Source organism: Cupressus sempervirens, chromosome 7 (genome assembly GCF_028749045.1).
Source record: "Cupressus sempervirens isolate cs-2001-9-10 chromosome 7, ASM2874904v1, whole genome shotgun sequence".
NCBI classification, from domain to species: domain Eukaryota; kingdom Viridiplantae; phylum Streptophyta; class Pinopsida; order Cupressales; family Cupressaceae; genus Cupressus; species Cupressus sempervirens.
This window is the reverse complement of record NC_143124.1, coordinates 276862960-276935048: the sequence shown is the minus strand read 5'-3', so window position 1 is coordinate 276935048 and position 72089 is coordinate 276862960. Positions and strand designations below refer to the sequence as shown.

The 72089-nt window shown below is 32.8% G+C and overlaps 1 protein-coding gene across 1 annotated transcript; it reads right to left on the bottom strand.

Annotated features, from left to right (window-relative positions):
* Positions 1-39344: 39344 nt before the first annotated feature.
* Positions 39345-39857, bottom strand: LOC149546495 (F-box/kelch-repeat protein At1g55270-like). The gene has a single exon (XM_089793982.1). The coding sequence runs from the start codon at positions 39855-39857 to the stop codon at positions 39345-39347; it is 513 nt and encodes a 170-aa protein (XP_089650108.1).
* Between the last annotated feature and the right edge of the window lie 32232 nt (positions 39858-72089).

Below are 72089 nucleotides of genomic sequence, written 5' to 3'. Positions count from 1 at the left end.
AAGTGAAGAAGAAGAAGAGCAAGGGCAAGGCCCAATGGAGTTGACATAGGGCTTAGAAGAAGACAAGGAAGAAGGTTCTGAGGAAGAAGAAGTGAGGAAGCACCTACACTTGCAAAGCAAAAGAAAAGAAAGGCTAAAACTTAGCCTCCAACTCAACCCAAGCCCAAGAAGGTCACTAAGCCTGCACAAGCCAAGCCAACACTAGCAACAAGAGGTACCACAAGGGCATCCACACAAAAGGACAAAGTGGCAACAAAACAAAAGAAGAAGGCCACTTAATAGCCTAATGAAGTGCCAAAGAAGAGAAGGAAATATGTGGCACAGCCAAACATAGATGATGAGGAAAGAACAGAGTTAGAGAATCTCAATCAATTCAGAGTGGTAAGTCATCCTCCCAAATCTACCTTAGACAAAATTTGTGAAAATATTAGGAATGCAAATTTGAATTATCTAAAAAGTCTTGATTTCAACAAGTTAAGTAGAGAAAAACATAATAGAATAGAGGAATCAGTATATGCCATGATGGTTGAATTTAAGAATACACCTCTAGAGCCAGAAAATACCATGCCCAGAGAGCTATATGAGATAATTGAAAATAAATGGCATTATTGTCTAAAAATGGAAAAGGAGACTAGAGAATCTAACTTAGCAGAAGTGAAGCCTAACCTGACAAGAGGTCAAATAACAAAGACTAATAAGAAACATGGTGGCAAATTTGCACCTAAAAATAGAGCCTTCAACATCCTACAAAACAAGATTGAGGATGTAGTAAATAAGTCCACACAATTGTGGAAAACAATTTACAAAATAAATGATGACAAGGAAGAAAAAGAAAATAAGGTAAAGGCCAGTACCAAGGAAAAGAAAATAGAAGAAAAGAAAGGAGAGGAAGAGAAGTAAGAGGAAGAGAATGAAACAACAGCTTAAGTAGATGAAGAAAAGAAGAAAGAGGAGGAAGATAAAAAAGTCAAGGAGAACAAAGAAAAAGGTGATCAGGAAGAAACACAAAAAGGAAGAAGATATGGCAATATCTAAATAGTAGCAAGAAGAGGAACAGAGTGTGCTAGACACACAAATGCCACCTCCTAGCCCTCCTCATGTAACCATCACACCGATAGACACAATAATTATTAAGGATGTTCCTAACAATTTAGCTTAGAACATTAATCCACTAATTGTAGAGGATCTCTCCAAGATCCTTCACCAATCCATTCTATAGGCATATTTATGCACAAACCCTATATTGGAGAGTGTAGATGAGCTATAGAAGGCAATAGAAAAATGAAAATGAGACAAGGTGAAACCACAAGAACCACCTTTCACCTTTACAGCTACTAGCACTAAAATTTTGATGCTTCCACCACCTACAGTATTAGGTGATACTTTATAGAAGCCAAGCATAGAAGAAGGGAAGTCACATGAGAAGGAGGATATATCAAAGGAAAAGGAGTAGGTTGCTATCCAAACATTGGTAGAACTACCAAAGATAGGCAGTCCTACAAAGACCCTTCAGAAGCTAAGAACTAAAACCATACCTTTGTAAATCTCAACACCAAGCTTGAGCTCAACTAGAGTGGCCAGTGTACTTCACTATGGAGACCCTAAGCTAGATGAAGACATAGTCATACCTACCTATGACTCAAAGACCATCACCATGGATCAAATCATAGAAATGCAAGATGCTTTAAACAAAAGGAAGAGGTGGGAAATACTCAAAAAAGAGTATAAACACAAGCAAGCTCTACATGAGATTAAGGACATCTTTATGGATACCTTCAGCTTGCAGTCACTAGATGAAGTAAAGCCCATAATAGAAAAACTATCTAATATAGTTGACCGAGTGACTAGTGAAGACCAAGATATAAATGTTAAACTTATGGAATGGTTTGATAGGAAATTTCAGGGGAAGGTGAATGAGAAAATATCAAGTGGTATAGCATCTGAATAGGTAGAATTGGCCAAGAAAATTGATAAGGTCAAAGCTGTACTTAAGAACATTTTCTCATTGTACAAAAAGCTATGTGATTTCTCCAACTTCACACAAGAGAAAAATCAAATGATATTGAGCTTGGAGAAAATTTGAAGATTTATAGCATGCAATTACCAAGGCATCTAGCTCAAAGTGAGAAGCATTTTTCCCAATCACTTCACACTCAGAGAGAGTTAGCTACATTAGCAAGTGAAGAGGCCAATATAAAGGCCAAATTAATGTAGATTCAATCCACATTTGGAGGTCCTCCACAAAAAGAAATTCTATGCTAAAACTATCATAAACAAAGATCCTAATCTTTCTACATTAGATAGACTTGCACATCTTTCTATAGAGATTGCCATCCCATACAAGTCACTAGACATTACTTTGGAAAATTGGGACATAGCTCTAAAAATAATAATGGAGGTAAAGAACACATTTTTGGCAAAATATGGTATTACTCCTTAGAGCCCTTTGACACAAGTGTCAAAAAAGTGGGAGAAATAATAAGGAAGATAGGGGGAGAAATAATATTAAGGAAGATATATCTAAGGGGTAGAATACTAAGTTTTGATTACATTCTTTCATGGGGACAAATAAATTTTTGAGGGAGACATGAATAAAACTAGCAAGTACAAGCAGAGTCAACAAAACTACTTAGCACACAAGTACGGGGTAAAGACAAAGAGCATCAGGCACATCTAGCACAAAATTTTGGGATACAAGAATGAAATGCCACAATTAGCTCAAGGGAGCTATAAGGTATTTTTTGAACAAATTTTGAAATTTTGTATATATGTAGAACAGATTGGATAGGGTACTCATAAGGATAGAGTAGTAATGTTTAGTTAAGTGTTTTTGACACTTATGTCAAAGGGGGTGATTGTTGGTCTTAGAATGGTTTTGACATTTGAATGGCAACACACTTAACCACTTTCTACATTGAAGCTGAGTACACTATGTATGTCAAGCCATAGAATGTGCCAAGTTAGATTTCCAATAGGTGTCAAGTGACTTTAGGTGTTGAGCATTAAATAGATGTCGAGTGATAAATAGGTGCCAAGTCACAATTGATGCTGAGGAAGTTAAAACGCTACAAATTTTGAGTAAGCTAGAGTCATACATGTGCTGAGCACCAGTAGTCCAGTATGTGTTGAGTAACACAGAATCAACATATGAGTTTGTGCCTTCACAAACTCTAATGTAAACCATTTTTATAGTTGACATAGAAGTATTTTGAAGGATGATAAGGATAAGAATAAATCCTTTATATATCCTATGCAATCAGCATGAAACCAATCAAAAAAATGGAGAAGGCATGCAAAAAATGAGAGAAATGCAAGGAATGAGTGGGAACTCAAGATTCAATATGGATCATAGATCCATACCTAATCCTAAGTCTATGAAGTCCTTATAAGGAGGCTTAGAACTCATGATTTTATGTTGTTGAATAGAAGTTAAGGAAGTTGCTAAGCAGATAGCAAATTGCAGAATAGGGCAAATAGAAGGGGCATCATAGACTTAGTGAATTGATCAATAATTACATATCTAGTTAATCGAAAAAGTACAAGGTATACAAATAGATATCAGATCAAGCAAGGATCTCATTAGAGTGAGCAAATCAAATGCTTAAAATCAGCAATTGAAGAATATCAACAATCAAGTCAAAGGTTTCTAATACTCTCTAGTAATTGTATTAGATAGTGAAAATCCTATGTTGATAGGTTAGCTTAAAAACTATTTTTTAGATCCTTTGAAGAGGTGATTAAATCCTTTAATAGGGTGACACTTCATGTAAAGCATATGTAAATCCTTTAACTAGGTCAATATTGACATAGTGTAAAGCCTTTGATAGGGTAGGCCTTTCACAAGGTAAACCATCAGAAGCGGTCAAACAATTATTGCTACAGTAATTTTTGTGGGTATCATCCCCACCCTAGTTTTACCTTCTTATTCTTGAAGGGTTTCTAGGTTACCAAATCTAGTGTTATATGTGTTAGTGCATATGTTTGATTTATGTTTAGTTAATATGTTTACATGCATGCAGTTTCTTTTAGTTATTTTTTTTAAAGGAGTTGAAAAGCTAAAGTGTGGTACTTTTGATTCGCCCCCTCGTCTAAGAAGTACTCTTCCCATTTTGAATATTTCAACATCTCTAACTGTTCTAGGTTCAAATTTAGTAAGAAAACATGTACCTTTTAGTTTTTTTCTTGTTATTTTACCTTTTGACTTATGTTCAATGATTTTCTTAGGTGCATGATGTCTTTTGACATATCCAGCAAGTCTGGGCTCCTTCTTTTTTATTTCACTAGGTTCACCATGATCTTTTAAATCATGCTTGGGTCCCACTAACTGTGACTCAGGTCCATCAGACTGTTACTCAGTTTCCACTACCTAAAATGTAGGTCCTTTTAACTATGACTCAGGTTCTTTTGATGAATTAGGTTGCATTGGCTACAACTTGGGTTGAACTAGAGATTTTTAGGACTTAGGTGGTGAAGATTGTTGACTCAGAATTACATTAGATAAAGTATCAAGCTCATAATAAACAAAAATTTTATAGTTTTTGGGTTCCTTACTAATTTTTTCTTCACTCTTTTCTATAAACTCATCAATATTCATAGGTGCACTTTCTATAACTTTATCAGTAGATAGATTTAGACATTTATATGCTTTGCTCTTATTTACATATCCTAGAAATATACCTTCATCACTTTTCACGAAAAATTTTCCTTTTCTTAACTCCTTCAAAATATAACATTTTCTTCCAAATACTTTGAAATAATAAACATTAGGTCTATATCCATACCATAGTTCATAAGGTGTTTGATCTAGATCTTTTTTCAACTAGACTTGCTTCAAGGTATGAACTATAGTGCTTATTACTTCTTTCCAGTATTTGATAGCAACGTTCTTCTCTATAATAATGGTCCTTGCACAACCAATGATTAATCTATTCCATCTTTTAGCTATGGCATTGCTGAGGTGTACCAAGTACATACACTTTCCTTTTAATTCCTCTTTCATTGCAGAAATCGTTAAATTCATTAGAGATGAATTCTCCTCATCTTTCTCATCTTAAAGATTTAAGCTTATTTCCTATTTCCTTTTCCATTCTAGCTAGATACTACTTGATCTTTTGAAAATTTTCTAATTTATCTTTTAGATACATAACTAGCATCACTGTAGAATAGTTATTAACAAATAAAATAAACTACTTATCTCTATAGTAGCTTTCTATGCTAATAGGTCCACAAAGGTTTCTATGAACCAACTCCAACACTTCATTAGATTGATATTTCTTTCTTTTAAAACTTGCCTTACTCATCTTACTAATTTGATAATTTTTGTACATGACCATGTCAAGTTTCTTGAGACTTGGAATGCCTCTCACTCTTCTACTTTTTCTTATGTTGACCAGAATATCAAAGTTCACATGACACAAACTTCTATGTCATAACCTAATTTCTTCTACTTGACCTGTGAAAGATGAACTTTCAATAAGATCTCAATAGAATAGATTACCTTTTTCTTGCTTGCTAGCCCCAACAAAATGTCCTTTCCCATCTAATAGATTGGCCTTTCCATTCATGAATTCTACCTTGAATCCAATGTTATTCAATTGAGCCACACTAAGTAGATTATGCTTTAGTCCTTCAACCCAATAAGCATTATCACATCTTAATAATTTTTTAGTGCAATACAACATTTACCTTGTTAGAGTAAATAATTAATTATTAATTATTTATTCTATTTGCTTAAGCTTACTTAGGTCATGCATTTATTTAATATTTTATATTTAATGCATGTAGTGGTTAGTTGTTGACAACACGGGAGTTTGTTCCCTTCTAGTTGTCACACTTATATTCTACCACCTTTCAGCTTGTTCTACAAGCTTCCATGAGCTCTTTATATTCGGGCTCTCTCTCATTGTATAACACACATCATTTTCTCATTGTAAATACATTTTTCATTGTGTTTGCATTCATGGTATCTCTCATGTCCGTTTAGGGTTTTTCCCTTGCTCCATGCTCTTCCCCTTCTTGGCTTCTCTTTGACAGGTTCTCACATGCAGATGATCTTGGGAATCTTTGGAGTTGGCTTTTCTCAACTCCAACATGGTATCAGAGCCTTCCTGCTGCAGCTTTGTTGAAGAAATTTTGAAGCCGTGATTTGAAGTCACAAACCCTAATTTGTTTGTGCATTTTTTCTTCAAATCAGGGGATCATCATTTTTTAGAGCACTTTGGGACCAAACGGACATCACCATTGGATCTGGAAGGCCATTTGCAGTCAGGATTCATATAAAGCTTTTCGATTTTGGACACAGGGCATTTTTGGAGATTTTTTGAAGCCTCCAGGGTCTACCGTACGGACTGTATGGACGCAAGGTTGAAAAAATAAAAAATAAAAAATAAAAACTAACCGCCACCAGGCGGCCACCCGCACACTGCCTGCTGGCCACCGCAGCCGACTGAGCCGCCGTCGGGCAGCCCCGGCCTAGCCGGCCACCCCTACTCCGCCCTTCCGGTGGCGCATCTTCGTTTCGCCGCCCCTATGACCACCTTCGCCCGGTCCTCCGCTCAGCGCTGACCACTGCTCCGCCTGGTCCTGTCAACAGTGCCACATCAGCCCGCATGGACAGGTTTTGGCACAGTTAGCTGCTTTGTCAGCTTTTCTGCTGAGTCAGCCTGCATTCTGCGTGTGACACGTAGCACGGGTGCCACGTGGCCCTGCCACATCATTAGCCGTACATGCCTCATGGCGATGCCACGTGGCACCCTTTTTTGCTGCAACGGCTAACAGGTCGTCAAATTTAATCGCATGACTTGCTGATGTCAGTGCGATGTCATCAACCTTGCTTGCACCTCTCCTGATTTGGTTTTGGACCTACTTGTGGTTTTATGGCCATAACTTTTGCATAAGGAGGTATTTTTTCGATCTGAAAGAAGTGTTGGAAAGTTGGTTCCGAGACAGAGATTTTGGTGCAGGTATTTTTAGGTTTTGATGCATTTTTGTTGCCCTTTTTTTGTTAAATTCTAAAGTCCTATTTTTGACTCCGGCATTCATATCTTTTGCGTCCCATGCCTATTTTTTGAAAACTTTATATTTCTGGAAAGTTGGTTCTGTGTACTTTTCAAAAATGTAGTCCTTTTTTTTAGTTTTCGCATTTTTGCTCTATGGTGGATATTTTGAGTGTTTTAGGCCGGAGGATCGTTTTCCTGGCATGGATTTTCTTGTTTTTGGCTATACTTTCTTTTGTTACAGCCCTTTTTCCATTTTGATCATTGTAGCTATCATTTTGAAGCACTTTTTTTTGCACTGAGATAAAGTGTCACTTTTTCATTTCGGGAATCATGAACGTTGTTTTGAGACAGTTGTACTTGCACTATTTTCATAAAGCACCATGGGGGGGATTATTTGTTTGCTGTTTTAGGCATTTTCCCTTTATCAAGTGAGTGTCCCTTCCATGACATTAGCCCCATGCAGAGTCAGTTAGACTGTGTCTTTATAGGTGTCTGTACCTCTTTTTCTCTCTCCTCGTTCTTGGTTCATTTGCAGGAGATTTTGGCCCACCTTCTTAGTTGCCTATCATCACACCCCATCTGTATTAAGTAGGGGTTATGCTGTTGTTCTAATGCATCTGTGGTTCGATGGTTCGATAGTGTGAACTATGTATTTAGTGGTTGATCCTATATACAAGGCGATTGCAGTGGCTAGCTACCTATGCATTTCGGTGAGATGGATCATCTACCATATAGACATGCTCGGTTTGTGCCTTCTTCTTCCATGGAGGTTCTTCATATCAGTAGTTTGGAAGATTTGTGGCTTCTTCATGCTTCAGTGATGCTGCTTCTTCATGATCACTTCTCGTTCCTGTTTTAGGGGACAATTTCCCTAGTTGGAGACTTCTTCAGCTCTTCACTAGGTTCTTACCTCTTTTTGGGGGAGGGTTTTTCCCACGTGGTTTTCTCTCTTTCTTCGTTTACAGAGGTTGCATCTCTTGCATTGTACTTGGGTACCTAAAATGGCCTCTTTGCCGGGACCCATTATGCATTTCGTCTTAGTTTTGTGAGCTTAAGGCATTTCCCTAAGTTGCACTTAAGCGGGGGTGTTAGAGTAAATAATTAATTGTTAATTATTTATTCTATTTTCTTAAGCTTACTTAGGTCATGCATTTATTTAATATTTTATATTTAATGCATGTAGTGGTTAGTTGTTGACAACACGAGAGTTTGTTCCCTTCTAGTTGTCACACTTATCTTCTACCACCTTCTAGCTTGTTCTACAAGCTTCCATGAGCTCTTTATATTCGGGCTCTCTCTCATTGTATAACACACATCATTTTCTCATTGTAAATACATTTTTCATTGTGTTTGCATTCATGGTGTCTCTCATGTCCGTTTAGGGTTTTGCCCTTACTCCATGCTCTTCCCCTTCTTGGCTTCTCTTTGATAGGTTCTCGCATGCAGGTGATCTTGGGCGTCTTCAGAGTTGGCTTTCCTCAACTCCAACATACCTTTCATATAACATGGTTCATCATTGTCAAATCTAACACTTCCACCATCATAGATACCAAGTTTTCAAATTTAGATTTATCACCAGTCATACGGTGCGAAAAACTATTATCAATAGTCCATGTATCATTCTTACTAATATGTGAGATAAGGGCCATCTTATCATTCTTGTCATCGAATTCATCCTTAATAGCAATATAGAACATTTCATCCTCATCACTACAATTAGAATACTTAGCAATGTAAGAAGATTTATTACCTTTGTCTTTGTAGTCCTTGTAGCTTTTGAAATCCTTCTTACCTTTGTAATTGTCATGCTTTTTTTTCTTCTTTTCCTTCTCTTTTTGAACACCTTATAGAAATGTGACCAACTTCTTCACAAGAAAAAAAGATCAGAGGAATTTTACCTTTGTATTTTCCTTTTCCCTTGGGAAACCTTCTTGCAAGTAATGCTTCAATGACTTCAAGATCTTCATCTGAATCATCTTCATCTTCACTATTAGGTTACCTTTTTCATTTTTCATCTTTCTTCATGAGTGATAGCTTGGCGTGAAATGTAGACTCAAGTTTGCTAGAGTTATGAAAATAGTTATCATATTTATCTAACTCAAATGTTGTCAATCTAAAAGTGTTTTGAGTACCTTTCTTACCACTGTATCATCATCTATCTTTCCTCCTAAGGCTCTGATTGTACATGTGCTAGCTTTGATTCTTTCATTGTATTTTAAAATGTTCTCATCCTCTCTCATCTTTATTTCATCAAAATGACCTCTGAGACAATCTACCTTACCTCTTCTCATATTGTCATCTCCTCCATAGATGGCTTTCATCTTGACCCACATCTCATAAGTAGTATTGTAGTCTTTTACCTCATCAAATTTAGCATAGTTGAGAGTTGAGGCAATATCAATCATCATAATGTTATGATTCTTCTTTTCTATAATCTCTTCAACGCTCATAGTTCTAGTAGGTGCCACATACTTGGTGTCTAGGTACTTTAGGTCTAAGTCTTTAATGGTTTCCAAATGCAATCTCATGAGTTCCTACCATGCCTTGAAGTTATCTATGTTCAACTTAGGAATCTCCCTTCTATTAGACATCTTGATCTTTAGCTTAGGTCCTTAAAAATTTCTCTAAAAAAACCAAAATCTCTTATACTAATTATTGGAAATATTAGAGGAGTAACTAAGAGGGGAGGGGTGAATCATTTACAAAAAAATAAATCCCAGATCCCTTAGATGTCAATACAAATCAAAATCAAAAATCTGGTGAAAGTGAAATACTTTTGTAACTCGGTTAGCACTGGAATCACTTAGATAACACTAAGAATTATTGATACTTTTTTATCACTAAAATAATTGCTTCTTAAGATAATTTAGTGTAATTTTCCAAAGTTAACTTACTTTCATAAACATAAAGAAAATAATGTGAACACATATGACACCAAGATTTAATGTGGAAATGTAATTTGGTAAAAACCACCAATTGCAACTAGTTACTATTTTCATTTTTATAAAGTAAGACTTGTTAGGAGCCAACCTTGTTAAGGTTAGAAAACATAGTATTAGGTGTGGGCCTATTAGAGGATTTAAATCACTTTAATAGGAGTGGCCTTCTTAGAGATCTTTAGACCTTTCAATCTAGAAAATAGGTTTTAAGCTAACTCTATTAAGAGATTTGATGTACACTGCTACAAATATTAGAAAGTAAAAATGGTACAACTTGGGTTTTTATACAACTATATTGCTAATTTCAAATTTCTATTCTAGACTAAATGCTAGATGCTCCTTGATCAGTGAGGACTTTACAACTTGGTCAACTCAAGATATTAGATGCTATCATTCCAATTCACTTCCTTCATTTATCTTTTCAATCCCATGATTTTCATATTCAATCCCACAACTTGACCATATACTTATATCTTTTACCTTGTCAAGTCATCTTGAATACACTTACAAATATTTAATATTCATCCCTTAAGTTAGCTAGACTTAACAAATAAATTGTTCAAACTAAATATGTTGATTCAAGAAAATCCTTCTTTAGCCAACCTAGCTCAGTCAACACTAATGCAGAAAAGACTTTCTTCAGATTTCCTTTGGTAACTGAGTGAGCTTGGTTAACATTTCATTGTGAATAGAATTCCCTTTGGTAACCAAGTGAGCTTGGTTAACACACGTTCCATGCTAAATTCTCTTTGGTGCCTAATTGAACTCAATAGAAACTATCTTCCTACAAACTTCCTATGTTTCCTGAGTGAACTCGATAGATTCTATCTTTAAACTTGATTATCTCTAGAATGCTCTGTAGACACTGAAAAATGTCTTCATCACCTCAATGAGCTCAATAGACACTGCCTAGTAAAGACTTGACATTTTGTGTAACATCTAAGACAATTTACTATTGATCAATTGTTTTCATTAGTTCTCACTTTCATTCAGTCTAATGTCATCAAAATTACCTCTCAGGATTTATTCTTTGGCTCTTAAAACATTGTCATCACCTCCATATATGGTCTTGAATATGTCCCACATCTTCTTTGTAGTATTGCAATTTTTAGATGATCAACCTCAGTATAGCTTGAGGTTGAGGCCATCCTCAACATTACTTGGTTGTGTTCTAACTTTTTTGGTTATTCAACAATTAGTGGATAAGTTATCACTTCTATATGTCCATTGTCTAGAAATTTGATAGTAGTTCTAGTGATACTTGATATGTGCAACTTCATTAGGGTTCACTATGCAAGAAAGTTCTCCTTTTTTAGCTTGGGTACATCTCTCTTATTCATCATGATCTTTATCTTTAATTACCTTCAAACATCTATCTATATCACTTATCTCTAATACCAATTGTTAGAAATGTTTAGAATAACTAAGAGGTGGCTAGGGTGAATAAATTACTCAAGGTCTATATGAACCACATAAACAATTTAACATTAAACACTTCACTATTCTACTTATCCTTCATATCTCATGGTTGCTCAGTCTCTACTGTAAAAATGTCATAAACTTTAACTTCCCTTGTATAATGAAAACATTATCAAGTATAAACATTCATAAGACATTCATCATAGTTTTTACACTAGGACACAATATGGAAATGCAATTTGGGAAAACCCATGAGTAACATGTCACTCTTTTTCACTCTTTTTAAGTGAGCTATGTTAGGAGCCAACCTTTTCAAATGGTATAATACACACTATTAAATATAACCTCATTAGAGGATTTAATCACCCTATTATGAGTGGCCTTGTAAGAGGAATTTGATCATTCCATTTAGAATGTCACCCAGTTAAAGGATTTACACAAACTGTTAAGTCTTCAAATCATTGTTAGGTTAACCTCTATTAAAAGGATTTCAATAGAAACTAATTACAATTATAAGAAAGAAAACAATAGGTTTGATCTATGTGATGTCAACTCACTTTTTTTGGTTTAGATTTTTGTTCAGTCCTTATACTAGTTCACTAATAAGCCTTCCATTGTCACCTCTGATCTTGATCTACTTGGAAACCCTTCAAAAAATTAGTTCACTCTTCTCATGAATACTTCAGCCTTCTTTTCTAGCTTTCTTATCAACAACAACATCATATCTCCAAGTTTTCTCCTTTATCTTTGCATTTTCACTCACTTGTGTGGTTATGATCAACCTTTCTCTCTATACACTTGAAATCCTCATTGATCATAATTTTTTTAATCTGTGTACCTCTTTAAATAGGCAATTCATCCTTTATCATTTTCTACATTCATCTTAGTTCTTTAGATTTATGATCAGATTCAACTTGATTCAATGTATTTGTCAATCTTCTTGATCATTCTCTTGAAACTTCTCTAGATTTCATCTAGTAAGTATTCACCTAATATCCTTCTCATATTTAATGATCCAATTCATCAATATTATTTTCAACACATTTTACATCTCCAGAGAAATCAACTCAAAATGCTTGATCTTATGATTTATTTGAATTTGTTCTTTTATAGTCACTCCATAATCTCAAAATTATGATACTTAGTCAATACTAAAATACTTGGTTTCTATAACTCTTTTTGGCTCGAAATCAACTATCTTTATTGGTTGATGTTAATATTCATTCAATATGAGATATAATTTGCACTTACTGTGGTTCAGTTGATGCTAGCATTACTTGGCATTCCTTATTATTTACACTTTTACTCAACTTGGCTTAGCTTTCTTGACATAAACAATTAATTTTCTTTATCAAAATCTATCTAATAAAATTTCCATTGTAACTTCCTTTTCATAACTATAACCTTTCCTCTAGGTGTTATAGTTATGAGCAATTTCTCAAATCCTCTTCATCAATCAAATAGATATGACATTTAGATTAAGTAGCAATATGTCTCATCCACAAATTTGACATCAATGACAAAAGAACAATTGTTCCAATTATAAGTTTTTAACACTATATATATATACTCAAATGATACAACATCACTTTTTTATCCTAATCTTACAAATACCAATTTATATGTATAATAGTGGTATTAGAATGAAATAATATAGAGAATTTTAGTATTAATTATTTAATATCTGCAAAATAATAAAGTATATATTAATTGTTAACTATCTAAAAAATAATATCCAAGACACCTATTAAGTACTAAATTTTATTTTATTTTTATTTAAGAAATTAGTTTTATTTATTTACTTGATATAATATTGATAACTTTTTTATTAAGAATATTAAATTGATTAATTGAAAACTTTTTGTGTCTTTGGTACATGGTATTGACTAAAATAAGAAAATAATAATCAAGTGAAGAAAATATTATAATATCAATATGTGGACATTGTATTTACATCAATTTGGCTTCATTATAGAATGTTGCCTCCAAAAGTTTCTTTCTCACAAGAAATTACTATCATAATTTTTCTTGAAATTGTGACCATTATTGTTCTTAAAAAAAAATTGTATCAAAATTAGGGATCACACATATGAAAATATAAAATATGCATGTATAAATGTATAAAAATGCAAAGTATACACATTAATCCAAGAGAAAATCAAGTATACATTTGTCTGAGTATATGACACTTAAGTAAGGTATACATACTTCAAGAAGATACAAAGAATGTATTGTGTAAAAAATTAATGAATAGAGATAGAAAATATAGATATAGTATACACATTGATGAAGGAAGTCATCGATCATACAAAAGCTATACACATCAACACAAAAAGACATGAGATACATATAAAGTATGCAATTTAAGATACAAGCCATACACAATAAGAGAAACATGGATGAAATATAGACATGACTACACATATAAATTACATGTTTAAGGAATAAAATAATTACACACAATGATACATGAATACATGTAAGAGATTCTTGATTCGCATGTAAATAGAGAGAAGACAAAAAACCATAGTATAGAAAGCATACTTATGAATTCATTTAAATTATGGAGGATACACTCAATAACCAATTAACACACTTCACTCAAATCAAGGAGTGTGCACATGGATACATGTATGACATGAAGTATACACCTTATGTTAACACATTGAGCATGAATTCACATAATAAAAATAAATAAAGATATCTAAAAAATTGTTTCAAAGTTAGGAAACATGTATAGAAGCATTCACATAGCATTGAAGGTATGAAGAATACATGAGGCACATAGAAATGAGGTACACATGAAACAAACATATATCTAGCATTTATTACTACTCATAGATCACAAAATATTAATTATACAACAAAATCCTTTTTATACATAGGGAATACATAAGAATAAAGCATCAACACATTAAACACTCATGTAAGACATGAAACAATGTACATAAGAAAAAAAGGGTAGCCAAAAATTTGGAATGAAGATAGATAAATACATACAAGAAAATGTTTATATGTGATGACATAAAGCATGAAATAGAACACCCAATTACGATACAAATTAGTACACAATTACATATAAAATATATTTGAAATGAAAACACACACCCACACACACACACACACACACACACACACACAGTACCAAACACATAAATAAATATATGAGTGTATGTCAAAAATTTAAATGAGGAAGCATAAAAATAACATAAAACATATATGAGGAGTATATATATGAAGAGCATGCATGGCATACACTAAGAGAAAGGGTTTATTTAAACCATAAGAATTTTCCTGTTCATATTTTTTAAGTTACTCTCAGGTTTCCAGCTCAACCAATAAATAAATAGATAAACTTGGAAATATAAAGTATACACATGAAAATGAAAACATATGAACTATGTAAGTGAATGTATAAAGACATATATTACATAAAAATATACTATTTCTTATCTAGTGGAATGTATTCTTATTCTATCTTTTACTCATGACAATGACTATCTTTGATACCACATGAAATGACCCCTAATGCATTCTTACTTGATTTTTTTTTCTAAATTTCTCCTTTTTGTGGTTTAAAATGAACTTAGTGATGGTAATTGATAATGTTTCAAGCCAAGTGAATGTCCTTTCATGTATATTAAATATTCTAAAAAAAATACATACTCTAGTATCAATTCATTATATAATAGAAATGTATCACCTACTAATAATAAAATATTTCATAACTTATATGGGTTTTCCATAAATAATAATCTTATTATTATTATATTTTTCATGTAATTGAGAAAAATATTAAAGAAAAATATTAAGTTACTTACCATTGGGACATGCAGGGTTACTTAACTTTTATATATTCAGTCTCCCTTAAATGTATATATATATATTTAGCCTTGATTATACTATGTTCATTTGTTAAAATATGAATTTATGGATATCATTTCCATCTCTCAATTTAGTTTTTATTTATTTTTGTTCATTTTATGTATATCCCTTTTCCCAGCTAACTTCTTACATGTGTTTTACCTAAACAATGTGTGTGTGTGTGTGTGTGTGTGTGTGTGTGTGTGTGTGTGTGTGTGTGTGTGTGTGTGTGTGTGTGTGTGTGTGTGTGTGTGTGTTTGTGTGTGTGTGTGTGTGTGTGTGTGTGTGTGTGTGTGTGTGTGTGTGTGTGTGTGTGTGTGTGGATATATACACACACATTAATACATACATGCATACATATATATTGTCATTTCATGACCCCATGTGACTCTTTCTATTATCATTTCAAGGGTAGTGTTCGATAATTATAATAATAATATTATTATGATATAATATGGAAGATTATGTAATGTTATATGAAATGCATAGTAATTATTTATATATAATTAACATATTAATTATTGATTCAAAATTATCATATTTATTTTGATAAATAGTGATTATTGATTTGCATGATATAATAATGATTATTATTGTTCAATCAATATGCTATTAATAGTTTTCTATTGATTAAATATTGATTAATAATATTATAATCAATAATTAATAACTATTTATATTATTAGTATAATATTAAATGTAATTAAAGCATATTTATTAAATAAAGAATTTTCTATTTTATTAAGGTAAAAATAGGTTTTATAGGGACCTAAAACCCAATAAGGAAAAAATTTTAAAATATCGTACTTAATTCTAAAAGTAGTTCTATGTTGGAAAATAGAAAACCTTCATAATGTCTACTAAACTATCTAGAACGATAACTAATGAAAAAATAAAAGATTAAATACAAGAACTAGACACAAGAAACCAAAGAAGCCACCAAGACAAGATAGAGACACTCAAGATAAACCATCTCCTTAAGAACCTTGGCTACCTAGACCTCCATAAGTTAAGGATCATTTTAAATGTACTTCACTGCAAAGATCATCTTCTTCTTATTTTATCTAATTGTCATCCTTTCTCTTGGGCCCTTAGTAACCTCCTCATGTTGATCTTTATCCTTTCTATTCAAATCCTTATTGATAGTGATGTATTTTCTAGTCATATGTTTCTAGATGGATTTATGGATTCTATTATAACTATCTTGAATAATCTCAATTTTTTTTCATTCAATTAGCTCAAAATGATCTCATCCTTTCTTTTCCTCATCTCCAATTATTTTTGTAAATATTTTTCCAACTTATCCACCATATTATTGATTGAGATTATTTCAATGAAAACCTAGTTGCCAATGGCAATAGTAATCTCTTCCTTCTACCTAACCTCGGTGATGATATTTTTCATAATATCTCAAGATGGAAAAAAAAATCAAGTATTCATAACCCTTATTTTCCTTAACTAGATATCCCTACTCAAAATCTAACATAGATTAGCTAATAATATTGATATCATAGGAAACATTCCTTTTATTATTATTTTTTTTTTTTCTTTTTTGTTGTTTTGGGTTAGCATTTCGTTATGAATCTCCTAGGAATTATTAACTTTTTTTATCAATTGAAGTGGAAGTCTTTTATTTTTTGACAAGCGGAGTCATCTCACTATTAATCCTAATTTCCATCCCATCCTCAAGCCTTTTCCACACAATTCCATCAAGGCTTTATCATCTTGAATTTTTTCCAAGGTGGTATCATCCTTTTCCACCATCTCCATTCCAATGTCTTCTCTTTCTATAAGATTTTTTACCTTACCATATATGGGAGATTTGCCTTACTCCTATACCCACTTTCCTTCTTGTCTTTAAAACTCATACTAGGTGTTTTAACATTATAGTACTCAACAAAGAGAAGGATAAAGCCTTCATAGAAGATGGTACAAGAACCATTCTTCCTATGGTTTATTGCACTCCCATTTACAAATTTTAGTATATAAGAGAGTGAAAAAATTACCATCATATAGAAAATTACTAAGGAAGAAATTTTTTTTTAAATGAACCATGTTCTTCCTACCATCTAGGGTAAAGTAATTCCTATCATACCTTATGAAACATCTCCATATAGCCTTAATATATTTATTGCAAAAGAAAGAACCCACCTTAACTAGTACTTTCATTTCATCTTCATCCTTGAAGAATTTTTTCAAGGCATCCTCCATGGTCTTTCTTTCTCTAAAGAATTTCTAAGAAAGAAATATCATAAATCTCATAAATCCCATCGCCAAATATTTCCAAACCTTCAACATGCACTTCCATATTTCATATTTGCTTGAATTTTATTCTTTGTTCACAACCCACTATTCTTCCTTTGCTATGAACATGCACAAATTTAAAAGCTAGATCTCTTTGAATAATACAAAAAATAAGCGAAGTGATATTCAAAATGTTGTAAATACGAGGTAGGCAAGGTTACTAAGGGGGAAATGGTGAATCAGGAACCAATAAAACTTTAACTCACTTCACCAATTAATCCTTCATATAATATTATGATCCAATTGCATGTATGAAAGAATGAAAGAAAATAAACATTCATAACACTTTGACACAAGATATGGTGACCTAAAAACCTTCCAATTAGAAAGTGAAATTGGGGCAGGGATGATACACACAAGCTTTAGTAATACAACATAAAGTTAACATATTAAGGCTTATAATTGACCACTTCTAGTGATCTTCCCTATTAGGAGCAATTATGAGTATGAGGTCCACCTTGTCAAAGGATTTACAAACATACAATGAAGTATTCACTCGATTAAGAGATTTAGAAAATACTATTAAGTCTATCATGTTAAATTATTTGACCGATGCACCTATTAGGATGAACTAGTGGTTGATTTTAGATCTGCAACACTGATTTACTAGTTGAGATTCCTTGCGATACAATAATCACCTAACTATGATAGATAATACTTTGTTGTCCCTTATAATTCTTGTAGCCTTCTTCAATTTTCACTTGTTCTCATCATATATTATTCACATATATCTCATTTGGATATGATACAATGTATTACGTATATACAAATCCAAATCACAACTTACTTGATTTGGCTACAATGGGTAAAAGTACAAAGTTGTGTCACCTTTTAGGCTAACTTATCAAAATGATGGAATTTGAGTATATATATCTAAAAGGAAATTTTTTTCAAACATATGATCTACATAAATTCATTCTAGCTAAGTTATATATGGTCTCCTACTTTTCCAAGTGGAAATGTCTATTAAATGCATGTTTTATACTTTTTGTATCCAATTACTGAAAAATAAAATTATTTCTAAAAAGCGGCATTTCAATAACTCTTACAACTTTTTTATGATATTTTTTTAATAACATATTATCACCACTTTATAGAGCTTAGAGTCAAAAACATTCTCATATAGATTTTATGGAGTTTCATTTAGATCTAGTATATTGTAATTAAATTATTCTACAAGTGCGTAATTCAACACTCGAAAAGATGTCAATTTTGAAAAAGAAAAAAATAATAAATCATATCAAAAAAGAATTAAAATTATATGGCATTCTCAAGGAGAGAGTCATCTTCTAGAATATATAATTGTTGTCTTGGTTAGAATAGATTGGTTTTGAAAAATATGGTAGAAGATGAAACTATTGATTTCAAGTGAGTTGAAATTTGAATGATTATAAAAGAGAAAATATAGTTCTAAAGCCAATTTTTATTTTTGGTTCTCCTAGCTATTATGTTACTTATAATGTAGTCTAAGATTAGAGATGAATAATTTAATTTCCATATAATTTTGTGGTGGGAACTAGACCCTTAATTTTTAGCATTTTTCAGTAGCTAAAAAATTATGTATGAAAATTAGGAAAATGTATCAATGCTAATTCTAAATAATTATTAAAAATTATAATCCTAAAATTCATCCATTTCTACACATTTCATTAGTTTACTTTATTTACACATTCAAAATAATAATACAAATTTTATGACATTGAAGGTGAACAATTATAACATTTGTTAGCTTCTTCCTTTTCAAAAGAGTGACATAGGTTTGTGCTTTTACCCCAATACCAATTTCATTCTTATTCCCAAAGTCAACCCAATTGTTGTGACTTAGGTTCTAAAGACAAACTTGATAATGTTCTGATACATGATAAACACTATCAATTCTCAACAATCTTTGGCCCTATATTAAACTTTAAGCTTGGTCTATACTAATCACTTCCAAGTATCTAGAACTTGGTCAACACTATGTGACGTAGTGAACTTTGAGAAACTCGGTAGCAATGGGATCACTCAGTTAACACTACATGACTCGATCAACACTAGATCCACTTTGTTAACTCTAAGAGCTTAGTCAATACTATTGGACTTAGTTAACACTATAGAGCTTGATCAATACTATGATCTTCTCCACTTCCACTAACTAGCTTGGTAGCCTCTACTATGATCAATTTGCTCTAAAATTTTCCTCTAAAGCTCGATAAACACTATGAATTGAATGATAAGCTTGGTAGCAATGTGGCCAATTGGCTAAGTGTTGAGTCACTAATAGACAAATTGACCTTTATGCCAATAATCTCCCCCTTTGGCATTAGTCAGAACATTGGCATCAAGCCATTGTGATGGCCTTGTAATTTTTCTTTAATTGCAACCTATGTTTGTGCAATAGTAGAGTTCACATGTAAGATTGTCCTTGTTCTTCATAGTTCCAAGAGATAATTTCCAAAACTTTTGGATTGGGCCCCTTCAAGGTGAAATTGATCTAGTTGATTGGATGAGCTCGATGTGCTTGTATCTATTTTGAGACGGTAATGATGGTCATTACTCTATGGTGGTGAGTATATCCCATTTGGTAATTACAATGGCAGAGCTAGTGGGAGGTATTTGTCACTCTATTTTGTTGGATACCTAAATGGAAGTGTCTGCATGGTTTGCAACACACTGCATTGGTGTTCAATTCTAAGATGCATTGATGTTAATACCAAAATATTACAAGAATTCAAAATGTACCTTCACAATAAGTACCATTGTCTTCTCACAATTTTCTTGTAGCACATTCCTTGCATGTAATGCAATCTAAACTTCTACTGATAATTCCATCATGTGATCAACTATAGAGAAGTTGTTATCATGGATGAGTCTCTTTGCATGTGCAATATGTTTCTGCAATACATCTATGGTTGGAAGAATCATGCCTTAGGTATTTGTAGGTGTGGCCCTAATCCTTGCTTCTTCTTTCAATAGTTTTGCTTGTAGATTGGTCAGATATCTAATCTTTGTATAATGTGTAGAGCTTTGGCTTGGGTCAAGTGACAACTGATGTGCACTTGCCTTCATGTCTCCATCTATCTTGGATAATTTCTCCTTGATATCCTTGGTGAAGATAGATGTATCATTTAAATTGACAAATAATAATACAACATTGTTAACAAATGTTTCTAGTGTACCAAGAATAGTAGCTATCTCTACTTGGTCTATTACAATTCTTTGTGCAACTTGTTCTAAAACTCTCTTCTCCAACTTCATTTTTTCTCTCTAAAGTATTTTTTATTATCCATTCAATTCTTTGTTGAATTTTTGGACAATATTTCCTAATTTATCCAAAATAGGTTGTGTTCCATCAACCTCAATACTCAGAGCGTCAATAAATATGCTCTTTATGTCTTCAAAGACTTCATTCTCTTTCTTGTTTTCTTCTATGAGATTTTTCTAATTAGCTCTCTTCTTCAATAATTCACCTATGGCATTCATTTGATCAAGAGTGAGGGTAGAGATATCCCAATTCAAAAAAACTATATCCTCATCCATATCAATTTTTTTTGCTTCTTTTCCTTTTTCCTTTAATATGGTGGAAATAATTTTCTTCCCCTTATATAGGACTTTAGTATTCGACTGAGACTCTTTCTCAACTTTCATTGTACTTTTTATATTTGGAATATAAGTAATAATAAAAAATTATGGACTAGCAACAAAATTTGAGATAACACTAAAAACATGAATACCTTGTTGTTTCTCGGTCAAGCTTGATGATGGAGGACCTTGTTGCTCAGAAAATGAAGTGCTAGGCACTTCTCTCATTGATATATTTAGCTAAAAAGAGAGAACTTGCTTGGGTACTTGGGTTAGCAATCTAAACCATAACCAAATTGGTAGAAGTGATCTCTAAGCCAAATTATGTTAAGGCTATGTTCAAAAAGTGAGGAAATGTGGCCATGACTACTATTGCAATTTTCTCTATATCAGTCTCCTCAATACCTTGTATCTTTCAAAGACTTCCTCTAGTAGCTTCCTATTCTTCCTCTTTATCATCCTGATTGATATCATCAAGTTCATCATCTTTTATTTTTATGTCCTCTTCCTCATCATAATCATCCTTGTCATTAACATGCACAATAAAGTCACAAGGTTGATGTAGTTTATAAATGTTTTTCTTTATGGTTGTTGTTTCCTTTACTATGTATTCAATGTCTTTTATCCATATCATACATGTGTTGAATTTAAGAGTGAACTTCTCTTCATTTTTCTTCAATTATTATTTCACCTCCTTATTAGTGAGGCTTGGCATCATTGCCTCAAGGTTTTTTCATAGATATCCTTGATAGCCTTTTGTGCATTTTCCCATCTTGCCTTTATTACCTACATAAGCTCATTAGGAATCTATTGTCCAAGCTCATTTGGAGAGTACTTCCATCTTCCTAGCTTGGTCATGACATGATCCTCAATCTTCCTTTTCTCATCCTCATTCCTTGTCTCATATTTGAGAAATTTGAAGTTTTCCATGTTAGATCCTTCTTCCATTTTCTTTAGTCTATCTTCAAGTGTAGGTGGAGATCTCTTGAAGATTATTTTCTCAGCTTCATCTTCACCTAACTTCATTTTCTTTCTTGACTTGGCTGCCCTTCTTGTGAATATAGTAGGGGATGACTTGGTAGGTTTGGTTATGATAACCTTTCCTTTCTTCCTCTAAGGTTGTTCATCCTTAGATTTTTCTTCTTCTTCATCATCCTCTACATCATATTCTTTAATAACATCACCTTTTCCCTCAATAATCATTAGAGGGGAACCTACTTGCTTAGTTCCTCTCACTAGCTTTTTTACTCTTTTCCTTCCTTTATTGACTGCTTGAGGTAACTTAATCTCAAGCTTTATTCTTGCCTTAGCTTCATCATCGCTTCTAAATTATGTAGCTTTAGCATCCATAGGCTCATTTAGTAGAGCCTCAATGACATCCTTGGTGAATATCAATGCTAACCTCGTACTCTAGAGGCTTAACACATGCCACTCTAGGTTTAACTACTTGAATGTACTCTTTGTCACAGTCCACCATGAAATAGATATCATCCTTGTAGTCTAACCTTCAAGATTATTATGAATCCTAAATTGAATGTTTCAAAGTAGTTATCAATGATAATCTCAAAATTTTCACCCATCTCTACTATATACTCATTAATCTAATACAAAATAGGAACATCATTCCTCCAAACTACTATACCCTTAGAAGGGAAGAATTTCTTAACAAAGAAAAATGAAAAAGTAAGAAGGGATCCAAACTTACATGGGTTATTCTTTCATCCTCTCATGCTTTCCAAATTCTGCTTGATTTGGTTCAATAGTAACTTAGAAAGTTCAAAGGATAGGTTATTCTTCAAAACCTTGTAAGTGAGATCAATAGCTACACATGATATGTTGTTTAGTCTTCCTTTTGTAAATCTTATATGCAATGATTTGAATGCAAAATTTTAGTTCCATGTCAATTATGATGCTAATCTTCATTTTTTTTCCATCCCACTTGGCAAGAGTTCTCTTTTCCAATTCTACCTGACCTAGGTTTTTAGTTGTCTTTGCTTTATTAAGTAGTAGGAGTCCAGTGATTCTATGAATCATTTTCTTCATTATCTAAATAAGTTGCTCCAACCATAACTGTCCACTATGTACATAGCTCAGAATATATCTCATCCATTTGATTTGGAAATCTCTTAGAATATGTGATATGTGTGTCAAGCCCTTGGTTTCCAAATACTGATGTTCACATTTTATGCACCATTCACACCTAATTCTTTGAATCCTTCATTCATTTCTAGGGTTCTGAGTTCTTGGATTGAGTAGTGATAAAAGGAATGGATTTCATACACAAGTAATACTTTAGGTGGAATTTTTTATTATGCACCAAATGGATTAAGTGCTTCTACAATGGCTAGACTCAACTTGATGTTTGGCGCCTTGAAATCAACTCCACAAGACAATATTTTAGACCCTTTCTTCACTTTGTTGCTCAAGGATGCCATGCTTAGTAGGGTTTTACTAAAAACTTTGAAAAATTTCAACAAGTGCTCAAAATTGCTCAAGGGCTTTGAATTCTCTCTTCTAAACTAGCTCTAGAAATTTGTTGTAAAACAATGCATTTGATTTCTTCTGTTTAACAAATTTCCCTTTTTCAATTGCCATTAATGATTATGACATATACTTTCTCAATGACAAATTGTCCTCCACTCAATTTTGCTTTGAATGCTCAGGATATATTCATAGCTTAGTAGGGTCACCAACAACTTTGTAGGAACTATCAAATGTGTACCTATAATATACAACTCAACCTTTCTCGGTGAGGTCTTATGATCTGACCTTCCTTGGTAACGTCTTCTACTTTCCATTATGCTCAATGATCCCAATGCATCTTGAATGTTGATTTGATCATTTTGTTTGGTAGTTGGAATTGGTGTTAGACTTCTTCTTCCAAATCATAGCTCTAATAATCTCTATAGGGAACTAAGTTGAAGTGTTTGAACCACCCAATTCATTGACTTGGGTGGTATTTAATTTATGATCTTGGTTTGCATTCTCTGGAGATTTTTGTACCCATTGCTACCTCATATGCTTTCTTATATTGTCAACTTTGACATTCTTTTCATCTTGAATTATACGTATGCTCATACAGTTCTTAGTAAGATGTCCAAGTTCTATATAAATAAAACATCTTTTTGTAGTTTCTCTTTCCTCATTTGATGTTTTACATAGTTTTCTCCAATGTGCCCATATCCACCGTTGTAGTTACATCTGCACCATGTATTTAATCTCATCAAAATATTGCTTTCACAATTTGTTCTACTAGGTTCTACTGCTTGATTTTTCATTCTGAGGATTTTTTTCCTTATTTCTTTCAACCGTGACATTTACCTTCAATGTTAGGTTTCTCTTTACATTCACTTGCTTTATTACCATGCTTATTACAATTGTAACACGTTCCATTAAATTTTTCTTTACGATTACTCCAACATTTATTTGATGTATGACCTATCTTACCACAATGATTGTAGGTAGGTCTTTGATTATTTTGCTAAGATGATTCACCTTCTTCTAAATATCCTATTCCAAATTTTCCTTTGTGTCTGTACTACCTTTGTTCATTCAATTGATTCATGCTTTCTTGATATTTCATCAGTCTTTCATAGGTCTATTTTTCAGTGTTGACATCATTCTATAGTTTTTCATTTCTTGATCTTAGATTCATAAGTTATTCATTTTCATTGGTGATTTGATCAATGAAGTTTTCTTTTTGAGGGGATAGATGTTGAATTTGATTGTGCTTTTCTTCTATCTTTTCTTTGGCTTTGTCTTTTTCTTCCATGACTTCACATAATTTGACTGATTGAATGTCTTGTTCTATTTTTAGTTTTTTGATTTCTTCTTGAAGGTTAAAATTATTTTCTAATATATCTTTTATTTCTTTAACAACTTCATCTAAATTTCTTTCAGGATATATATCTTCGATTCTTTCTTCAGTGTAGAGATTTTCATTCATTTGTACTACAAGATCTTTCTTTTTTTCAATGATTGAGAGAGTTTCTCCTTTTCTTTCTTAGTTTCCCAATAGCCAATTCAAGATCCAATGTTTTATCATCAATAGCCTTATCTAGCTTGTATAATTCCATTACTTTTGATATTTTCTCAAGTTGTTAGACTTCTTATGTAAGAACCTAAATAGCTCTAATATCAATTGTTGGAAATATGAGGTAGGCAAAGTTACTAAGAGGGGAGGGTTGAATCAAGAACCAATAAAACTTTATCTCACTTCACCAATTAATCCTTCATATAATATTCTATTCTAATTGCATGTATGAAAGAATGAAAGAAAATAAACATTCATTTAACACCTTGACATAAGATATGGTGACCCATAAACCTTCCAATTAGAAAGTAAAACTAGGTTTGGGATGATACCACAAGCTTTAGTATTGTAGCATATAGTTAACATGTTAAGGCTTATAATTTACCACTTATGATGATCTTCCCTATTAGGAGCAATAAGGACTAAGAGGTCCACCTTTTCAAAGGATTTACAAACATACGATGAAGTATGCACTTGGTTATGAGATTTAGCAAAGATTATTAAGTCTACCCTTTTAAAGGATTTGACCGATGCACTTGTTATAATGAACTAGTGGCTAATCTCTAAACCATAATTCTGATTTGTTGGTTGAGGTTCCTTGTATTACAATGATCACCTGACTATGATAGATAATACTTTGTTGTCCCTTATACTACTTGTAGCCTTCTGCAATTCTCACTCCTTCTCATTGTATATTCTTCACATATATCTTATTTGGATATGATATAATGTATTACTTATATACCAATCCAAATCAGTACTTAGTAGAGTTAGCTACAATACCAATTTCATTACAATTCACAAAGTCAGCCCAACCATTATAACTCAAGTTCTAAAGACAAACTTGATGATATTCTGATATACGACAAACACTATCAATACTTGGCAATCTTTGGCACTCAATTGAACTTGAAGGTCCATCCATACTAATCACTTCCAAGTAGCTTGAACTCAATCATCACTGTGTGACTCAGTCATCTCTTGGAAACTCGATAGCAACTGGATCACTCGGTTGACACTAAATGACTTAGTCAACACTAGATCCACTTTATTAACTCTAAGAGCTCGATAGGTACTATTGGACTTGGTTAACACTGCAAAGCTTGGGTAACACTACAATCTTCTTCACTTCTACTGACTAGCTTAGTAGCCTCTCCTACACTCAGTGTTCTTTGAAGTTTTCCTGTGAAGCTCGATAAACATGGTGAACTAAATGATAAGTTTGGTAGCAACTATAGAGATTAATAGCAATGTAGCCAATTGACAAAGTGTTGAGTTACTGATAGACAAATTGACCTTTATATCAACAAAAAAATGCATAGAAAAGTTGTTGATTTAAATAATGCTCTATATGGCACAAGTCCACACATTAAATTATAATTTATACTATATAGCTTTGATATATTTATTATATTTATTTAATTTTCTAAAGAAGTATTGTTTTATGTCATCTTTAATTCGTCCTTTGCATAAGAGTTCTATAGCTATATTATATTTCCAAAAGATCATCCTTTATGTTCATATGCTCATGTTGGTAAGAAATTTCACACAAGAATTGGTTTCTTTGTATGTATGGAAAATGATGAATTTCCCAATAGATTTTAACATTGATCTTTCCTCTTTTATGATATTCTGTATAGTCCACATAGGTGGGGTTTTCTCATTTATGCAATCAACAATGATTTTCAAATCACTCTCAACCCATAAATGATTATAATTGATAACTTTGGCAAGATTAATAGCAAGAGGGCCACTTTTACTTTATCCATGTGGTTGGACTAAGTGCCAATTAGACATGGTGCAACTTTAACAGAATTACCATTTAAATCTCTTAATATTTCTCCACAACCAACATCCTTAGGGTTGTCTTTGGTCACATTGTCAAAATTTATGTTAAGCCAACCATCTAGAGTGCAAAGCAAAACAATAATTATCTAGATTATGTTACATCTTATGTTCTTGGAGTTAAATTCATAGAGTAATAAAGAAAAATGTGAAAATTATTTATTACTAATTTTAGACATCTTTTTGATGAAAATTAAAATTTCCTTAATTTCTTTGATAGCTTTCCATGGAATCACCTAATTTGATGATTTGTTGTAATTAAAAAACCTTATGGTTCCTTTACTTCCTTTTATTCTACTATATATTGGTAGCCATTATATTCTAGACATCTAAGCATTGTTATTTTTTTTGCTAAGAAATACCATTGTTTAAAAAAACTTTGATATTTCTAGGAAAAAATCAGTTGAGATTCTACCTTGGAAAATACTAATTTGAAATCTCATTCATTCTTAGTTTTAAACAAGGGTAGAACAAATCCATGTTTTTAATTATTTTGGTGATGATATGATGTCTCTATCTTTTTATGTGTCTCTTCTAAAGCATCTGGTAATTACACACCACATACCCAATTATTACTCACAAATAATGCTATACCTTGGAAATTGGATCATAGCAAGAATTGCTCCTATTGCACACTTTCAATTTATATAAGCAACTTGTCCCTGTCTGCATGGAGATTGTTGATATACTATCCCTGCCTACGTGAGAAAAATAGTAAGGAATGTCTATCAATAATTTGAAACTAATTGCTAGTAGAATGAAAATAGGCTTAAACATCCATAAAAGAATAGTAGAACATCAAAAATCTGAGATAAATAATTTCTATCATTTCACCATTGTATTTCTAAAGGGGTTAGGTAGGCTTAATTGTATCCTATCATACCATGAGGTAGTGACCATCATTTCTAGATCTTAGATTTCAAACCACATCAAGTCTCCTATTTTGAAGCAAAAAGTAATTCATGGTGATGGAGGGGAAAGTACAATTGAAGAGCTTAGAAGATGTGATGCTTGAGGTGGATCACATAGTGGCATTTTTGTTTTAAATAATCAAGCAATGATTGAGGATGTGGGCATGGAGACCATTCTCTCCTTGACAGAGGTGTGTAGTAACATCTTGGAGAAATTCATCAAACACTACATATCCCTTGTTCAACCTCAAAATCCTATTGGATGAAAGATTTATGTGAGGGTTTTGTGTTGAGGAGGCCAAATCATTATTCTTTGTTTATTCTTGCCTGTAATTGGTAAATATTTGGATCTTGCTAGAACATGCCTTCTTCTTTGTAGGTATCAATCCAAAGTACATATTTTTATTCAATATTTTTAACAAAATATTTTTTATAAAATTATTCATACAAGAAATTTAGTCATATGAATGCTTTTTCAAGACTTACATATAATGTTAGAGCAAATTAGTTTTCTCTATTCCATCTCTTTGGTCCTTCCATTCAAACTAAAAATTTAATAATTAAAAATATAATTTACATGAAAGTCAATATTCTCATTTTAACTTACCTTATGTTCTATTTATAAAAATGTTTGCATAAAAGCACAAACCTGTGTCACCTTTTTATAAAAGAAAAGGCTAACAAAATTATAGATAACATAAAATTGGTATTATTATTTAGAATTTGAAAATGAAGTAAAATAATAAAATGTATACAAATGGATGAAGTTTAGGATTATAATTCTAAAAAAATTATTTGGAATAAGAATTGGTATATTTTCCAACTTTTTGAAGACAACTTTTTACTTGCTGAAGAATGCTAAAATTAGCGGTCTTGTTCTCACCACAAAAATATACGGAAATAAACACATTTCCCTTTGATCTCAATTTTTGTTATAGATAACATATATAGATAGAAGAATCAAAAATAAAAATTACCTTTAGACCTATATTTTCTCTTTCATAACAATTCAAATTTCAACCCACCTAAAATTGATAGTTTTTATCTCCCTCCACATTTTTAAACTTAAATCTATTCTAACCAAAACATAAATTATACATTCTAGAAGCGGATTCTCTCATCTATAACATCATATGATTTTTAATATTTTTATATAATTAAATATTTCTTTCTTTCTTAAAATTGACATCTTTTTTAGTGTTAAAATACGTAATTGTAGAGTTTTTAATTACAATATATTATATCTAATTAAAACACTATAAACTCTATATGAAATTATTATTGACTTTGAGCTCTACAAAATGGTATTTATATGTTATTAAAAAAATATTTTCTAAAATAATTTATTTCTTTAGAAATTGGATACAAACTAGTATGAAACATGCATTTAATAGAAAGTTCCAAATAGAAAAGTGTGAGACCATATATAACTTAGCTAGAATAAATTTATCAAGATCATATGTTTGAACAAAATTAATTTTTAGATAGAAATATTCAAATTCAGTCATTCTGATAAGTAAGCTTGAAAGGTGACACACATTTAATAAGTTATTTATTGTAAATTATTTTTAAAATATATATAATTTGACAACTTTAATTATCTGTTGTTTCCACAACACCTACATATCAAATTGGTTATAGAAACTAGGATCAGAACAATTAAATTTTGTTCTAGATTCAAGTTTAATAGAACAAAAGAAAATTTTATGAATATTGTTTGGCTTCCTCAATGTCAATTCCATTTAACCACTCATCAAGAATATCTTGAAATATTGTATGATATTACTAAAAAATATTTATTTTCTCACATTTAGTATCACCTAAATGCACAAATGATGAAATTTTATTCCTTAAGTGCCTCCCACTAACATATTTTATCTATTGGAAAGAGATATTATCTCTACTAGCATGCATCCAATATTAAAATGCTTGATGTTTCTCAATGTTATGTTGATTTACGAACTACTAAAAATAGCAGTTTAGCTCAAAGCTATCTTGATGATCTGGCCATTACTAAATATAAATTAAATATAAATTATAGAAATGGAATGTGTAGTGTGCCCTTTTAATTTTGAAGAGAATGAGAAAATGTTTCCCATCTATAATCGCAACATTCAAAATTTGCACAGTGCATAAATATATGGTTACAATCTTGCATTAGTTGTCCTCTTTCTAGGAAAATCATGTCATCAAATTGATCTCCTACTATAATGATTTCAAAAATGCCACTCTCTCACAAAAACATAATACAAATGTGAGCATCAATAAATCCTCACATAATTTTAGATTATAATTTTGTTTGAACCTCATTAAATAGTCATTTGTCCTCATATGCACCCAAGCATACTTAAATATTTATCACCCAATAGAAAATATGTACAATATTTGAAAATTTAGTTAAATAATAGACTACAATGATATTGAAAAGTTTCCATTGTCTATCATTAGATTCCACATGAATTGAAATACAAAAATATTTTTTCAAGAGATTGCATTTTTTTTTTGAGTCTCTAGATATTAAAATGACTTGTAATTTCTTCCATTCTATATTTGGCACATTCATATTCTATATTTTTCACTTCAAAAAACCACTTTTTAATTGAGATATATGTTCCATGTTTCCTCCTTCAATTCAAATATCATACATAGTCATTAAAATATATTTTCACTCACATAGGCCTATCAATTTGCGATTTGAGTTTTAACTTCTGGATTTGATTGTGTATAGTTTTTTACCATAAACATTTTGGATCATACTACATGATCCATCATCAAGATGCTATACACAATCAAATCCTGAAATTAAAACTCATTTTCATGGATTGTGGAAATCTAATAGATCTAATTTGCAATTTAATTGTTTTTAGAATCACCAAATTCACATCGAATGTGCTTTATATTTTATTATTGCATGAGATATCAGATACCTCCATATTAGCCCGATCAATGAATTTATAATCTTTATATAATATCTTTATATTTAAATCTGGCAATATGGACTAGGCATGTTGTGTGTTTCTTTTGCAATATGGAGTCCAATATTTCCATCATTGGAAACCTTAGCTCATCCCTTCAAATAGAAAGAATGTAGAGAACAAATTTCATTTAGATGTTTGTTGAAAAAATAAAGGTCTAATAAAAAAGAGCATTAGGTGACCACACTTTCTTAATATCTATGTTTTGTAAAATAAAATATGAAAATTTTGAAAAGTAATAAATAGATTGTTCATTTGTTTTTGCATAGACATAAAATATTATGACAAATAAAATTAGTTGAATCATCATTTTACACTGTGACATAATTTCACAATCTATGGGTAAATTATAAATCATCTATTTAATATATATAAGAACACAAATGATTGATGTATAAATTTAAGAATACAAATAAACTAGATAGTAAAGTATTATAGACATTGTAACTACTTTAACAATAGATATAGTAATGTTATGAGTGAAACTAGCATGATTTTTCAAAAATTTATCTAATTTTCATGTTAATGATGAGGGTTGTGATGGATAATGATGGTGGTTAAGGATTAGATTCATGTTAAGGATCATTTGCAAGATGGTCATCATTAAAATATCAAGATTGATTTTAGAATGAAAAAGTAATAATTTAGATGAAAGTATTATGAAGTCTAATAAAGAAATTAAAAATAATTTTATGCAAAAAATTGAAGAACAATCAAATTATCTATGTCCTAATTATCTATAACTAACGATAAATATAATAGATGACAATAATATACAAATATACTTTTCAATCATAGAGAGCTTCATCATTTTAAGCAATACAAAATTGTAGTGCAAAAAAATTACTATTAGACTAAAATCATGTTGCCAAATTTTACTCTTCCCCTTTTAAGCTTGAGGTCATTGGTTATAGTGAGTGTCTTTCTAAGAGAGAAGTGTCTAGGTCTATTTTAACTCATCTACTTCTCATCTCTTCTGAGTTCTACACTTTCTTTATTTCCTAGATCTCCCTTTGCATTACCTTTACCTAATCTTTCTAAGTGGGTTTCCTATTTTACTAATGCACAAGGGGATGAGGTGATTTAGGCATGGTTGGTGTGTGATATTGCATCCTTCCAATGAGAAGTAAGTGTTTAGTATTTTATTATCTATAATGTTTCTCTAACATTCCATATCTTATGTATTCTAAGCTTTAAAATTGAGTTTTCCCTTGTGCAAACTACATCAAGTGTGAATCTATCGGATGAATCCGTGATTTGAGTAATAAGTTGAGAATATGATTTTGTCTACACAAAAAGGCCTACGAAGTTGTGGATAGATGCTAGGGTGAATCTCATTAAGATCTATGAAAATAATATCAAGTCTTACTAGGGAAAATGGATCTATGTATTTTTTGCTACATATTTATAGAAATAAAGTCATTTTGTACTATTTCCAAGGCTATATGAACTTGAGAAAAATCTCAATTAAAAGGATCAAATAGTGTGAGCATAATGTTAAAAGAACTATTTAAAGGCTCATAACCAGTAAGACATTCTTGAGATTTAACTTTGAGGGCATCATATTGAAGTTTAAGTTTGAATTTTTTTTGTTGTGCTTTAGTCTAGGAAATGATGCTGAGACAGGAGTTCTCCATAGGCACCAAAAAGGTCTACCTTTCTGGGGGCTTTGAGAATAAAAAGTCAAGTTATCCTAAGATATGAATATCCTTTGGAGATATTTAGAGGAAAATTTTGGAGAAGTAAGTGTTGGTGATGTGAACCCATTATGAAGGAAAAGTAGTGTTAAAAGCCTTGGGCAAAAAGTGGAAGAACAAAGTGCACAAGGTAGCAAAAGGATTACTCACCATGTTGTGATTCCAAATAAAAGGAAAATTGGTTTACAAAAAAGCTATGTGTTTCTCTCTTTGCCACAAATGTTAATATTTTTAAGATTATCTAGATTCCAAATTCTTAAGGAAAGTGAAGCACTTCCTACAAAGCTAAGTATTTATGTTGTTTAATGACTTTTAGTCGTATCACTTTACTTTAAGTAAAGTAAGAGTGGTTTCAAGAATTCAGTATTTTGTGTGTGAATAATCTAAAATTTTAAATAGTCACTACTCATGGAATAAAATTAAAATCTTTCCATTATAATCATTGGCCAAACTTAAGCTCATTCACATGATGCCAACATTCTCATTCCTAAAGCTATTTCATCAAAATTGAATGTAGTTGGTTTCCTCAACTATATTTTAATGACTATTTATTAAGAATTGCATCATGTGAAATTATAGTGAATGGAAATTCAAGCTACTAGTTATGATAGATTAATTTACTTGGAGAGTGATATAAAAGAGCTTATGGGTACATCCTTCTAATTCTATGATATGGGTGATATTCATAGGAGACTTAACACTCAACTCATACACCCAATCAATCAGAAGCTTAAAGAGATAGGATTGGTAGAAAGCACAATAGGTTTTCTAATGGCAATTCATTCACCTTAGTTAGTAAAGGAATGCATAGAGAGATACAATCTAGAAATGAAGCAAATTTTATTTCTACACTAGTCCATTCTCTTATCAATTAAGAAGGTACTTATTCAATCAGTATTTGGAATCCTCGTGCAAGAGTAGTATTGTGATATCAAGTTCGGTCCTCTACGTCCATGTTTAATGAGAAGAAGACCCTTAGACTAGAAGACATGTAGGGGACCTGGCTCCATATTGCTAGCTCAAAGAAGAGAAAAATGTCAAAGACTCTATTTGGCACAAATATAAAGAAAGAGATCATGGACATCCTCGTACTCCTTAGATCAAAGGGAAAAGTGGAGATTTTGGAGTTCATCAAGCACTATTTCTTCCTAGTTAAAGCAAACTGTGCTGAGGATATGAAGACTGATTGGGTATAGATCATTTGTGATGAGCTCACTTCCTGGTTGTATTCTGTTAGAGGATTGAAGAAATCCTATATATCTTCTTATTTGATCTATGCTTTGGTAACACACTATCTATGGTTTGGCCTCCCTAACATCCTAAAAATTATGATGATCACACCAAAGTGTATAAATTTTACCCTCATCTACAACTACAAAGAAACTATGAGGAGTACATTGCTATTAATGATGCTTTACAATGAGGTTGAGCTAAGAATTACAAGGACTCCTTGAAAGGAGGTTCTTACCGAAGGCAATTTCAGCTATAAGCTAGTTAAGATGTTCATTTGTCCAATTTCCTATTTTCTCCTATTTGTAAATAGGAGCCTATGATGGATTTCCCAAGAGTTTTCCCAAATATATGGAGGAAAAGGTAGTCCTAGTCAAGCTATGTTGACAAATTGTAGAAGTGAACACCCTATGTTCAAATGTGAATAATATTGTTGGGATTTAATTCCCTATAGTAGCAGGCTCATATTCATGTACCTCTAGATTTGATGCTCAGAATCTAGTAAAGATTTTTGAAGGAAAGATTAAATTGTTAGATTATGAGGTTCTTAGGCCTCAATCTAATCCAATGAATTTTGTAAGGGATTTTCTAAAGTTAGGATATTCCTATAGGCATGTCCCAAATATTGATGATTTATGGTTTGGATGTCTAAATGAGTACCAAACCCAAGGGAGATTTTGGTCTAGACTAAGTATTGATGAATTAAAATTGTATAATGATTTAGTTGATGTCCCTAACCTTGTAGATGATAGAGCCTATATGCACCCCACATCTTATGTGAAGATCAAGAACACACCTATTTTGTGTACCCCACTGACAGATCTAGTCATCGACACCATGGAGGTTCACATGTAGGGTATAATCAAAAGAATAGACAAATGGGTGATGGTTACTTGAGCAAAGAAAAAATGACTAGGAGTACTAGTTCTATGAGTGCAGTATTAGCTAGAGCCACCCAATGAGCTAGAGCAACAACCACAATGGCCACTACATCAACATCTATAGGGCCATCACAATCCATTGGCCAAGGAGGAGACCAACATCTAGAAAATAATGTGCCACTCATTCCCACCTATGGAGTTGGCCCACTCCCAAACATAAGGAATATTGGAGAGTAGGAAGATGACAAGGTTAAGGAGAAGGAACAAGGAAAATTATTGGCTAAGCCATCTTCCCCTATTCAAGTCATCAATTTTGATGGTGATACTAACCCCATGGATGGATAGGAATAGGAAGCATCTCAAGAAAGGGATCCTCTAGCCCTTTCAGTAACCAAAGTAACTACCTTCCCTCTTACTTCTCAAAGCAAGCCAACTACACTAATCCTGAGGAACTTGTTGGAACCCTCTACATTGCAATCTACCATCAATGTGCTCTCTATATAGTCTTGGCTAGAGGAGACCATTGAAAGAAAGAAGAGGAGATATGAGGATGTGGCCCTATCAAAGGACTTGATCACACAAGTCACATCCTTCTAGCCATCAAAGAAAACAAAGAATCAGAAGACCATTGCAGCAATGGCTACAAATTCAATGACTGCCACATGCTAGTTAAGATTGTTGAGCCTCATAAAGAAGGAAGATTTTACGAGCTCTCAAACGAAAACTTCCAAATCAAGAAATTGGATCTTGGCATTCCAGTTCACAATTCCATGGTAACTAAGTGGAAGTCAACTAATGATAAAATTGAGGATAAGATGGAAGAGGTTAGTGCAGATAAGTAGATATTGAAGGCCTCAAATAAAGAGCTAGTGGATTATATAAAGTTTGCACTAAGAAGTACTTATTTTAGTAAATTGGACCCAAATGCAAAGGAGAAAAAGAGCTTACTCCTCAAGTTGCAACAAGAAAGATAATTAGGGTAGGTAGTCTTGGCAAATGCAAAGGAGAAAAAGAACTTACTCCTCAAGCTGCAACAAGAAAGATAATTCGGGTAGGTTATCTGGGCATGGGTAGATCAAATCAAGGCTCAATGTCCCTCATTAGTTGAAAACCTAGGAATCCTATTGTTGGATGCTCACAAGCTTAGAGAGGCAGCTTCAGATCATCAAAAAACCCTACAGAAGGCTGTAAAAATGCTAACATACAAATTGGCCCTTCTATAGGAAGCAATAGACATGAAGACTAATGTAGCCATTGTTGATGAGATTCTAAAGATTGGTAAAGAATCACTAATCCATTAGAAGCAATACTTAGAGTTTTTCATAGAAAGATCTACAAGATTTGGAAATAAAATCAAGGATGTGCATCACAAGGTGCAAAATATCATTGACAAATTCTTTTAGTATTTCAAGATCTTGCACATAAAGTCCTTTGTGTCAACTAACGGAAAGCTTGTGAACATTGAGAGAATGAAGTATAAGTTCTTGGCATTTGACAGTGAAGCTATTAATCCCCTCAACTTCCAAGTGTCCAAGATCCAGGAACTCTAAGAAACAAATGCAATCATAAGAAGAGAAACAGAGAAGTACCAATCAAGGGTGGCCAGAATCAATGAACTGACAAAGATGCATGACTATTGGATGATCTGAGTCAACAATATCCTCATTCTAGGTGTCAAAGAGTTGGATAAAGTAACGGAAGCCATGAAATATTATAGAGATAAATCAGTTACTTCTAAGAAAACATGATGTTTTGATTCTTTTCCAGACATATTCCATTCTCCTTCTTCTCTTTTCTAATTTTATCCATTCTTGGCATTTTTCTAATCTCTATAATGGACAATGATTCAAGCTTGTCCAATTTTTAGTCTTTCTGTTTAGAGATTCTCTACGAAGCAATCATTTAATATAACTAGCCACTTTGAGTAGGCCTATAAATGTAATCTTTGATGAAGTTAATAAGATCAAAAAGATTTTCTTTGGGAAAACCCATGTAGCTAGGATATTGTGTGTGACTCTGAGTTCATTTTAAGTTTTTCTATTTATTTAGTTTAGAATTGAGCTTATGGAATGAATGTGTTAATATTGAAATTTGAATGAATTTAAATAAACTTGGACTTATTTCCTTCGTTCAAATAGATTGTATTTCTTACTCTCTTCAACATAAGCATGTCTTCTATTCTCTCTATTGTTCGTAGTAGTTTGTATGCCTAGTTTAGTTCATTGCTTAAGGAAGCCAAAAACTAGTGTGTGGAGTAGCTAAGGGATAGACAATCCAAGTATTGTCAAAGCATTAGCTAATTGTGTATTTTGTGAATTAATTATTTCACTATATTTTCCTTTCTTCTTTCTATCATAGTTAGTTAGTTATACATGTTTCCTTTCTTGCATCTAGGTTGTAATAGATTACATTTTGTGAGTTAATCTCCCTTCTTTGCCTAGTTTGCTTAAAGTGTTAAGCAACTTGGTTTTGCTTCTTCTACTTGATGTTTAAGAGCATACCCCCAAAACTCAAAAGAAAAATTCATTGCATATCTCGCATTCATAAGGGAGCTATAGGTTTCAATTCAAGGGTCTTTGATAGATTACTACACTGACTCATTATGTTGCTAACTTCTTTGTTTTTCATAAGCCATTGGGCAGTCAAAGAGTCATGGTATAAACCAAAATATCAAGGAAAAAAAACTATTAACCAACATATCATAAGAATATATCTTGTTTAATATTTATGTTAGTGTAGTTTTATAGGAATTCATAAAAATAGTAAATGGTGATTCAAGTCCCTAATATAATTTAGAAACATGTGCTAAAAAAATTACTTTTTCTATTGTTTTTCTCTTAAATATTAATGTTAAATCCATTCTCTTTCTTAAATTTAGTTTTATTTGTCATAATATCCAAATAAGGGACTATGCCAAAGATTTAATTTTTTTTTAGATAAAAAGTCTCTAATAAAACCCATTCTTTCTTGATATCAATTACTAAAGCTTGATTATTATCTTATTGGAGATGGGTCACATTCTTTAATCACACTAATTATACTCTTAATGTTAAGAGCTAATTCCAATAATAACATATCACAATTTTTTCTCAATTCAATTGATCTAGATCATCAACAAAAATGAGCACTCAAATTAGATTATTAGAGACATGATACCATCTTGGTTCAATATTTTTTAAGCGTATAAGTTTTAACATAATTCATATTGTTGTATTAGGATTGGTTTTGTTCTTTATGATAGTGTTCTTTATACACCTTGGCCTAATTTTGAACAAAATGTACATTCTAACATAATTTTGCACAAAATATACATCCTGGCCTAAATTGGCACAATATATCTTGCAATTAAGGTCATCTCACTAATTTAGCAAAAAACAAGTTGATTAAACCCATAATACATGAATAAGGTACGAAAAAAGACATAAGAAATACCTAAATCTTAACCAAGCACAATGTACAAGAAGAAAGTATAAATAAAATTAAAACATAATAAGGATGAAAATTATGGTTGTGGTGAAGAAAGTGAAATTAATAGAAGTAAGAGATAAAAAGAGTGAAGTTTTACTTTATATCAAATAAATATTACAAGTGGTATTGCTGGAGCATAAGGTTGTTGATCAATATAACAATAGAGATTGGTGACTAGGCCTACAAATTGATATAAACTCCTTGTCGTGGTCATCACATATCACATCCAATAAGAAAACTTGGAAATGTGAGAAAAAGAGTGGTAGAGAGGGTTGAAGAGTAGATAGTTATAGTTATTCGTGAAGAATAAAGAATGAGATAGAGAAGTAGTGAGAGGATTATGTTAGGAGTAAGTGTTTAAGAGAGGGAGAATATGAGGAAAAGTAGCTAGTTCTAGATATTGGTGAAGAACAAAGCATTAGATAGGGAGGTGGTGAGAGAATGATGTTAGAAGAGAGAGTGTTTAATGTTAAATTCAATTGAAAATATAGTATTTAATGCTAAAATATTGTATTGCATGCATTTACTACTTCCAATAAAACTATCCTTTTCAGATACATTATCATGATATATTTATAAAATTAAATTATTCAAAATTGTTGATAAAACAACGCCATACCAAAGTAAATAAAATGTGGAACACCTCAATTGAACTATATCTTTATAAATGCAACATTGAACCATTGTAAACCATTATAGAATTAAAAACTGAACATATGTTGAACAACCATGCTTGCAATCTGACCTAAAAGAATGCGTATCAGATTTCAAGAGCAGTCACGCTCCTTACGATGCTTATTTCAAATTCGGCTGGCACATCGATGGCAGTTGACGTCACAGTGGTCGTTACGGAGGGTTGTAAAATATAAAATTCAGGTGAAGAAGAGTGAGTTGTAGCCCAGAAAATTTGATCACACCACGCCGTAGCAGAAACGACGATGTGAATTTCAGAAAATTGCTCCACTGCTCGCCAGTTTCTGCTCCCCATATCGTATTCAATTATGTCTCTATTTCTAAAAAGAAACAGCATTCCAAATGCATATAAAGTTTTCCAGTTATAACCATGAATATCACCCTCTATATTATCAATCCTACTCCATACTCTCGTGTTTGGATCGTATCTTTGCGCCCAACCGTCTAAATTTAGGATGTAAAGCACTTCTCCAACAGTAAAAGCTGTAGCAGAAAAAGGTGTCTTTACCATTGGCGGAAGAAGCTCTCACTGATTTCCGTCAATGTCGTAAGTTGCTGCATTTGTAGTCCTCGATCCTGCAACGTAAACGATTCCTTGTGGAGATACACAGAATGGAAGTTTCGGAGACAAATCGATTCCTGGCATTCCATTGCTTAAATACCAGCAACTGATCTCAAAGTCAAATATCAGTAACGTTCCCCTAGTGAATGCCCAATCATCTTTCAAACCAATCAAGACAAGTTTTTTACCCCAGCAAACACAATGTAGAGAAGTTTTGGGTTTGATGTCACTCGGAATAGGCGGGAGCCTGTGCCAAGAGCGTCGGAGAGGGTCGTATATTGCTAATCCGTCTTTATGGAGAACACAAATGTAGTTTTCGGATAGCCCAAACTTCATTCTACAGTTGTAGAAAATTTTATTTTTTACAATGTCTCTCCAGGCTTTGCATACCTGTGTAAGAATGCTATGAAAAGTGTATGGTATCCTCAAAAGGACCTCTATAAGCAAATCATTGGGAAGTTCGTTAATGGAAGCCATTGATATAAGAAGCAGAGAAACAAACTTCCCTGACCTAGGAAAGGAAAACCCTCAGGTGTTTCTGAAAAGCAATATTGAAATCCCGAGGTCGACTTGTAAGCAGAGGGATTGATAGGTTTTAAAGACGCATGAAAATGAAAATGAAAATTAGTAGAGAAGAGGAAGAGTAAGAGGCCTGTTAGAATTTGAGCTGCCGTTTACTCTTCCGTTATATGAATGTTTTAATACTCTGAACAGTTCGGGAATATTGTGTTTCAATAATTAATAATAATAATTCCGAATTTAAGGAAAATCGGATCGAGAAAGATATGTATTTATTCTAATTTTTAACTATAACATATTATACAACGTAAAAATATAAACATATATTTTTGAAAAAAATTAAAATATATATATTTAATAGTTTTTAGTCAATTAGACTATTTACTACGTTAAATTCTAGTGAAATCAAATACAAAATAGAAATACCTATTCCCATTTTCTATTTCAGAATAGCTATTCCTATCACCTATTCCTATTCCCGCAACCCCTAAGAAATGTTCGGTCTACCTGAGAATCCCCTTCAGGTGCGGATGTAGACTCTCGGCGTCGGAACAGTGCTCCCATGGGGAATATGAGCGGACTCAAAGCCAAGGAGCAATTGACGTACTTCCACTTGTTCTTCACAAATTCCTTTATTTGGTCCACTGTAGTCACCAGGATAATACATTTCATCAATTTTAATCTAAGATTTTATGGGTATTAGCCTACTTTAGTAACCGTAATAATACATTCCGTCAATTTTAATCTCAGAATTTTTAGGTATTAGCCTGGATAGTGTGTCATTGGCATATAAAAGGATTTGGGTTTGGTCTAAGTTCAATCTATGTACGCCTCTGATGACATTTTTTTAATCTTTATTACATTGTGATATCAATATACATCTCCTCTAACATCTGATAAATCCCGTCTCGCTTCGTTCTCATTAGCTGCATTAGTGATTAATTCCAAGTGGGTTTCCATTAACTATTTATCTAGACTGTTAGCAATGATATAAATCTAGGGTTGTAATTGGATTTCTTATAGGAAATTTTGAGGAATAAAATCTTTAAATAAGTGAAATCCAAGGGAGATGTAGGATACATGAATTTTCCATGTTTTTTCTAGGAGGTTTCTTTGTGTTAGACTGTGGAGAGTAAAATATAGGTTTATGAAATATGTAGAAAGTGAGGAGGGAGGAGGGTTGTGACTTGCAGTGGCCTTTCCTCCTCGCTTTTTGCACTTCCCCTCCATAGAATAGGAAATTGACTGAACCAGTTAGCCTGATCACACCATTTTCAAATCTTTGAAAATCGCATCAATCATGCACACTGGCAATTGCTAAAACAAACATCAGATAAGTCCGAGATGGGCTTGTCTTGACCTGCCAAAGGGTATAATCAAAAAGGTAAGCTGGAAGTTTCAAATGGAGCTGTAGGAAGTAGGAAACCTAGGAAGCTCAGTTGATGTCTAAGAAGATTAATGAGTAATATCTGTGCAACTTGTCCACATAAAGAACTCTCCAATCCTTACAAAAAAGACATTTTTTTGAAATGAGGCGAAAGCTAGAAATATACAGATGTGTGGTGCAGCATATTGCTCAACAAGAATTATACCGATTCAGCAGTCGTTTTCTTAATTAAAATATTCTAATGCCTTAGTTTTTATTCATGTAATTAGAGGAGGAGAAACGAAATTTTATAGGTAAGAATTCAAGATGCCATAGAAAGAATTATAGTGATTCAATTAAGTGATTAAATTGAGAAGAGTCAGTACTTTTCTTAATTGAAATATTTTGATGCTTTAGTTTCATCCATGGAAGGCGAGGAGGACAAACTACATTTTACACGTAAAAAATTCAAAAAATTCAAGATGCTACAGGAATGATTATAGCGATTTATAGCAATTCAGCTAAGAGAACAAGTTGAGAAAAGTCACAAAGCTTCATAGAGAGTCACTGAAGTTTTGTCAATTGTGAGTCTAGCATGCAATAACCGAGAACCATTTCTCACCATATATGCATACGATGTCACGTTGTATACATGTTATAATTCTACGTGCAGGAGGAAAAATTATGGCAAAGGGCTATATAAGTTCGATTCTAGACCTTTCTCTTAGTTGGGGTTTACTGTATGTTTCCTCTTTATTGCTCATACATAGCACACCTATAGATTTCTTGTTTATTTCTTACTCGAATATTATAACTGTATAATAACTTAATTGATTCATGGAAAATATGCAAGAAAATGTGACTTGTTGACAGCTATATGGTCAAGAAAACATGAGTAATGCATAAAAAATTTGTATTTTACCCTCCTGGAATTTTTATCTTCTATTCTTGGTTGGTTCTCATTTTTTTCCCTTCTCAATGCTATTGATGATTTCTATGAACTGAAATATATTGATTTGTACTGTGGAAATAGCCCAGTTTTAATATTTGTTTAGACATTACTATGAAGCTCAAATATACAGTTTCTCGCACAAATCCTTCTCAGCAATACCTTGCCTTCCTTTTCTAGCACAAAGAAGGTAATCAAATTCTTGAATTGGTGCGTATGAGGTTTTTAGTTTCAGATTCTCCTCTTTTAGGTTTAATTTATTGGATTTGACAGGCAAGTTATTAGTCTGAGTCTTCAGATATTTGGTTGAAAATTTGTATTTCTCCTGATGTCTTTTGGTCTTGGTCTTGTACTTGCTGCTCAAGATCATCTTGGAAAAATCTTGCTTACACTTCTCCTTTTTGCTTTGGTGGTATGTCCTTTGTCTCCTTGACTTGATGTTCGACTCCTTTCTCCATACCTAGGCCTATAATACCAACACTTAAATGAAATTAGACCCCTGTAGCTTGTAGCAGACCCAATATTTAGCAAATTAGGCCATAAAATACCACAAAAAGTAAGAAACTGACTGAACCTTTATTCTTGATACGCCAGATAGCCTTATCACACCATTTTCAATGAGATTTTTAGTTCAAAATTGACTGGAAACTCTAAAGTCAAGCTCTGTTACAGCATTAAACAATATTAGTTATGGTGAAAAGTAGTGTTGCGGGCAATGGAACTGGAATTGCTCGATTGATTTTGCCTAGTCTTAGAGATTAAGGCTTGCTGCGAGTCTCAATGTCAGAGATGGTGATAGATGTTAATGGCAACCTGTGTTGAAATAAATTAATTATCTTACATATGGTCGGCACAGACCAGCTGCCCAACACAGACCATAGACAATTTTATGCACATGTTCAATCTTCCACCATCCACTCCAACTACCTTTCATTAATATTTCAGCTAACTCCTCCTACAGTGTAAGTGGCATTTAATATGTATTTCTCTATAAATATAATGGACTGGGCCTGTGTTCAGCAGAGCCCATTTTGGGTTTCTCCATGGCTTCTCTTCTCTATGGCTTTCTCTCATTACTTTGGAGTTTCTTCTTTGTGTCTAGTTTTCAATATGGTATCAGAGCTTATGGTACATGATCCGAAAGTCTTGAGAGAGCAATGAGTGAAATATTGTGATTGAAAGATGTGGAGTGAAAGATTGTGATATGATTGCTAATGTCTTGTGAAGAAGGCTGCTGTTGTGAGAAGGCTGCCCATTACGGAGCTGGATTGAAGTTCTATGAATGTTAATTTGTTAAGTGAACTAAAAGAGAAAAAAGTGTTGCAAAGGAGATCTAAAGAATTTTTCTCATAAGGGATTGTTATCATGTGTGAGAGTGAATGTTCAAGCCATTGTGAAAGATGATTGGCATTGTCTTTGAATGGAAGATGGTTGGTGGTGTATTTGGGAAAAGAATGTGATTTGTGATGTAGCCAGTTAACGAGGCAGCATATTGTGTTAAAAGATAACTTGTGCCAAAGAAAGATATTGCTAGAAGGAAGAGAAAATTGAAAGTATGATATATTGTTGGTAATGTGTGAAATTGGAGGGGATAATCAAAGATAAAGAAGCATTGCTCATTTGAAGCAACTCAAGAGTGTTAGATTGCTATTAATGCGGGAATGTCAAGTTGTTACCCATATGTTTGTGGGATGTGGAGCAACTTTATGCAAGTGGGAGAGCCAAAGATTGCATACACACTTCTAATGTGAGAAGAACAAATCAAGGGAGTGCTATGAGAAAGAGAGAAGCCATGAAAAAAAAGGAAGCTAAAGTTGAAAGTGATACACACTTCTAATTATTAATAGTACTTTATTATGTGTTTTTATTTGAAATATGTGTAGAGTATTATAAGTTATTTGTAGGAGTTAGCATTCATTATGAAAAGAGATGGCATGCTAGAATTTGTTGTCATGGTGCAAAGGTCTGTGTGTGTGTGTGCTGATTGGATAAAAGTGTTGAGATTGGAAGTGAGAATTTGTCTATCTAATTATGAAAGATACGATGTTCTTGATAGTAGTCATGTAACAGAATTTGGTTGCATTGATATCCCCCAATCAAGTGATGAAAATTGAATTAGTAATGATTGTTAATGGGCTATGTGAATGTATGGGGTGCATTATCGGTTGTGCTCGACACCTCAAAGGTTTTTGGTTTGACATATTGATGAAACATGTATGTGAAAAAGATTCCTATAGAACTGGCGAGTACAGCGGCTGGGTACCCATGTATCTCGGTAGATGGATTTCTTTTTATATGGACTCAATAATTAGTTTGATGCAGGTACAAAAGAGAAAGGCCCAGAGTGATGATAGTTTCCCCGTAGTAATGATTCGTGGTCATTAGAACCAGTGAGTGCTTGGTTTGTGGTAATCCAAAACCTCTTGAGTGCTTGAAGTTTGTGGTGATCTTAAAACCACTTGTGTGATGTTTGAGAAGTTTGTGGTGAACTTAAAACCACTTTGATATTGCATTGGTTATGGGTAATCCGTACAAAACCTAGAGTGATTATGATGGGAGAAACAAGAAGAGTGAAAGCATTTGATAATTGATTGTAAATGAGTACCTAACAAGGCTTAAGGCTAGGACCCATCATTTCTAGATTATGGGGGAATACTTGAAATCTTTTGATAATTAATTTAGGGGGGATGTTGAAATAAATTAATTATCTTACATATGGTCGGCACAGACCAGCCGCCCAACATAGACCATAGACAATTTTATGCACATGTTCAATCTTCCACCATCCACTCCAACTACCTTTTATTAATATTTCAGCTAACTCCTCCTACAGTGTAAGTGGCATTTAATATGTATTTCTCTATAAATATAATGGACTGGGCCTGTGTTCAGCAGAGCCCATTTTGGGTTTCTCCATGGCTTCTCTTCTCTATGGCTTTCTCTCATTACTTTGGAGTTTCTTCTTTGTGTCTAGTTTTCAATAACCTGCAACTTGAGTTTTGCCTACTCCAGGCAATGGCCCTGCAAACAAATGATTAAGAAAAACTCTGCGGTCTTCTCCCTTGATGGTTCGAACTTTCTCGGTAACACCGGTATTTACAATTGTTTTTGAAATTATCTTTAACTTGTGGTGAATTGATTGAGTATTTGGGGCCTACTTCTGGTTTAATTTAGTTACCAGTTCACACACCACATGTTAGGTGTCATTCAGGAATTTTATTGACTAGATTTTTTTGTAAATGTGTGTCTCTACTTCTTCAGCTCTCTATAAGTTGTTGAAGTGTTATTAGAATTTGAAAATCCATTCAACTTTTCCACTAATGTTAATATTTCCTAGTACATTTGGTGACTAATAGCTTTATAGAATTTTCTCAGATTTCCCATCTGTATAGTTTTAACTTTTCCTTCGCTTGACTTCCTATAACAACGAAGCATTGATTTTTTTGTTTTATATTGGATTGAAATCAATCTCCTTTCCCAAAGTAACTAGATGTGCAACATTTGCATTTGTTCATTTCAAAATTTACATGTTTTAATATTCTTCTATTTTAAGTCGGTTTGAGTACTATAAGGAGCTTCCTTCCATGCAAATAGAGTGTTGAGTAATTATCTACTTAAACATTTTACCCATGTGAGGATCTATGTCATGCATATTTAAGTTGTATTTTGTAAATTTGACTTCACTTGTTCTATTAATTCTGTACTAGAATTCTGAAATAAACTGGATAAAACCTATTTTTTCTAAGGATTATTTGCATAGCATGCAAGAAACATAAGAACTATTTTCTATCTTATAGCAATATCAATATGTTTAAAGATGATTGCCTTTTAATTGGTTAGTTCCTTTCCCTCCATTCTAAAATAATCTTGTGGCTGACTGAATATAACAAGTCTGCTTTATGAGATGAGAAATTCTTCTCAGCATGTGACTGATTATTTTGTATTGGGGTGGCTAGATAGAACTTCTGTGAATCAAGATTTCCCTGTCTACTACTGAATCTGCAGCAATAGGTTCTATACCAGCAATTTCACTCTGATTATATGTTGGAATATTTATTGCATTTAGTTGTTTGCCCCTGGTGCCAAATGCCCACCTACCACTCCTGAATGTTCAAAAAATTTATCACGGGTAGGTGAGTTTTTCAAATTCAAAAATGAGGGGGGAAACATTTTGCAAGTATGACAAAAGGAATTTTTTAGATTCATTCAAAAAGAGATAGACAGAGAGAAAAATTTTAGCAGAGCAGAGAAGAGATTAGAAGTTGCAGAGAGAAGAGAACTAATCAGCAGATCTAGTCGTCAGAGTGTAGAGATAGAAGGAAGTTTATTTTGTGCCTACAGATACACGTGTTTCTTCTTTGGTCATTCTATAAGTTTATTATTTTGTTGAGTTCACCTTGTGAAGCAGTGTTTGTTCCAAGCACCATTGTATGCAGCCATTAGAGCTGCAAGTTTAAAGTTTATGAAGTTTGAAGTATTACCAATTTTAGGGTTATTTTAGGGTTATCTAGTAGAAGCCATATACTCCCAGATTTTCTAATAGTTTCAATCAAAGTTGAATAGCAAGCAAGCAGTCATACGTGAATCCATTGCTTCTTGTTCATTGCATTTGTGAAGTTTATTGTTGAATATTTTAAGCCTTGGTTTCTCTAGTTTTAGTGGTGGTAATACTCACATTGGAAGTTTGTCACTTGCTTTTCTCTTTATTTGAGTTTTTAAATTTATAGTTATTGCCAAGTTCACTCAGCATTTTCTTCTTCTGAGCTCCTCTCTCCTCTGGCTATCAAGTTCACTCTGTAATCACACTACTGAGCTCTACCCTGCATTGGCTACTGAGCTCAACCCTGCATTGGCTACTGAGCTCACTTGGCATCTATTGTTGCTGAGTTGTTCTTCATCTACCAAGCTCACTCGACATCCATTATTGCTGAGTTGTTTTTCTTTCCATCTACTGAGCTCACTTGGTACACTCTTGCCACTCAATTCATTAACATGCCAAGCAATTTTTTAAAGGTTTGTGATTTGATTTGTTTTTATTTCTCTCACATGGTATCAGAGCTTTGAAGCCCTACATCCAAAGTGAGTTAGGGAAAAAATTTCTAGGATATTTATCATGGCAGGAGATGCAGGAAAGATATGGCAGCAGCCACCATCCTTTAATGGACAAAATTATGATACATGGTCAAAGAAGATGAAAACCATAATGGTTGCAAATGATTTGTGGGAGTTTGTAGTCAATGGATTCAATGGTGTGACAGACCTAGCTTAGTATGCTGCTCTTACCAATAATCAAAAGACTCATTTGAAAGAGTCAACGAGAAAGGATGCTAAGGCATTAAGTTTGATTGAGGTAGCCATGACAGAGACAATTTTTCCAAGATTGCAGCAGCAAATTATGGAAAGAAAGCATGGGATATCCTTGAGATGAACTTCAAGGGGACTGATAAAGTCCGTACACTAAAGCTACAGAATATAAGGAGGGAGTTTGAGAACCCTCAAATGAAGGAAAGTGAATCAATTGCAGATTTCAGTCCAATGACCTCCAATGTGATTAACGAATTGAAATCAAATGGAGAAGACTATCAAGAGCAGAGGATAGTGAAAAAGATATTCAAGAGTTTACCTCATAAATATGACAATTTGGTCATGACCATAGAAGAGGCAAAAGACCTCACTGCTTTGATAATGGATTAGTTGATGGGTACTCTTCAAACCCATGAGCATAGGATCATCAGATCTACATCTTCATCTTCCCAAGAGTGAGCATTCAAGGCTTAGTCAAATCCAAGAGGAAGGGGGAGAGGAAGAAATGGCTCAAGCAAGAACTCTAGAGGTGGAGGCCGAGGAAATGAAAGACAAAGAAATGCTGCAGCAGAAAGCTCAGGAAGAGTAGATGGAGCAAGTAGCTCACAAAATACTTCAAGAGGAGGTAAAAAGAACTACAACTCAAATAGGAGTAATGTAGAATGCTACTACTGTCATAAATATGAGCATTATACAAGTGAATGTTGGAAGAAGCAAAATGATCAGTCAAGACAAGCAAATGTGGCTGATGTGAACATGGGAAGTGGAAACAATGCCACTGCCTTCATCATGTGTAATGTTGGTGAAGAAGGAAGCCCTGAGGTTTGGTACCTCAATATTGGATGTAGCAACAACATGAGTGGTAATGAAACCTTATTTTCATTCATTGACTAGAGTTTCAAATATGAGATTAAAATGGGCAACAATGGAACCGTATCAATAATGGGCAAAGGATCTATTATGGTCTGCACCAAGCAAGGTGAGAAGAAGAAAATACAAAATGTGTATTTTTCCCCTAGTATGAAGCACAATTTGATGAGCATTGGTTAGCTCATTCAAATTGGATACAAAGTGCTAATGGAGAATGACATGTGTGACATTCATGAAAAGGATGGGAGCAAGAACTTACTTGCAGCAGTTTAAATGACAAAGAACAGAATGTTTCCCTTAAGGATAGAGACATGTTTCTCATCTCAAGTTGGTGCTACACCTCCCACACAATTAGCTCTAAGGAGTGTGATTTAAGATCCCTCACAACTATGGAACCTCAAGTATGGTCATCTAGGCTATGCTGGTTTAAATCTTTTGTCAAATAAAAGAATGGTAGAAGATTTTCCACGTATAGGAAATTCATGTGACAAGTGCAAGGCTTGTATTTTGGGTAAGAAAAATAGGCTTCCCTTTAATTCTAGAAATTCTACGAGGGCTAGATATCTATTAGAGTTAGTGCATACTGACCTAGTCAGTCCTATGCAAGTTACTACCATTGAGGGGAGTACTTATTTCATGACATTTATTGATAATTTTAGTCATAGGATATGGGTTTATTTTTTGAAATCTAAATCTAAAGCATTTGATAAGTTTCTTAAGTTCAAATCCTAGGCCGAAAGAGAATGTGGACACTATTTCAAGGTCCTTAGATCAGATAGAAGAGGGGAGTATACCTCCAATTCTTTTGTAAATCTTTCCAAGAAACATGGCAGGAAGAAAGGACTCACAGCTAGCTATACACCACAACAAAATGGAGTGGCTAAAAGAAATAATATGGCCATTGTTGAAATGGCAAGGAGCATGATGAAAAAGAAAAGTCTCCCAACTAAATTTTGGGGAGAGGCTGTGGCAACAGCAGTTTACCTCATTAATAGGTATCCTACAAAGGCAGTTCATGATAGAATTCCAATGGAAGCATTGTCACAAGGAAGATGGATAGTTGAACACCTAAGGGTGTTTGGATGTGTTGCATATGCACATGTGCCTAAAGATCAAAGGCAAAAATTGGATGACAAAGGTGTGAAGTGCATCTTCACAAGGTATAGCTGAGAGTCAAAGGCATATAGATTACATAACCCATTGAACAACAAGATGGTTCTTTGAAGAGATGTGGAATTTCTTGAAAATCAGTCATGGTATGGACCAACTGATGAATCATCGAGCACCTCAAGTAAAGCTCCAATTATGAGTGAAGAAGATGCTAATGAAAAACAAGAAGAAGGAGCAGATAGAAGAAAAGGAAAGCAACCTTAGTCATTGCCGAGCTCCTCTAGGCATGACCAAGTGTCAGTGCCAAGTAACAGTGAAGATCAAGCTGGTCGAAAAAACATCAGCAGTGATGATTATGATCCCACACTCTCCTCTCTAATACCAAGAAAGACTAAGAGTCTTAGGGAGATATACTAAGATGAAAGGTATGAAGATTATGATGAGAGTGTTAATTTTGCATTATTTTCTCATAGTGATCCAATATATTTTGAAGAAGCTATTAAGGAGAAGAAATGGTGTAAGATCATGGATGAGGAGATGGATGTTATAGAAAGGAATGAGACATGGGAGCTAACTGAATTGCCTCCCAACAAGCAAGTGATTGGAGTGAAATGGGTCTACAAGACCAAATGCAATGCTAAAGGCAAGATTGATAGGCATAAGGCAAGGCTAGTAGTTAAGAGCTACAAATAGCAATAAGGTAGAGATTATGATGAGACATATACCCTGGTTACAAGAATAGAAACCATGCGTGCTATCATAATAATTGCAACTCAGCACAAATGGAAGGCATATCAAATAGATGTGAAGTCTGCCTTCTTAAATGGTGTATTGAAGGAAGAAGTCTATGTGGAGCAGCCACCTAGTTATGAAGTTGCAGGTGAAGAACACAAAGTATATAGATTGAAGAGAGCTCTTTATGGGCTCAAGCAAGCTCCACAGGCATGGTACAGTAGGATTGACTCATATTTGATGAGCAATGGCTTTAGCAAAAACAATAGTGAGCCAACTCTCTATATCAAGGTAGCTAATGGAAATATGTTGATTATTGTCTTGCATCTAGATTATTTTATTTTTACTGGTAATGAAAAGGTTCTAATTGGTGAGTTCAAAGAGGTCATAAAAAATGAATTTAAGATGACAGACCTAAGTCTCTTGAAGTACTTTCTAGGCAGAGAAGTAAAAAAAATGGATAATGGCATTTTCATGTCTCAAGAAAAATATGCAGGGTAGTTCTTTGAGAGATTCAAAATGCAGAATAGTAAACAAGCCCCCACACCAACAACAATAGGTCTGAAGTTGAGCAAGGAAGACTCTAGCAAGAGAGTGGATCCAACACTATACAAAAGTATGGTTGGAAGTTTAATGTATTTGACTGCAACTTGGCTAGACCTAATGCATATAGTAAGTTTGATTTCTAGATTTATGGAAACACCAAAGGATTCTCATTGGCAAGTGGGAAAGAGGATCCTAAGGTATGTGAAAGGTACCAAGGGATTTGGAATTTTGTATACTACAACAAATAATTTTAAGTTGGTGGGTTACATAGATAGTGATTGGGCTGGAAGTATAGATGATAGGAAGAGCACTTCCAGATACATGTTTCATATGTGATTAGGTGCAATTTCATGGGCATCCAAGAAGAAACCTATCGTTGCTCAATCTACAACAGAGGTTGAATACATAGCAGAAAATTCAGCAACATGTCAAGCTGTTTGGTTAAGGAGGATCTTGATAGATTTGAATGAAAGGCAAGAGGATGGAACCACAATTTATTGTGACAACATCTCTTCAATTGCATTGTCCAAGAATCCTATCTTCCATGGTAGAAGTAAGCATATTGAAATCAGATATGACTTCATCAAAGAGTTGGTGGAGAATGGGGATATCAAGATAAAATTTTGTAAGTCTGAGCAATAGCTAGTAGACATTTTCACAAAGCCATTAGGCATAGGAACTTTTGTACACCTAAGAGAGTGTCTTGGTGTAGTTGATGTGGATCAACAATGATCCTTTTTTTGTTTGGCTTGAGACAAAGGGGGAGTGTTTGAATATTTATTGCATTTAGTTGTTTGCCCTTGGAGCCAAACACCCACCTACCACCCCTGAACTTTCAAAAAACTTATTACAAGTAGGTGAGTTTTTCAAATTCAAAAATGAGGGGAAAAAAAATTTTGCAAGTATGACAAAAGGAATGTTTTAGATTCATTTGATGAGAGAGAGAGACAGAGAGAAAAAGTTTAGCAGAGTAGAGAAGAGATTAGAAGTTGCAGAGAGAAGAGAAGTGATTAGCAAATCTAGTCATCAGAGTGCAGAGATAGAAGGAAGTTCATTTTGTGCCTGTAGATGCATGTGTTTCTTCTCTGTTCATTCTGTAAGTTTATTGTTTTGTTGAGTTCATCTTGTGAAGTAGTGTTTTCTCCAAGAACCATTGTATGTAGCCATTAGAGCTGCAAGTTTAAAGTTTATGAAGTTTGAAGTTTTACCAATTTTAGGGTTATTTTAGGGTTTTTTGGTAGAAGCCATATGCTCCCAGATTTTTTAATAGTTTCAATCAAAGTTGAATAGCAAGCAACCAGGCATACATGAATCCATTGCTTCTTGTTCGTTGCATTTGTGAAGTTTATTTAAACCTTGGGTTCTCTAGTTTTAATGGTGGTAATACTCAAATTGGAAGTTTGTCACTCAATTTTCTCTTTGTTTGAGTTTTTAACTTTATAGTTATTGCCGAGTTCACTCGGTATTTTCTTCTTTCGAGCTCCTCTCTCCTATGGCTACCGAGTTCACTCAGTAATCACACTACCGAGCTCTACCCTATAGTGGCTACCGATCTCACTCGACATCCATTGTTGCTGAGTTGTTCTTCATCTATTGAGCTCACTTGGCATCCATTGTTTTCGAGTTGTTTTTCTTTCCATCTATCAAGCTCACTCGGTACACTCCTGTCACTTGCTGAGCAATTTTTAAAAGGTTTGTGATTTGATTTATTTTTATTTCTCTCACATTATAAAGGTTTGTCTTTTACTTAATTTATAGTAGTTTTAATCTAGTACTCTACCACATGCCATGGTATGCCCTACTTCCCATGTAAACCTAAAGTTTATCTTTGGAGCATCTGGGAAGACATGCAACCATTGGAATATTTTCTTCTTCTAAGTTTTCTTTCTTTGTTTGATTTTATCTTCTTAAGGTGGATGTGGATGGAAGCACTAGCTCAAAAGAGACATTTTTCTTGCCTTCAAGATCTTTATATTTTTTTTGTCTGAGCCTTTATTTTCCATCATTTCTTGAATAATTTGTGTTACTATTAAGAGATTAGGAAATTTGGGGATTCAAGTGAATATGCCCAGGAAGGATACAACTTTGAATAGTCTTGTTATAATATATATATATATATATATATATATGGAGTTAGTGTTATAAATAGTGTTCATTGTTGATGCAGAGGAATGCTTCCAAGACATTCACTAATAAATTTAAAAGGTTTTTAAGATTTATATAAATTTAGTCTCACTTTACTGTTACAACTCGATTAATGGAAACTAATTTCTTTGATACAATTCTTGTGTTTTATCTCATCATTGCAATGTCCGTTCTGTAATTTTTTTACTACCAGAATATTTATATATATATATATTTATATATATATATATATATATATATATATATATATATATATATATATATAATGGAGTTAGTGTTACAAATAGTGTTCATTGTTGATGTAGAGGAATGCTTCCAAGACATTCACTAATAAATTTAAAAGGTTTTTGAGATTTATATAAATTTAGTCTCACTTTATTGTTACAACTGGATTAATGGAAACTAATTTCTTTGATACAATTATTGTGTTTTATCTCATCATTGCAATGTTTGTTCTGTAATTTGTTGACTACCATTCTATTTTGACATTCATTGCTGATTCTAACTTTAAATTCTAACTTCAACTTTTCCTCTTTAGTGTTTCATGTCATATGTATACATGTTGCTTCTATTTTCATGCTATTTCCTTAATTATAATGTTACTAATGGATGTTTTTTATGTTTTGAAAGAATACTACGGTTTATGCATGTATATTCATGCATAGCACATCAATAGTGATGTTGCCCTTGCTTTTCCCTTGTGTTTTGATTTGATAAAGTGATTGAAATATGCATGAATGGTAGTTTTTTTTTATATATATGGTCAAGACCCTTCATTGCTCCATCTCTTTGAGTAATACCATCCATTTCTATTTTCTAGGTCCCCAAAAGATAGAAAGACAACTTTTGAAGGCCAGATATAATGCAATCCATTATTCTAGTAGGAAATTATGACTCCTTGGTCTTTCCTTAGATTTGGACTTTTTTCACGTGTATTTTAGTTACATTATTTTTCTTTTTTTGCATTTTTTTTTTTCATCTCAAATGTCTCAAACACTTGACTAAAATCTAAAATCTGGGAACACTACCATATGCCAAATGAAAGATCCCATGGTTTTATAGTCGTCCCTTTGACTAACACCATGCATTTCCATTATGTAGGTCCTAGAAGATACAACAAAAATTCTCAATAGGCCAGATAAAACACAACCCACAATTCCACAAACCAATAATGTCTTCTGTCTCTTTCCTTGTATTTTGACTTCTTTCATGTCTATTTCAGTCACACTATTTTTCCTTTTTTTCATTTATTTGTTTTCATCTCAAATTTTTATCAAGTAATTCTTCACATAAATTAGTAGAGCAAGCAAGGAATTTTTTGGTTGAATTTTTGGCCCAATACCCAACTATACAACTTTTATGAATTGATGGAGATTCTCGTCATTTTTTGATACAACAGGAAGGAAGTTTTGATCATTTGAGTAATATATTGGCTATACATTTTTTTGGAAATGGAATTGTTAGCCTAGATAGATTGGATTTGGAGTAATTATTTTCCATAACTTATCTTCATTGGCTGAGAATAGAATAGAGATTCAAAATATATAATCATGAACCAAATAACTCCCAACATTTTAGTTGGATGGGATCTTGCAATTACCTATGATTTTGTAAATCCTAAGTTGAGCAAGACCAGTCTTCTTGCTTTCACTTCTTGTACTATTATCTAAAGTATCTAATGAAACAATATATCCCTTGAGAATGTCAATGGTCTTCCCCTTAAAAGTGATTACAAGTATGAGCAATTTCTTTTGTGGGCTTTTTTGTGGCTACAAAAAGACTCGCAAGTTGATTTTGTTACTAGAGGAACATACAACAGTCTAGTGATACCCAAGGTCCTTGGTTGTATTCACACCAATTTTTCCTATAGCCCCAAATCCTATTGATCCATATCTCTTTCCAGACTCTATCATTGTAGATTTCTTCATTGAACTATAGGCTATAACTCTAGCAAATAACAGTGATGCAACTTGTTCAAGGGGTACAACTTCAATGATATGAATCATAGACTTGCACCATCTTAGAATTTTGTTTTGTTTTTAGAGAAAAATAAAAAGACCATTCCTACTAAACTACTAATGATCCAAGTTATATCAAGGTAACAATATATTAGAAAATTGGTTAAAGGGTAGGGGTCTATTTCTTAAGATGAGTGAGTGATCAAAAAATTGAACTTAGGCAGAAAAAATGCATTGTATAGCATGATCATCTAATCACATGGTGATTTCAAGACATTTATCTAATAGTTACAATATATAACTTATAGAAAGTGAGTCAATATAAATAATTGCACTAGGCAATATAGATTTTTTAATATAATAAATGTTATCAGTTTCAATTCCAAGACACACAATGAGCAACCAAATTAATATCTAACTGTTATTGATATTACAAATCTTAGAGACCACTTAATAGCTATTCAAGTGATTTTTTGTTGCTTAATTCAATACTAATAAGGTCTATTAAATTTCTTTATAGGTCTTAATATTTTTCCATTTATATAGCTTTTTTTATCATCGGATACCATTACTATGACATTTTTTCTATAGATATTGATTTGGACATTTATAATAGAAATATCTATTGATGTGCTTTTGCAAATTGAACTTTAATAGTTAATAGAATAAAATAAAATATATAATATATGTCACATTTAAATGACCACTTTTTTACATTTGTATGCATCATAAATCCTTTTTTGTTCATGGTGACTACCTAGAAGCCTAAACAATAGCTATAAACTATGTAACTATTTAATATTATATATAAGCTTATTCTTTTTGGGGCAGATTAATAATATGTTTATGAACTCAAGGTTAGCATAGGAAGTTACAGTGGGGAGATACTAACACTAAACCCTAAGGTAATGAGGAAACGTGAAAGGGTATGCTATATGTTATTATCTCTCCAAGATATATGAGAAAATATTTTTTGTGCAAAGTTTTCCTATCTTTATCTTTTGAAGTTATTCCATTGGTGAATCCATGAACTATAATGGTAACCCAAAAGTGAGAAAAGATACTCCAAGTGATTGATAACGATTATAAGAGGAGATAGTTAAATTTTAAAACCAAATTCAAAAGATTGTTGCATATGAATAATAGTGTGAAAACTTAAGATAGGATTTAGAGAAATTTAATAGAGAATTAAGAATTCATGATAGATCTAAAACCCAAAAATAGATAACCTTTAGATAACTAATTGTGCAAATTAATAGAGAGATCAAAGCAATCAAACAAAAAATCTAGACAATTCAAAATAAAACTCAGGAGGAAAACAAAAAACCTCTAAACAAGTATATAGAGTCTCATGGGTTCTAAGATGAACTATTTTGATATTCAAATAGATGAACTGTTTTGATAGTATACTTGTATTTTTATCATTGACATTTTAGATCATATTCAGCATTCCATCATTAATTATTTTCATGAACATTTCTCCTTTCTTCTCTGACAAGAAGTATAATCTAAAATGTTGATGATAAAAATCCTTACTAACATATCAAGTCCAATAATACATCAATGGAAAAAAATTTGGTGTCATAATATAATTGGAACTATAGGATTCAACTTGTTCAACACAGAATCACCTTTCTTTAGAAAAAAGTGATTAACAATAGATAGCCTAAGAGCATGACAACAAATATCCTTAGGACATCCAACCAAGTTAAAAAACATTTATTCATGAATACAACATTCCTAAAGGGTATTATTGATTACAACATAGCATTAGTTTATTGTGACTGATCAAAGAAGCACTCTACATACTATTCGCCAATGGTGAGCTACTATTTGCCAATTGGTTATTTTTGATATTTGCCAATTTATGGCCAACACATTGTAACTAATTTTAACCCTAAAGTGGAAAAAATGTTTGTATAAAAGGGCTTAGGGTTAGGTACTATTTGATGAAGGTATGCTCTGATACCACTGACGAAGGGCCACACCACCCTTACCAACTCACAACCAAGAATACAACAATATGGAGACAACAGATGACAAAACAATTTTATTACACTTGAAAATCCAATAGTAATTACAATAACATTTTTGCAAGATCTCTCAAGATCTAATCCAAACCCAAGCTAGTCCAGATCCACACTCTGGTAGAAACCTCCGAGATCTCAACTTGTACTCGCAAGCCACCAAGCAACCTCTTTGTTTCTAAACTATAGTTACTAGCTCCTCTCCAACTTTATCCAAGATCCAAGTGTAAACTGCCTCACATTTGGTGCTCTATCTACACACTCACAACTCCATCAGAATCCTACTATAAACTATCTCACATTCGACGCTCTATCCACAGACTCAGGAAAACTCACTCTTCACTTCCTCCTTCTCTTTCACACCTTGAAGCCTTCCAAGCTTTTCAAGCTTCACCTTCCACAACTTCTACTTCCCAAGATACTCCTTCTCGAGCTTCTCCTTCTTGAGCTTCTACTCCTTAAGCTTCTCCTTGAGCTTTCACCTTCTTCTCAAGCTTCCACTTCTCAAGCTTCTCCTTGAGCTTTATTAGAAATGCTCATATGCCTTTCTTAAATAGGCACTTACCACCCAATGCATGACTTATCCACAACCTTCTAGAATTCCTCCACAACCTTCTACAACTTCCATAACCTTCTACAATATTCATAAATTTCTAGAATTATACCCACACCTCGATAAATGGAATGACAACCATTTATTTTTTATTTTTTTCTATTATGCCACCTATGCACCTCGAAAATAGAAATACCTTTTTCCTTTCTTTTCTCCTTTTTCCCCTTTTTAATTTTTTTTATTATTTCTCCTCTAATTTTCATCACTTTCTCTCTCCTCCAGATTTTATTTTTTTAATTCTTTTTTTCAATAATTTTCCCATGCAAGATGCTCCTACATCAGACTCCCCTGGTAGAAGAAAAGTGTGTCCCACACTTTGACTCCAAAAAAGAAAGATCTATCACCATCTTCATCTTCACCAAAGGTTTCCACCTCAACGGGGACAAGAAAACCACCATGCAAATCTTCCACATCTGCATTACTCTATCAAACACTCTAATCTCAACCATCCAATTAACATGCTCACTCCCAGGAACAAACTGAATATAATTCTTCATCAACAAACCCTCATTCACATCAACAACTAGTGAATCCACACCAGTAGCAACAAACCTCACATTAGCAACAACAAACTCCATATCAATACCAACATGTAGATCTCCACCAATACATGCCAAACTAGCAATATCATTGCTCACAACAAGATGCTTTGCAATACATAACTCATCCAACAACAACAAGATCATCCACGACCAAGTGCTCACCAACATCAACTAGATCATCCACGACCAAATGCTCTGTAGTCTCCATGTCAGACTCAACCAACTGATCATGAAAACCAATCTCCATCCCAACATTAGCAAGGTTATGAATATCTTTAGCAACAACCTCTAGTTGCTCTGTAGGTTTTGCATCAGGCTCCATAAATCAATCAGCAAAAACAACCTCTTCCACCTCGACCTTCTTAGCTTGATTAGCCAATCTAGCATCCAATTGAGAAAACATCTTAGAAAAATTCCTCTCCACTATATCATGGATTTTCACAATCATCTTAGGGTCCAATCCTCTTGGAGCCATCTCCCAAGATCTTCGTAAACCCTCTGCAACAAATCCTTCCCACGCTCCTTGTGATAACCTCAAATTGTTTGCAAGTCAGATCGCAACCTGCCACCTCACACGAACAATTAGGAACCATATCACAAGTCTAGGACAATGGATCTGCAATCCACAAACTCTCTGCAATCATGCCTCAACAAGATTAGTCATCCGTCTTCACATCAATCGATCAATCTGCATGTCCTCCCAAGGTCTTAGTGCAAACTGCCTCAGATTTGGCGATCTATTTACACACTCAAGAACTCTCACTCTAATAAACTTCACCCAACCAAGGTCTTGGTACAAACTACCTCACACTTTGGCAATCTGCTTGTACACTCAAGAACTTCTTCTTTGATAAACTTCACCCAATCAAGGTCCTGGTACAAGTTACCTCACACTTTGGCAATCTGCTTGTACACTCAAGAACTCCTTCTTTGATACCACTTGATGAAGGTACGCTCTGATACCACTGACAAAGGGCCACACCACCCTTACCAACTCACAACCAAGAATGCAATAATATGGAGACAACGAGATGACAAAACAATTTTATTGCACTTGAAAATATAATAGTAATTACAATAACATTTTCACAAGATCTCTCAAGATCTAATCCAAACCCAAGCTAGTGCAGATCCACACTCTGGTAGAAACCTCTGAGATCTCAACTTTTGCTTGCAAGCCACCAAGCAATCTCCTTGTTTCTAAACCACAGTCACTAGCTCTTCTCCAACTTTATCCAAGATCCAAGTGTAAACTGCCTCACATTTGGTGCTCTGTCTACACACTCACAACTCCATCACAATCTTGTCGTAAACTGTCTCACATTCGGCGCTCTATCCACAGACTCAGGAAAACTCACTCTTCACTTCCTCCTTCTCTTTTACACCTTGAAGCCTTCCAAGCTTTTCAAGCTTCATCTTCCACAACTACTACTTCCCAAGCTACTCCTTCTCGAGCTTCTCCTTCTTGAGCTTCTATTCCTCAAGCTTCTCCTTGAGCTTTCACCTTCTTCTCGAGCTTCCACTTATCAAGCTTCTCCTTGAGCTTGATTACAAATGCTCATATGCCTTGCTTAAATAGGAACTTACCACCTAATTCATGACTTATCCACAACCTTCTAGAATTCCTCCACAACCTTCTACAACTTCCATAACCTTTTACAATATTCATAACTTTCTAGAATTCTACCTACACCTCGATAAGTGGAATGACAACCATTTATTTTTTATTTTTTTCTATTATGCCACCTATGCACCTCAAAAATAGAAATAAATTTTTCCTTTCTTTTCTCCTTTTTCCCCTTTTTTATTTTTTTTATTATTTCTCCTCTAATTTTTGTCACTTTCTCTCTCCTCCTGGTTTTTTTTTTTTTTTTCAATAATTTTCCCATGCAAGATGCTCCTGCATCACTATTTCATAAGGTGTGATGCAAAAATTGGTTCTTGTGGCAGTATTGAGTTGTAAGGGATTACAAATTGTAATCAAGTTGTAATCACTAGATTGTAATAATATTAGACTTGCTATTTGGTGGATGTAGCCTAGGGATTTGGTGAACCGCGTTAAATCTTAGTGTCTTTTTTTGTATGTGATCTATTATGTTATGATATTGTTTATATTTGCATGTAATTGTTACTTATGTATGTAGTTAAATCCTAACAAGTGGTATCAAAGCCTAGTTGTTTTTTAGTTATCCTCTCTAAGAAAGTCTCATGATTGAGTGGGAGCGATGGAAGATAAGGGTAAGTTGAGGGTTGACAATTTTAATGGGTAGAACATTTAGTTATGGAAGATGAAAATGGAGGACTATCTTCATCAGAAGGATTTATGGAAGTCGTTCAAAGGAAAAACTAAGAACCAAGGATGTATGACAAATGATGACTAAGATCTCTTAGATAGAAAGGCATTTCAAAGCATTTGATTATGCTTGGCACCATCAATGAAATTTAATATTACAAAAGCAAAGATGATGAAAGAGTTGATGGAAACCCTAGCGAAATTGTATGGAAAGCCCTCTGCTTGAAATAAGGTATTTCTCATGAAAAATTTATTTCATATCAAAATGGTAGAAGGTGGATATGTTGCAATTTAAATGAGTTTAATAATGTTACTAGTCAGTTATCTTTTATGGCTATTAATTTTGATGAAAAAATTAGGGCTATCTTGATTTTTTTTCTTTGTCTATAATTTAGAATGGTTTGGTAATGGTTGTGAGTAATTTAATTTTTGGATCTAATACCCTCAAATATGATGTTGTGATCAATGTTGTTCTAAGTGAGGAAACTCATAGGAATACCTCAAGCAGATCTACCTCTAGAAGTGCTTTGAACTCAAAAAGTAGAGGTAGAATGACTGAAAGAGGAAATAATTATAGAAATCATGAGAAATCAAGAGGAAAGTAAAATGGGAAGAGGTCTCAATCTAGAGGGCCAAGAGATTGCTAGTACTCTGGCAAAATAGGGCATAAGAAGAAAGATTGTTGGACTCAAAAGAACAATGAAGGAGATAATCTAGAATGGAACAAGGAGGAAAATGTGGTAAGTAACAAATCTGATGAGGATGCTTTGCTTCTATCTTTCAAAAGTGTTTATGATTCATGGTTTTTAGATTCTAGTGCTTCATTTCATGCTACACCTCATTGAGGTTATTTCATTGATTATGGCAAGGGGATTTTGGGCTTGTTTATTTGGGGGATAATGAACCCTGACAGATTATTAGAAATGGAAAAGTTAATATCAAGCTTCAAAATGAGAATTATTGGCTACTACATGAGGTAAGACATGTTCCAAGGCTAAGTAGGAATTTAATTTCAATAGGGCAACTTGGCAATTAGGGTTGTGTAGTTACTTTTAATGACAAAAATTGGAAGGTTTCAAAAGGTTCCCTTGTAGTATCAAAAGATGTGAAATTAGGCACCTTATATCTTTATATAGGTCATATATTTACTTCTACTTTGATTGTTTCAAAGAAACATGAATGTTCAAGAACAATTGTTGCAGTTAAGAAAGTAGAACAAATAACTGCAATAGATTTTGAAATAGCATTGTTCCACAATAGACTTGGGAGCATGAGTGAGAAAGGTATGACATTACTTCATTCAAAGAAATTTTTATCAAATCTAAAATGTGTTAATATGGATTTCTATGAAAATTGTGTGTATGGAAAACAAAAGACATTGAGTTTTGTAAAGACTAGGAAGGAAAATAAAAAGAAGAAATTAGAGCTTTTGCATACAAATGTATGGGGCACAACTCAAGTATCTTCCCTTCATGGATCTAATTATTATGTTACATTTATTGATGATACAACTAGAAAAGTATTTTTTTATTTCCTTAGATATAAATTTAATGTATTTCAAACTTTTAAGAAATGGAAATGCTCGGTTGAAAATGAGACTAGTAAGAAATTAAAATATCTCAAATCTGATAAAGGTGGTGAGTATTGCAGTCATGAATTTAAAGATTATTTCTCCACTAATGGTATTCATAAACAAAAATTTGTTCCAAAGATTCCATAGGAAAATAGAGCAGTTGAACACATGACAAGGACTATAATGGAGTGTGCAAGGAGCAAGATGTTGCATGTTGGGTTGCCTTTAAACATATAGGTGGAGGCTATCAATATTGTTGTATATTTGATTAATAGAGGTTCCTCTACTCCTTTGGATTGTTATGCCAAGAGGTGCTTTATACAATGGTAGTATGAATTTCCAACATGAGAATATGCCAAAAAAGATTCTCCATCAATAAAAAAGAACTGGGAGTAGTTACAAACTTTTAAATCATAAAATAAAAAAACCATTCCCAAAATACTAGCTGATCAAAATAATAGGAAGTCAAATGGAGGGCAAAATAATAGGCTCAAAAATGTAGGACCCAAAAAAATAGGGCCCAAGAAATATGCCCCTAAAAAATAGAGCAGAAATAATTTCAATAGGATTAATTATTTTGTTAAATATAATTTTGCATGCACGTTCATCCTTAATTTTTGTGGGGAGTTGGGGAATTTGAAACAAATTCATGGAATGTGAAGAGACGTCCGTTTGGGGATATGAGGAGCCTCTCACAAGTTATAAAACAAAGGCTCCTCATTTCATTTTTATTTTATGTTTTTGAAGGAAGGAAGTGCTGGAGATTATTGGATGACTAAATTGGAGCTTTTGAATAGGAGTAAATTGAAGTTTTGGAGTAATTTTTTGCAGGTGAGATTTTTAATTTTTATTTAGATTTTTATTTTCATTTAGATGTAGATGTAGATTTATATTCAAAATTAGTTATAATATTCTACATTGATATAGATTTCAATTTTAATTAGTTTCATTTATATTTAGAATACTATTCAAATGTGTTTAGGCTTGCATTTAATAGTTCAATCTTGCAAGTTTGATTTAGATTTAGATTTGCATTCAAAATCTATTTGATTATGTATTTAACAATACTTTTCATTTGCATATTTGAAAAGTACATGTTTGAAATTAGTTTTAGATTTGCATGTTTCATATTAGTTTTAGATTTTCATATTTCGAAATAATCTTGGTTTGCATGTTTTAGATTTGAATGTTTTATAATAGTTTTACATTTGCATGTTTCATAGTATAATTTTATCATTAATGTGGATGAAAATGCACCATATCAATACAATTTATATTTTATTAAAGCTAATGATTTATTTAAAGTAGATGAATCATATATTTAGTATATATTTTATCAATTACTAAATTATATAATAAAAGAATATTCTCAAAATAATAGCTAGCCAAAATAGTATGAAGCCAAATGGATGCCAAAATAATAAGACCTTAAAAGGGGGCCAAAAAATAGGACCCAAAAAATAAGGCAGAAACAATAAAACCCACAAAAAATAGGACTAAAACAATTTCATTAAATTTTTAAATATAAAACATTTTCTTTTCGTTAAATATATTTTTGCATGCACATTCATGCTTCTTCTTTTTTTGTGGGGAGTGGAGGAATTTGAAAAAAAATCATGGAATGTCAAAAGACATCTATTGGGTCATATGAGGAGTCTCTCATAGGTTATAAAACAAATACTCCTCATTTTATTTTCATTTTGTGTTTTTACAAGGAGGAAGAGTTGGAGATTATTGGATCAAATTAGAGTTTTTGAAGAGAAGTAGACTAAATATTTGGAGTAATATTTTGCATGTGAGATTTCTATTTTAATTTTTTAATTTTTAATTTAGATTTAGATTAAGTGATGTATTTAGATTTAAATGTAGATTTAATTTCAAAATTAGTTATAATATTCTCCTTTGATTTATATTTTAATTTCAATAAGTTTCATATAGTTTAGCCTTGCATGTTTGATTTAGATATAGAATTCAAATTTATTTAGAATCTATTTGATTTAGATATTTGTTAATACATTTCATTTGCACATTTTTAATGTGTATGTTTCAATTTAGTTTTATATTTATATATTTCATATTAGTTTTAGATTTGCATATTTTAAAATGCATTTGGTTTGCATATTTTAGTTTTGTATGTTTCATTACCATTTTATATTTACTTGTTTCGTGATATTTATATCTCTCATGTTTCATAATTAAATTTTACCATTAATATGGATGGCAAGGTCGCCTTATCAATAGAATTTTTATTTTATTTAACTTAATGATTAATGTAAAATAAATGAATCATATATTTAGTTTATATTTTGTCATTATTTAATTAGATTATGTATGAATTTTATTTAAATATTTTTCATAGTATATAAAGATTTTTATTAATATTTATGTTTTTAATGTTTGAAAAGTGGAAGGCAATCCGAACATATTTCAAACATTATAGTCCAACTATTTTATTTAAAATAGTTTTGATTTTGATTTATGTTATTTTGAATGTTATTCATTTGAAAGAATTTATGTTAATTATTAATACTCTTTTTATTCTAACTATTTATATATGTTGATGTTTGTTTATAAGTTTGCAGGTTATTATTTGAGTTATGGATGCCTCAAACAGAGAATCAAACATTATTTGATGCTAGCCTGACTACTTCAATGACCTCAAATGATTTCTTTGAGACTGAGTTTGGCAAATGCCTACAAATAATTAAAGAGATGTGCACAATTATAATTAAGTTGTGGAGAACACAATATTTCCAATTGACTATTTTGAGGAAATGAAAGAAATGCATATGAAAGATGCATAAAAATTCCTACATGATACATCTACAAAAGTGAATGGATTTCCCTCAATGATGAAAGAAGTCTTTCACAATCAATTTTCAAATAAAGGTCACAAGAAAGTCCTAATCATTTAAGAATATGACATGACTTTACACCATTATAGAGAGAGTTTTGGTATATAGTTCATTCTTGCCTTTGGTTTCATAATTTTACTTCTACTTAGTTGTATTGGTTGTTTTGTTTCCCCATTGTTCTATGTAACTTTCATGAAGAAGAGAACAAGAAAAAAATAATTTACTCTTGTAAAAATTGTTTATTTAATGGATGTGGATACTAAATATGTTAATTAAGAAAGAAAATCATAAGTCTAAATAGATGTCCTTAATGATAGGCACATTTATTTATTACAATTCTTAATCATTGTAATAAAAATTACATTAGAATTATTAAAAATTCAACAATATATAATGTTCTCACATCATCATGGAGAAATAATTTAAATAAAATTAACTCTTTTATATTCTTTCACACTTTTTACATCATCTAAATAGTTGTGTTGGGACTTATAATTTCCCATTCATGAATTAAAATTTCTCCACTATTCAAGTCATTTGTATAACATATATCTTAAATTTGACCATAGTTGTACTCCAAATACTCCAACATTACACCTAAATCTCATATTTCCCTTAACCATCTCCCTTATTTTAGTGTAACATTTAACAATTTATTAACCCTAACCATAACACCAAGTGTCATATAAATGAAATTGTAAACCTTGGATCCTAACTCTATATGTACTAATAACTAGAAATAATATTATATTATATATATATATATATATATATATATAGAGAGAGAGAGAGAGAGAGAGAGAGAGAAGGGGGTGTATCTAGATGTTAGAGAGAGGGATTAGGGGGCATATCTAGAGACTAGACAGAGAAATTAGAGGATGTATGTAGATAGGGGGAGATATTATGAGGTGAAGTTAGAGAGAGAGAGGGAGGGAGGGATTACAATATTAAAAAAATTAATAACTTGTATCAAAATAACACTAATCATGGGCACTATAATATAACTAACCCACACAAAAAGTTAACCTGATAATTACCCTAACGCTAAGGTAAAGTGTAATAATAACACTAACATCAACTATAATATGATTAGTAACCCAAAAATAACCTTAACCGCAATAATAACACAAACCCTAATTCTAACTCTAACTCTAACTCTAATTATAACCCTAATCTTAATCCTAATTCTAATTCTAACCCTAACCTTAACTCTGACTCTAACCCTAATTCTAATTCTACCCCTAACTATAACCTTAACCCTTTATAACCCTAACTCTAATCCTAATTCTAACCCTAACCCTAATTCTAGCCCTAACCCTAACCCTTACTATAACTCTAATCCTAACTCTAATTCTAACTCTAGCACTAATTCTAACCCTAATTCTAATCCTAATTTTAACCATATTCTTACTCTAATGCTAACTCCAACTCTAACTCTATCTATATTCCTAACCCTAACCTTAACCCTAATTCTAACCCTAACTCTAAATCTAAACCCAACTATAACTCTAACTCGAACTCTAATTGTAACCCTAACCCTAACACTAACCATAACCCTAACCCTAAATCTAACCCTAACCCTACCCCTAATCCTAATCCTAACACCATATATAATGCTAATCCTAACCCTAACACTATATATAACTCTAACTCTAACCCTAACCCTAATTTTAATCCTAACGCAAACCCTAATTCTAAACCAAACTCCTACTCTAACCATAAATCTAACCCTAACTATAACCCTAACCCTAAATCTAACCCTAACCCCAACTCTATCTCCAACTTTAACCGTAACTTTAACTTGATTTCTAAATCTAACCCTAATTCTAACCCTAACCCTAACCCTAACCATAGCCTCAATTCTAGCTCCAATTCTAACTCTAACTCTAACTTTAACTATAACTCTAACACTAACACTAACACTAGTTGTAACCCTAACCCTAATGTTAACCCTAACACTAACCATACCCTTTTGCTAACACTAACCCTAACCCTAACCCTAATTCTAACCCAATCTCTAACTCTAACCCTTGTTCTAACTCTAATTCTAACTCTAACTCTAATTCTAGCTTAAACCTAACTCTAAATCTAACCTTAACCCTAATTCTAACCCTAACTATATTTGTAACCCTAATTCTAACCCTAACCCTAATATTTAGCATAACCATAACCCTAAATCTAACTCAATCTCTAACCCTAATTCTAACCCTAACCCTAATCCTAACTCTAACTCTAACTATAACTCAAATCTACCCCTAATCTTAACCCTAACCTATATATCCCTAACTCTAATCCTAATTCTAATCCTAACCCCAATTCTAGCCCGAACTCTAACCTAATTCTAACCCTAACTATAACTCTAATCCTAATTCTACCCTAACTATAACTATAACTCTAATTCTTATCCTAACCCTAATCCTAACCCTAACCCTAGCCCTAACACTAATTTTATTCCTAACTCTAATTCTAACCTTAACTCTAACTCTAACTTTATCTATAATTATAACCCTACCTCTAATTCTAACACTAACTCTAACTCTAACTCTAACTCTAACTCTGATTGTAACCCTAACCCTAGCATGAACCCTTACCCTAACTCTAACTCTAAACCTACCCTAATCGTAAACTTAATACTATATATAACACTAGCCATAACCATGACCTTAATTCAAATCCTAATCCCAACCCTAACTCTAACCCTAATCCTAAATCTAACCAAGTAATGTTAACCATAACCCTAAATCTAACCTTAACCCCAACTCTATCTCTAACTCTAACCCTAACCTTAACCGCAACTCTATCTCTAACTCTAACTCTAACTTGAACCCTAACTCTAACTCTAATTCTAATTGTAACCTTAACCCTAACCCTAACCCTAACCCTATCTATAATTATAACCCTAATTCTAACTCTAACTCTAACTCTAACTCTAACTCTTATACTAACACTAACACCAACACTAACACTACCTCTAATTTTAACTCTAACTCTAATTGTAACCCTAAAACCAATGCTAACACTAATCCTTACTATAACTGTAAAACTAACACTTACCCTAACCCTAACTCTAACTCTAATTCTAACCCTATCATTAATTCTAACCCTATATATAACCCTAACACTAACTCTAACTCTAACCCTTATTCTAAATCTAATTCTAACTCTAACTCTAACTCTAACTCTAACTCTAACCTTAACTCTTATTCTAACCCTAAACCTAACCCTAACTATATTTGTAACCCTAATTCTTACCCTTACCATAACTCTAGCTCTAAGTCTAATCCTAACAATATTTGTAACCCTAATTCTAACCCTAACACTAATCCTAACTCTAACTCTAATTCTAAACCTAACCCTAAATCTAACCCTAATTGTAACTATAATCCTAAGCCTAGCTCTAGCTCTAATTGTAACCCTAACTATTAGAATTACTTTAGAATAACTGGGGGGAATAAGTTATCCAAGGTCTAGAAGTATAAATAAAACTTTTCACAATTTAGTGAACTAATAAAATATTCATACCCATGCATGCATCTATTGTATATTTACTAAAACTTGCATGTTACTATCAAATCAATTTGCAGAAATGTAAAGCATGAAACACAACACATTCATTAACACACTTGACACAATGATTTAAATGGAAACCCAATTTGGGAAAAACCACCAGTAACATGCTACTCCTTTTTTCACTCTTTTGAAGTGATGCCTTGTGAAAGGCCAACCCTATTAAAGGTTACAATACACATTGTTAAATGTGATCCAGTTAAGATATTTCAATTACCCTATTAAAAGTGAGCCTTGTTAGAGGACTTTAGGCCATTCACTTGGAATGCCAACCTATTAAAGGATTTTCCAATGATTGTTACATTAACCTTACTCCAAAAGATTTACCCTAGACTGATACAATTGTTAGGGAGTAACAATAAAGCTTTGATCTAATACAATTGATAACTTCACTTGTAGATTACAAATCTCTATTCAGTCCTCAATTCTTCCTGGCTTTCATATTTTACAACTCTGACATCTTGTTCACCTTTCAAGTATTCATCTCCTTAAGCCTACTTACTTAGCATGCCATTGCAGACTCTTCTCTTGGGTCACTTGATGAAACAAAACCCTTAATTCCTTCTGCTCCTTAGGTTTTTGTACATGACACCAACCTCTTTTTCTTCATGACCAAACATTCCTATAAATAGGAAATTAGAATATTTTCCTACTCATTATCCATCATCCAAATTAGGGCTTCAGATAGATTAGGTAGGATACAATGTATCTACCCCATATCTTGTCTTTTCTAGAAACTTCTCATAGAATCCATTTGAATTCACCTAAAAATGGTTTACATCAAATTTTGTGTCACTAACTCATCAATCTTATCTTTCTCCTAGTTCACAAGTTTCAAAAAAATAAACTTGTAAGCTTAGATTCAATGAATCTTTGATCTTTATCATAATGCACTAGATTGATATTATATATCTTATGATGCTTGACACATATTGTGTTGCACAACATCAACTATAAAATCACTCAACAAAAACTAAAGTTTACTAGTGCTCAGCATCAATTAAATTTTACTCAACATCAACTGTCTTGCTTGACATCCACTAGATTTTGCTTTTACTTAGCTCTAATTGACTTTCTGCTTGGCTTGTGCTGACTTTTCTCAGCACCTACTATCCACTCAGTCAAGCTTGGCAAACAAACTTTGTTAAACTTATTCTTCTAAACTTTCTAAGTATAGCCTACCATTTTGTAACCTTAAGTAGATCATTAATACATCTTTTTATCACTATCTTAATTGATTCTTGTACTTCATTTTATAGTCATAACTCAACCTTTTCTGCAAGTGCTTTTGTTACATCTTATTGATCAAATCCTCCTCATCAATCAACTAAGTGATAGTACTTGAATCTTATGAGAAATTGTCTTACCAGCAAATAACAGGTTTGACATTACTGACAAAACAATGATTGAAACACATGATCTTCTTCAACAATCTCCTTCTTAACAATCTCTTTTTCAATGATCTTTTCAATCAAATTTCAACAATCTCCCTCTTTGGCATTGATGGAAAACCAAATTGATCAACCAAGTCAATCAAATGATGAATATCTTGTTCAACTAAACTGACTAGGTAAAAGCAGTAAGACAATACCAAAAAGAAAACTTGTATTCCTCCCTCTATCAATAGCTTCCATCTTCTAATTAGGTTACAAAACTCTTTCTTAAAACTCCCTTTGAGTTCCTTCTTGTATCTCCCTCTTACTGGGTAGATTAGGATTTCTCTCTCTTTGTTCTGACTCAATTCTTGATATCTTTCTCCCTCTCTGATCAAAAAATTAGTTTAGGACTTTCTCCCAATTATCTCTTCCACTTGATTAGTAAAACTCTTCTTCTAATGATGATCAATTTAATGTACTTTTTCCCTCTTTGACAACAATGAAAAATACCTATACCAAAAACTTATCATCCTTAAAATATGCAAACATAAGCGTTGCAATTTCCTTAGTTTCTCCCTCTGTCACGTTGCTTGTGATTGTTTTGATTCTTCAACTCTGTGATTACTTAAGGTAGTTCCTAAAGTAAAATATGTTGTATCAATTTGTATTATATTAACATCAACTTATTTGATTAAGGGAACTCCTATTTCTTACATAGCCTTTGATAGGGATATTATGTTAGATTGTGGTGATTGATCAGGAAAATATTATACATACTCCATAATTTTTTGAGGTCCTATTTTATCGAGATTTTGGGCCAACATGTAATTATTAATTATACCCCTAAAAAAATATAAAATACTTGTATAAAAGATTTTAGGGTTAGGTATTTTTATTATTATGATGTGATGCAAAATTGGTTCTTGTGGCGGTATTGAGTTGTAACAGATTATAGATTGTAATCAGGGTGTAATCACTAGATTGTAATAAGATTGGACTTGCAATTTTGTGGACATAGCCCAGGGATTGGGTGAACCACATTAAATCATAGTGCCTTGTGTTTATTTTTGTGTGATCTATTATTTTTCTATTATTGTTTATATTTGCACGTAGTTTTTATTTCTGTCCATGGTTTAATCCTAACAAGTGGTATCAAAGCCTAGTTTTTTTTCAGTTATCCTCTATAGGAAAGTCTCACAGTTGAGTGGGAGCAATGGCAAATGAGGGTAAGTTGAGGGTTGATAGGTTTAATGGGCAGAACTTCTAGTTATGGAAGATGCAAATGGAAGACTATCTTTATCGGAAGGATTTATGGAAGCTTTTGGAAGGCAAAACCAAGAATCAGGGGTCTATGTCAAATGATGAATGGGATCTTTTGGATAGAAAGGCACTTGGAAGCATTTGGTTATACCTAGCACCATCAGTGGCATTTAATATTACAAAAGAAAAGATGATAGAAGAGTTGATGAAAACTCTAACAACATTTTATGAAAAGCCCTCCACTTCAAACAAGGTATTTCTCATGAAGCATTTATTTAATATGAAAATGGAAGAAGATGGATCCATTGTAGATCATTTAAATGAGTTCAATACTATTACTAGTCAATTATCTTCTTTTGATATCAATTTTGATGAAGAAATTAGAGCTTTCTAGATTTTGTCTTCTTCACTTGAAAGCTAGAATGGCTTGGTAATTGTAGTGATTAATTCTATTCTTGGATCTACTACCCTAAAATATGATGATGTGATTGGTGTTGTTTTGAGAGATGAAACTCATAGAAAATCCTTAGGTGGATCTACATTAGGAAGTGCTTTGAATGCACAAAGTAGGGGCAGAATGACTGAGAGAGGAAGTAACTCTAGAAATCATGGGAAATCAAGAGGAAATTCAAAGGGGAAGAGGTCTCAATTGAGAGGACCGAACGATTGCTGGTACTATGGGAAATCAGGGCACAAAAAGAAATATTGCTGGAATCAAAAGAAAAATGAAAGAGATAAATCAGATGGAGACAAGGAGGCAAATGTGGTAAGTAAAAAATCTAAAGAGGATGCTTCACTTTTGTCTTTAGAAAGTGTTGATGATTCATGGGTGTTAGATTTTGAGGCTTCATTTCATGCTACACCTCATAGAGGTTATTTCATTGATTATGTCCAAGGGGATTTTGGGCTTGTTTATTTGAGGGATAATGAACCCTGTTAGATTGTTGGAAAGGGTAAAATTAAGATTAACTTGCAGAATAGGAATCATTGGCTACTACATGAGGTAAGACATGTTCCAAGGTTGAGTAGGAATTTAATTGACTAGGGCAACTCAGTGATGAGGGTTGTGTAGTTATTTTTAATGATAAAAATTGGAAGGTTTCA

What these genes read in the sequence shown, in the direction of transcription:
- LOC149546495 (XM_089793982.1), bottom strand. Translation starts at nt 39,857, where the DNA reads ATGGCTTCCATTAACGAACTTCCCAATGATTTGCTTATAGAGGTCCTT.